General features: G+C 37.5%; 3 protein-coding genes across 3 annotated transcripts; 1 reads left to right on the forward strand and 2 right to left on the reverse strand.

The window, feature by feature from the left end:
- Positions 1 to 14,722: 14,722 nt before the first annotated feature.
- Positions 14,723 to 25,308, reverse strand: LOC110941687 (telomere length regulation protein TEL2 homolog). Its single transcript, XM_022183353.2, has 14 exons — positions 25,073 to 25,308; positions 24,852 to 24,880; positions 22,886 to 22,988; positions 22,560 to 22,728; positions 22,283 to 22,462; positions 22,022 to 22,182; positions 21,569 to 21,845; positions 19,358 to 19,572; positions 19,134 to 19,232; positions 18,133 to 18,614; positions 17,284 to 18,056; positions 16,137 to 16,335; positions 15,895 to 16,066; positions 14,723 to 15,130 (listed from the first exon to the last, which is right to left on the reverse strand). The coding sequence occupies exons 1-13, from the start codon at positions 25,260 to 25,262 to the stop codon at positions 15,923 to 15,925; spliced, it is 3,021 nt and encodes a 1,006-aa protein (XP_022039045.1). The 5' UTR covers positions 25,263 to 25,308; the 3' UTR covers positions 14,723 to 15,130; positions 15,895 to 15,922.
- A 9,001-nt stretch (positions 25,309 to 34,309) lies between these two features.
- On the forward strand, positions 34,310 to 36,977 carry LOC110941688 (heme chaperone HemW). The gene is made up of 2 exons (XM_022183354.2): positions 34,310 to 35,258; positions 36,268 to 36,977. The coding sequence occupies exons 1-2, from the start codon at positions 34,438 to 34,440 to the stop codon at positions 36,893 to 36,895; spliced, it is 1,449 nt and encodes a 482-aa protein (XP_022039046.1). The 5' UTR covers positions 34,310 to 34,437; the 3' UTR covers positions 36,896 to 36,977.
- Positions 36,978 to 39,771: 2,794 nt separating this feature from the next.
- Positions 39,772 to 44,391, reverse strand: LOC110941689 (GDSL esterase/lipase At3g48460). Its single transcript, XM_022183355.2, has 2 exons — positions 43,725 to 44,391; positions 39,772 to 40,445 (listed from the first exon to the last, which is right to left on the reverse strand). Exons 1-2 carry the CDS (start codon positions 44,355 to 44,357, stop codon positions 39,939 to 39,941), a joined length of 1,140 nt encoding a protein of 379 aa, XP_022039047.1. The 5' UTR covers positions 44,358 to 44,391; the 3' UTR covers positions 39,772 to 39,938.
- Between the last annotated feature and the right edge of the window lie 27,698 nt (positions 44,392 to 72,089).

Raw genomic sequence — 72,089 nt, forward strand, 5'->3', positions numbered from 1 at the left:
ACCCTTCCAGGGTGAAACTTTGAGTAATACCCGCTCCCCAACCTGGAGCTCAAGTGGTTTCCTGCCCTTATCGGCGTAAGCCTTCTGACGGTCACGAGCGGCCGCCATGCGTTGTCGTATTTGAGCAATCCGCTCAGTAGTGTCTACCACATGTTCTGGACCAGTGATTTGACTATCCCCCACCTCTGCCCAACAGAGAGGTGACCGGCATTTACGTCCGTACAATGCCTCAAACGGAGCAGCTTTAATGCTGGTGTGGTAGCTGTTATTATACGAGAATTCCACGAGTGGCAGATGCCTTTCCCAGCTGTTGCCAAAGTCGATTACACAAGCGCGGAGCATGTCTTCTAATGTCTGAATAGTTCGCTCGGACTGCCCGTCCGTCTGCGGGTGATACGCCGTGCTCATATCTAGACGTGAGCCAAAAGACTTGTGCATTGCCTGCCACAGTTCCGAAGTAAAACGTGCATCTCGATCAGAGATGATAGAGGTGGGCACCCCGTGCCTCGAAACAACTTCCTTGAGGTATATCTCCGCCAGAGTGGAGAATTTATCTGTTTCTTTGATTGCCAAGAAGTGTGCGGATTTCGTGAGTCGATCCACGATCACCCAGATAGTATCGTTTCCGCGCTGTGATCTAGGTAGGCCAGTAACGAAATCCATGGAAATTTGCTCCCATTTCCATTGTGGTATCTCTGGTTGCTGGAGTAGGCCTGAGGGTTTCTGATATTCCGTCTTGACTCGCGCACAAGTCAAACACTTGCTGACGTAAGTTGCTATGTGGGCCTTCATGCTAGGCCACCAATACGTAGTTTTAATATCGTGGTACATCTTATCCGAACCAGGGTGTACCGAGTAGCGGGATTTGTGCGCTTCATCCATCACAAGTTCTCGTAAGTCGCCATAGAGTGGGACCCAAATGCGTCCTGTTACGTAGTAAGCACCGTCTTCTTTCTGTTCTAAGCGTTGCCTTGACCCGCGTAGGGCTTCAGCTCTAACGTTTTCTGGTTTTAGTGCTTCTATCTGAGCAGCTCGTATTTGCGAAGGTAGACTAGAATGGATCGTGAGTTGTAGAGCTCTTACGCGCTTAGGTGCAGTGTCCTTCCGACTCAGGGCGTCGGCTACAACATTGGCCTTGCCCGGGTGATACCTGATAGAGCACTCGTAGTCATTTAGCAGCTCGACCCATCGTCGCTGCCGCATATTCAGTTCCTTCTGCTTGAATATGTGTTCTAGACTCCTGTGGTCGGTGTAGATGGCGCACTTGGTTCCGTACAGGTAATGCCGCCATAACTTAAGTGCGAAAACAACAGCTCCCAGCTCTAAATCATGCGTAGTGTAGTTCTTCTCGTGAACTTTGAGTTGGCGTGAAGCGTAGGCTATGACTTTATCTCGTTGCATCAATACACAACCAAGACCTTGAATTGATGCATCACAGTAAACCACAAAATCTTCTGTGCCCTCTGGCAGTGAAAGGATAGGTGCACTACAAAATCTATCCTTTAGATGCTGAAAAGCTAACTCTTGTGCATTTCCCCAATGATAGACAACGCCTTTCTGTGTTAGTAAGGTGAGAGGCTGTGCGATCTTAGAAAAATCCTTAATGAACCTCCTGTAGTAACCTGCCAATCCCAAGAATTGGCGAATTTCCTTTGGTGTGCGAGGCGCAGGCCAGTTCTTGATAGAGTCCACTTTGGATGGATCAACGTGAATCCCATCCTTGTTCACCACATGCCCTAGGAAATGGACCTCTCGAAGCCAGAAGTCGCATTTCGAGAATTTTGCGTAAAGCTGTTCCTTCCGAAGGAGTTCCAGAATAAGTCGTAGATGCTGTTCGTGCTCCTCTTTACTCTTAGAATAGATCAGGATGTCGTCGATGAAGACTATAACGAATTTGTCCAGATACGGCTTGCATACTCGGTTCATCAAATCCATGAAAACTGCGGGTGCGTTTGTCAGCCCAAACGGCATGACCAAAAACTCATAGTGCCCATATCGAGTCCTAAAGGCCGTCTTATAGACATCCTCTCCTCGAACTCTCAACTGGTGATATCCCGATCTCAGATCGATCTTTGAATAGTAGCTCGACCCCTGCAACTGGTCGAACAAGTCGTCAATACGCGGTAGAGGATAACGGTTCTTCACAGTTACCTTGTTGAGTTCACGATAGTCAATACACATTCTGAAGGTACCGTCCTTCTTTTTCACAAATAGCACCGGAGCTCCCCAAGGCGATGAGCTAGGACGAATAAAACCCTTATCCAAGAGTTCTTGTAGTTGCGTGGAGAGTTCTTCCAACTCAGATGGAGCTAAACGATAAGGTGCACGGGCTACAGGCGCAGCTCCAGGAGCTAGTTCAATCTGAAACTCGACTTGGCGATGGGGCGGAAGACCAGGTAATTCCTCAGGGAATACCTCAGGATAGTCGCGTACAACGGGAAAATCTTCTAGCTTCTTCTCCTTCTCTGTGGTATCAGTAACTAGAGCCAAAATCGCAATGTGGCCCTTGCGTAAGCACTTCTGGGCCTTAAGAAGAGAGATGATGTTCTCAACAGCACTTCTCTTGTCGCCACGAATCATGAGAGGTTCACTACCTAAACCAGGAATACGAACGATCTTCTCGTTGCAAAGAATCTCTGCTCGGTGTTGGGATAACCAATCCATCCCAATGACAACGTCGAAACTACCCAAGACAATAGGAATAAGGTCAATAGAGAAGGTCTGGTTAGCGAGAATAAGCTGGCAACCCTTGACTACGTGTGAGGCTTCCAAACTCTTACCATTAGCTAGCTCTACAGTGTGCTTGTCGCTCAGGGGTGTAGGAATACGCTTAAGCATCTTACTAACTTCTAGTGACACATAGCTAGTATCGGCACCCGAATCAAATAAGACTGTAACATAAAAGTCGTCGAGAAGGAACTTACCCGTCACCACGTTGGGATCATTCCTTGCTTCACCTTGACCAATCACGAACACTCGTCCCCTAGCACCATTGTTGTTGTTCCCATTGTTACCATTCCCTTGATTGTTGTTGTTGTTCTGATTCAGTTGGGGACAATCCTTCTTGAAGTGGCCTTCAGCTCCACACTGAAAGCACCCTTTGTTGTTACCCTGCTGTTGTCGCTGGTTCTGCTGAGGTTGCTGACGATTCTGATTGGCGGGGTATGCGCTCCTGCAATCCTTTGCAACATGACCAGGCTTGTTGCACCGATGACAGTTGCCCCTGGTGCATGGCCCACTGTGGTGTAGGTTGCAACGATTGCATTTGGGGTGATTCCCCTTGTACCCACCATGACTTTGACCACCAGACGTTTGCTGACTGGGGCTCTTGTGATCGTCCGTCTTTCTCTGCTGAGTCTGAGATTGCACAGAAGTTGAACCCTTGCTTGAAGTTCCATCCCATTTAAGTTTGTCCCCACTAGAAGTACCAGAAGTAGTTGCAGCACCTATGCGCTTGGGTAACTTGTTCTGCTCCACCGCCTGATCAGTAAGACGGTGAGCCAACTGTACAACCTGCTGGATAGTAGTCAAGTTTGCTGAAGTCACATGGCTTTGGATCTCTGGCACCAAGCCCTTGAGATAGAGTTCAATTCGCTTATACGGAGGATCCACCATAGTAGGACATAACAAGGCAAGCTCATGCGATCTCTTAGTGTATGCCTCAATCTCTGACCCCGTCATCTTGAGATTGTAGAACTCATCTTCCAGCTTGTGAATGTCGTCACGACTGCAGTATTCCTCCCTGATCATTTCCTTGAAGTTTTCCCATGGGGTGGCGTTGGCAGCAACCAACCCCAACATCTGCACTTGAGCATTCCACCACGTGAGAGCCAAACCCTCGAGAGTACCAGTAGTTTGGGCCATTTTGCCAGTTTAGTCCCTGTAGTTTGGGCCATTTTGATAAAGAGTTAAATGTCATTTTAGTCCCTGTAGTTTGGGCCATTTTGCCAGTTTAGTCAATTGGTTTGAAACGTTGCCATTTTAGTCCAAATAGTTTCAAATGTTGTTGCCATTTTAGTCCATTTGGTTAACTACATCCATTTTTCAGTTAACTAGAGAGCAATTCAATTATTTTATATATAATTCAGTTAAATAAAAGGGCAATTCGGCCATGGTTAACATAAAAAACGTATGGAGTTAACCCAGTGGACTAAAATGGCAATGTTTGAAACTATTTAGACTAAAATGGCAACGTTTCAAACCTTTGGAATAAACTGGCAAAATGAACCAAACAACAGAGACTATAAATGCATTCAACTCTTAGATAAATGTATTTTATGTCACAACTTAAAATTCTAGTTCATTTGCCTTGACATAGTTTTTCAGCTTGTTCATATTGAGGCATTCAGCTATGTTAAGGGTGTCCGGGGCGCTTTGCGGGGAGGGGTGCGGTGAGGCGAGTCCCCGAGCGGGAACACCGCCGCCGACCCCTCGGGGAGGCTAAGCGGGGAATGGGGAGCGGTGGGTGTTCACCGATGAGAGATGCCATTTTCTAACGGCTATATAACTGTTATTTAATTTTAAAAAAAAATTCTCCTAAACCCAATAAATACTAACCCACTTCAATCTTTTTATTTTTCAAACCCAAAACAACTCTCACTATATTACTCTCCTAAACCCTTCAACTCATCTAATTTTTTTACCCAATCTTTAAAAAAAATGGATTCCAAGTTCCCTTTTTTTCTCTCCTGCCCGACTTTCCCGACGATTAAGATTCATCGTCAAGCGATAGTAGTTTAATTTTCTTCCAAAATCCCATCCAACAAGCGGAGCTACTAGACACGGCATCGTCTAGTAAAAAAAAAGTTGTCCGTCGAGATCGTGTGGGAGGCCACGAAACACTCATGGCCGATTATTTTGTCGATAATCCAAAATTTAATGCCGATATTTTTCGTCAGAGGTTTCGTTGCAAAAGATTACTTCTGCGATTAAACAGCTTGCAGCCGGTAACCCACCAGACGAAAACGACGAGTATTTAAATATGGCTGAAAGGACCTCTTGTGAGTGCCTTGATTATTTCTGCGAGACGGTCTGTAGAATGTATGCTGGTGAATTCTTACGTAGACCAACGAGCCACAACGTTGCGCTATTGTATCAGGCTCATGAGGAGAGACATCACCTACCTGGTATGTTGGGTAGTCTGGATTGTACACACTTCGTCTGGAGAATGTGCCCCACAGAATTGCGTGGACAATATATGAGAGGCGATCATCAATACCCGACAGTTATGTTAGAGGCGGTGGCGTCTCAAGATTTCTGGGTTTGGCATGCTTTTTGTGGCCCGGTGGGTTCACAAAACGACATCAATGTGCTCCAACAATGTCACACCCCCAAAATCCACCTGCGGAGTACTACCGCTTGGAGGCGTGACTGACCAGGATCCAGCCACCAATCATACTGAACAAGCATATAAACTGTTATAAAAGTTTAACCAATGCGATTGGTGTTTCAAAACAAACAAGTTAAGTTGCAAGCGGAAGCATAAGTCTTTAAAGTTATAACATAAGTTCAAATGTTTTCAAGTTTAACATAGTACGCAGCAATCCATGTCCCACAACGACCCTCCTCCATGCAAGCTCCAGCTGAGTACCTATGGTCCTGCAAAGCATGTAGTAACGAGTCAACAACTAGTTGAGTGAGTTCACGGTTGGGTGTTCGTTTTAGTTATTTCAAAAACAGTTTCCTTTAACTGGCATCCTGCCGTGGGGGTTACCCCATAGTTTAAAAACGTGACATGTTCATTCCCAGTTACTCCGGCACTCCAGCCGTGGGGGCTACCCCATGTTAGTTATCAGGCATTTCGGCCGTGGGGGGCTACCCCATGCGTACACTAGACTCGTTACCATATCGACTGCTGACTGTAGTCATGTTTATGTGCCCTGAAAACATCAATGTCTATCATCATTGACGTGCCCCAGATCCATTAGTTCACGCCCGTCCTCTGCGGCACGGTGTGAGGCTTGTCAGACCTAAATAGCGCTATCTAACTAATGACCCGCTCGCCATTGGCCCGGCGATTAGTCGATACAAAAAGGAGGGACTTCGTGATAGAGTTTTAGTCTAGTACGAGTTATCCGTCCGTCCGGACGAGGAATCACATTCCTGAACCACTGACGTCCTACCCAAGGAGGACGAGGAATCCACGTTCCTTAACCCCGTTCCCAACCCAGGGAATCCCATGCTTTGTAAAGGGTGTGAACTCACCTTGGTTTGCTCGGCAGTTAATCACAGAAAGTCAATTAAGTTGCAGGTAATCAATTAGGTCCTATCACAGGTATTATTCGTATCAGATTCAAGCCAAGCAGTGCACGTATGTTCAACACGTATTGTACACAGGTAATAATCATGACAACACGTTTAACATAAACAGTTCACAGGTAACAGTCAAATACAAACCCAAAGTCCAAGTGTGAGGCCCAAACGGTTGGGCTCGTGATAACAGGCCCAAACAGCACGTCAACAGTAGCACAGAAGTTCATAAGTCCGGCCCACTAACTAAGGCCCGTAATTAAGCAAGTGTGGTCTCGAGTCGCAACCGGACTCGCAAGCATGGTCTCGAGTCATGCTGTTTGTGCTGATCATAAGTGGTTGCGAGTCGCAACCTATGTCGCAACCGTGGTTTCGGCTAATCATGCTAAGGTCTCGAGTCGCAACGGGACTCGTAACCTGTGGTCTCGGCTTGTCCTGTTATGGTTGCGAGTCGCAACCGCGTGGTCTCGAGTTATCCCGTTGTGGTTGCGAGTCGCAACCGTGTGATTGCGAGTCGTAAGCTGTCATTTTCATGTTCACGTGTTGATGCAGATGCATCAGTCCCATTAGTACAATGTAATCAGGCCCAAATCAGGAAACAACCAATAGAATTTCACTAACAAGTTTTCCTAATCAGGCTATTAGTAAAAATGGATCAAAATCACAAGGGTTTTCACATCTTCAACCATCATTCAAATTGTTCTTCATATAATCAAACACATTCATAACACATTCAACCTTTATTCAACCAAATTTATGAACTATCATTCACTATCATGCATCCTATCATGACAAACATATTCATTAGCCGATTTGTTTAGTATAAACACCCAAACTTTTCGGATCCGCATCCAAGTACAACCGATAACATCATTCACCTTTTTAACATACAATGAACCGATTTTCAACATCAAACATTTATGCATAGTTCAACATATAACAAGAAACATTCATGAACCGATTTCTTTTCAAAACATCATGCACAACTCAATCAACCACCATATTATCACATAATCTCATCATACATCCATTCAAGCACAAACACAACATGAACATATTAACACTAAGCATTCAACAATAATCATCAAGAAACACTAACCGGTTGATGGGTTTCGAGGGTGTGTGTGAAGCTTTCCAACCGGGTGTGTGTGTGAGCCGATCCAAGGTCCAAATCCGAGAATGAGGAGTGTGTTTGTGTTCTAGAGTTTTAGTGAGAGAGAGGATAGGAGAGTGTGTGTATTGTGATGTTCAAAAATGACAAGGTTAACTAAGGAGTGCTATATATATGCTAGTTCCAAGTGGTGCACCCTTAATGGGTTTCGGGTGAGGGTTTACGGCCCAAATGGCCCAACCGGCCAAAGGCCCAAACCGGCCTAATGGTTATTGTTCACTCGAGACCACATGGTCTCGAGTCGGGTCCTTGTTGTTTCGTGTTAGGTTCTCGGTTCACATATAACACGTATATATATATATACAATGCACACATAACAAAGCACATATCACATAAAAGGTTCACGTTTATCATTAAGTTTAATCAGTTAACTAGTCACATAACGTACAAGTAGGTTGCATCAAGACACCACGAAGGTTCTAGATTTCGAGTTGTCACAAACAATCTCCGTTATGAAGAAACACGGGTTCACCGCCGGGATGACTTGACCGCGCTCTACATGAGGGTGAAGAATCACACCTTGTTCTTCCTCTTGAACCTAGATCTGCAATGGAGAAGAGAAGAAAGTGGAGCTGTAGAGATGACCGGTAGGGGAAAGAATCCCCTGTTTCCAGTAACAAAAGTGTGGCGGCTCCATATGCCATGCCCTAATCAAGAGGTGAAGACCTCTTTATATAGGGGGATATGGGCCTCCCCTAACCTCAATGGGCCAGGCCCAGTTAGGGGTTATCTCTACAAGCCCCGACCCAAAGTAGTGTAAACTACAACGCGTTGGGCCTCGCGGTTGGGTTAGTAGCAACAATAATAAATAATTAATATAAAAGCAATAAGTAACGGGAAGTCCGACCGCTCGGGTCGGGTTTAGTACCGTACCCCGTCAAGTCCCCCAGTCTAGTGCTGCTCCGCGTGCAAGCGTGGTAGGAGTACTAGACTTGTTAGGAGTGCTCGAAAGTAAAGATTGAGTTTTAGGCTTACCAGTCGCCCAGATGCGGGAAAGTTGTTGTCCATGCTTGTTGCGTCTGTCCTTCACTGTGAGTAGAGATAAATGGGGTAATGAATATCCCCTGGTTGTTCATCATGGAAATTGATTGGGCAAAACTGGCGCACGCTGTCTGATTGCGGGTAGTTGCTATTGGCGCATTGCCATGAGCTTGTCAAGGTTGCGCATACGTAACTAGTTTTAGGTTTGTTAGTTAAGTAACCCATGTTTCGACCATAAGGGTTAATCTTCTTAATCCTTCCTGAGCTAAGCTACGGTCCTTCCTGTGTATGAAGGACCTTATCTTTAGTCGGAGTAGTTTAGGAGATGGGCTGAGGGCCTTCGTTCAGGGTGTTTCTTGATTAGTCAAATTAATATATAAGTAGTATGGTCCTTCGTGCGACCTGATTGGTCGGCGCGGCTTTTTGGGACCATAACCCTTCAAGTCCCCCCAGTCCAGTGCTGCTTCCATGCGCGAAGTAAATGGTTGGAGCTCTGGACTAAGAAAAAAAAAAGCGTATTGTTCTTTGAAGCATTTGTTAGGTTATGGTAACCGGTGCGCGTGTAAGTGTTTGTTAATTAATACAGCGCGACCACCAGGCTTGCTTATTGATCGGTGTTGCTTTTGAGGGTTGGGGCGCATGATCATCAACTGATGATGCATACGGCGCAACCTTTGCTAGCTTCAGTGTGAAGTCTCGTTGTAAGTTTAAGCGGGCAATTCTTCGAATTTTGAATTCTGACAGGTTGGTGCAAATGTCGTTTGATAGCGACCCTTGAGTTGACTACTGACACAACGATCATCATGCTGACACTGACGATTCGTCTGTCAGGCGAATGTGGCCCAGCTTTAGCGGTGCGCACACAGTCGTGTGGCTATTGTAAAATTTTCACCTTATGGTGTGACTTCTGTTGGTTAGCGCAAGGTGCGCGCGTGTCTTAAGCCTTGAAGCATATGTATTTATAGTGTTTGAATCTTTGTAAACTGCTGTCTACAATAGTTGCACGTGTTAATCCACTTTGGAAAGGTATCGTGAATGAGAATTGGCATAAAGTTGCGTCAGGGATAATGAGCTGGAGACCCGAGCTTGCGCTAATCCTCTGGTGTGACATAACAACAATGTGGCATGACGCAAGGAGATGTGGCTTGTCTTGAAGATTGTAGGTGTAAGCGAAACTTTATTTCAGCCAATGCGTTTTTGCGTATACCCAAAGTAGTGCGTGCATTTGTAGCACAGTTTACGTTTTGTAAGCGTTTTCATATATGGCTAAGCATGCGCGCCCGGGCAATACACACGCTCGTATGTAAAGCAGCAGGGTCGCGTGAAGATTAGCGTGCTTATATGTGCAACAGCAAGGCTCGCATGGAGGCTGAGATGATCGTATGTAGAACAACAGACTCGTATGGAGATCGACGTTGTTATGCAAAAGAGCTTGCGTACATGACGACTTACGTGCTCATAATTAGTGGAGTATGCGCGCGAGGCGCCTAACGGGCTCGTATGTAGAGGAGCATGCGACTGCTAGCGCGTGTGTGCTCACTCGTAAGTAAAGGAGCATGCGCGCGTGGCGACTTACGTGCTCGTATGTAAAAGAGCTTGCGCCAGCCGGCGACTTACGTGCTCCTAAGTAAGGGAGCATGCGCGCTTGGCAACTTACGTGCTCGTATGTAAAAGAGCATGCGCGCGTGGCGACTTACGTGCTTGTATGTAAAGGAGCATGCGCGCGTGGCGACTTACGTGCTTGTATGTAAAGGAGCATGCGCGCGTGGCGACTTACGTGCTTGTATGTAAAGGAGCATGCGCGCGTGGCGACTTACGTGCTTGTATGTAAAGGAGCATGCGCCAGCCAACGACTTATGTGCTCATATGTCTTGCACCTTTCTAGCCTTCATCGGTGTGCGTGAGGATTGCTCGCCGCGTTCTCCCGATTTAATGTATGGCCAAGTCAAAATGTTGTCCTTAGGAGGTGCTCGTTTTGTACATCCGTGCTCCGTAATACGTGAAATAATTTTGACCCTTCCGATGGTGTTGCACCATGCGGGTAACAATTTATTGCTGCTAAACAGATGTTAGTAGCCTTGAAACAGAATAATAATAATAATAATAATAAGCAATGATACGAGTATGCGTCGCAAATATCGCAAGGTTAACAGTTGTTAAAACGATGAAATACTAGCCATGTCGTTGAATAATTGCATTTGCTAGACGTTAGCCGGTTTGTTTTATCGAGAAAAGCGTGTAACAAAAATAATTCAAGTGTTCACAGCCGGGTATGTATGAACAGTGTACATATATTAGCTAAAATGATGTGCTCAAATGCGTATTTAAAAGTCGTGCATAACTGTTGTAGTGTACAAGAATATATAAGCGTAAAGTGTAAGTTTATGTCTACCCGCATTGACGGAGCGTGTGTCCGCCGTGCACGAGACTTCTTAATCACGTGCCTGAGAGCCGCGATTACTGACAGTTTCTAAAAAATTCACCTAAGATGGAAAGCTGGATAAAAGATTCCGTCGGGCGGTGACGACCAAACAATGGGTGAACCGTGGCTTTTTAGAACACTAGAGGGATCGCAAAAAAAATTTAACCATTCCTCTTTTAATGAAAACGGCCAATAGGTGGCAACTTTATTAGGTGTTAATAACTGTAAAGCCTCTGAAAAGAGACGATTGCAATTTTTTTTATATAACAAACTGAATGTGTTGAATGTCTTGGTTCTTCGTTTTGCAAAGACAAAATTAGAGATGCCTTTTAATTCTCATCTCATGAGCGCTTTAAATGTCAGTGATGATTAGGAATTTTAGGTGACGTAAGCGTAAGCGAGATCTTCATGATTTGCTTTCCTTTGTAAAAAACCCTTGGTCAGCAACATAGTTGTCCCTCATCACTTATAAAGGGATTAAAAATGTCTGGTCAAAATATTTGCAGGGTCAATCATGTAAAATGTTGTAACATGTGGTGCTAGTTTGGAAAATGCATATGTCAACAAATATAATCACACTTGGCATTTTTTGTTTTCCACAAAAATTAAAGATTATTCCATCCCTGTGTATATATCATGAAAGCTAATGATTGAACACGTTCCCACAATTTGTGTTTAAAGGCTGGAAAACTATTGCAGTTAACCCATTTTGTAAATGTTAATATTGACCAGTGCATGAGTGTGAGCTAGAAGCTCCAATTGAACCCTGCTCGGGCACACCCGGAAATTGTAAAATTTGTAAATGATGTAGCGGGAGCGGTGGTCTTCGCGCAACCGTACATCGATGTGACTGTCACTGGCGTAGGACATGTGCGCTCACATCCAGAGACTGAAGGTGTACCCCGCGCACCGACGTGAATGTGAGTGGCGTAGGATATTCACGCTCGCGCGGCAGGGCATGTCCGGTAAGGGTATATGTTCCTGCGCGACGTTGCGTGGTTGGCAATGGGCTCACATTCTTGCGCGGCAGGTATCTCTGGCAAGAGGCGCATGTTCGTCAATGAGTGCATGTTCCCGCGTGGCGGAGCATCTCCGGAAAGTTAAATGATTTTGTAGTGAAAACTAAGTCATAGGCATTAGCCTGCTTTGTGTGTGAATTTTCAAAATGGATCATTAAATAATACAATGACAGCCTGTGATGCTGGCCCTGCGCGGCGTGACCTTACCCGCGCATGAAGACTTGCTCACGCGGCGGGGCCGTACCTGCGCGTGAAGAGGGCTGTAATTGTTTAAGACATAACAGAAATGGAGGCAAGGTTGTACCTTGTTTGAAGCTCACTTGCGTCGCATGTCGGAAAAAAAAGTTCATCCTTGTTGCGCAATATGATTGATGCTGTAGATGATAGGTGATTTTGATACGCTTGGTGGCGGGGCATGTCCTGCTGCGCATGGTAGCAGAGGCATGTCCTGTTGCGTGTGGCTGGCACGGCTGCCGGTGGTCTGAACCTGTTGGCGGCGTAAGGCAGGTTGCGCGAAGGCGCCTAGGCTCCAAAGATGGTTCCATTATAATGGTCTACCACTCGGTGTCGGTGGCGGAGATTGTCCGATATGCACGAGTTGCAGAGGATAACCGTCGGAGATGAGCGAGACGTGATAGCATCTCGCTGGAGATGTCATGTGGATGATATGGTGTCTGTCGTTGCCCATAGATAGCGAGTGATGGAAGCACTAACGGGTCCATCATGTTGACGATTTGAGTATCGTATGAATGTGTAGTAGTATGAGGGAATGTATGCATACGCATAACAACAAAAAGACTGGTATGAAAATGTACCGTTGGAAACATATAGTACATTTTATCCTGTCAATGTCAGGATTTGTCTGCTCATTGTAAAAGCATATGCAATATGAGATGTACCTTATGCAATATCAATTGCACTAGCCAACTGTGAAATATACCTTTTTAGAAAAAGATGTTGCACGCTTTTCTTCAAAAGACAATATGAAGAATAATATATTTTGATATTATATGACATAATTGAATGGCCCTAGGATTATTACGTGGAATAAAAGGGTTTTAAGCCCATACAAAAATCATGATGAAAACTTTAATGAGAGAAAAATCCGGAGGTTCTCGATTAAAGTTCGTGCTTATTGATAAATCTGGTTTGTATACCCCAGCAGAACATGTCTACTGAATGTTTATGGGTAATTTTCCTTTTTTGAACTCTAATAAAACAGATCTGGAAATTTGACCCATAAACAAATGTATGAAGAACAAGATCTCGAAGTCTGGTATAAAGAAACGAGATGTGGTGAACAAGATCTAGAGCCCCATCTCATCAGATCTGAGTTTTATCATGAATAAAGTTCGAGTTTTAGATCCAGATCTTAGTTTTATTGCTAAAAAAAAAAAAAATTTTTTCGGATCTGAAACAAATTCGAGTGCAGATTTCTGTAGAACACAGATCCTAGATTTTACCGTAGAACGAAAGATGTGATTGCTGTGGAGAGTTTAGATCGGTGGGCGCCAATGAAGAAACACGGGTTCACCGCCGGGATGACTTGACCGCGCTCTACATGAGGGTGAAGAATCACACCTTGTTCTTCCTCTTGAACCTAGATCTGCAATGGAGAAGAGAAGAAAGTGGAGCTGTAGAGATGACCGGTAGGGGAAAGAATCCCCTGTTTCCAGTAACAAAAGTGTGGCGGCTCCATATGCCATGCCCTAATCAAGAGGTGAAGACCTCTTTATATAGGGGGATATGGGCCTCCCCTAACCTCAATGGGCCAGGCCCAGTTAGGGGTTATCTCTACAAGCCCCGACCCAAAGTAGTGTAAACTACAACGCGTTGGGCCTCGCGGTTGGGTTAGTAGCAACAATAATAAATAATTAATATAAAAGCAATAAGTAACGGGAAGTCCGACCGCTCGGGTCGGGTTTAGTACCGTACCCCGTCAGTTATTTCTTACTCAACGAAACGAAACGGCGCCAAATTGTCCATTTCAGGTGAACGACCACTTATACAAACGCGGGTATTATCTTATTGATGGGATCTACCCTAGTTGGTCCGTGTTTATGAAGTCTTTTCCATATCCTCACATCCTGAATTAAAAAAAGTTCAAGAGGCAACACGAGCCCGCAAGAAAAGATGTGGAACGGGCGTTTGGTGTGTTAAAGGCGAAGTGGGGAATACTAAATCGTCCAATGCTTTCCAAAACGGTGAAAAAAATAAGGTCCATCGTGTATACGTGCATTATTTTACATAACATGATTATAAAAGACGACGGAAGGGCGATAGCACCGGTACACATTCAAGATCCTCCAGTCGAACCCGTCTTCGATGATACTGCTTTTAGCGAGCTCATTGACGAAGAAACGCATTGGAGACTAAAACACGATCTCGTTGAGCATCTCGGACGTTTAGATCTACCTCACCTTGAAGCGAATTCCGACGACGAGTAGTTTGTTTTTTTATTTTTCTATTTGAATGTAATTTTTATTTTTAATTTAATGAAATGTCTTTTCTTAAATTTTATTTAATTTTTATTAATATTTGTTTAATTTATAATACATGCATAACTACAACAAATAAAAAAAACAAGTCCCCCAAGAGAAGAGTGCCGCCATCAAATTGAGGGTGTGGGGGGAGTTAAGTGGGAAGTTGACGTGGCGTGTGCTCAGAGGTCACTCCCCACTTAGAGGAGTGCCCCTTACACCCTAAATTTTTGGGTTTGTGTCGGTTTCGAACTACCATGCTGCAAACACGGCCCATGTGCTTTGACTCCTTTTACGAATTGGAAAATTAGGTTCATATTCTGTCTCGCTAGAAAAATCTGATCAAATAGCAATTGTGCACTGGTACTTTATATGCGTAAAGCGATAAAACCTCCAAATCTAATTGATTCAAACAAATACATCTTTGATAATATGAATTGCATAACTTGTTTTAATCTGTTACTGGACCTGCGCACCATCCAACCTCTAAGCCAAATCAAGCTTACCGTTGTGCAAAACATGCACACAGCAAAAAAATTCCGAACTACATACAATACCACGATTTGAGCATGTTATGTCAGTCGGACCTAAATATGTCCGCGCCATTTAATTTAACCATCTAATATTTTACAGTTTTGAAAGCCAGTAAAAAATAAAAATGAAAATTAAACATGCAGGAAATAGTTATGAATTTCCCCTTTCTAATGAAGTGTGTCTGTACCAGCCTTGATCTTTCATCCACCATCCATGGGACTTGGGCTGTGACAACCATGCAACTTCTATGTACAATGGTCGCACCAAATTCACACTGAACAAATTTACAAAGCAAAACGTTAGAAGCAGATTCCATGAAACATTGGACGATCGATATATAGTACACACACGTGCCAAATAATTCCCATAAAAAACATTGTTAAAGTTTTAACACATGGATTCAGGAATGCAACAATTAGTTTTGTAGTTATATAACCTTCAAGGAGAGGTGGAATACGGTATGTGAAGAAAAATGCTATCTAACTGTTCCTAGGTTCGCCAAACAACTAAGGTTGTATGCTTTTTATACAAAAAAAAACATATTTAAAGATGACATGTTGCCCGGTTGCTTATGGATGTATCATATCGGGCTGCATTTAATCTCTAATGAGTCAAATTCAAAATTAGCGTTAAAAAAATGTGTCAAATGGGTCGAAGTGTCGCAACGTACAATTTTAATGCTTACAACCTCCTAAATCATTTGATTCATAAACATCATACTATTCTTGAAATAATATAACCTTTTTAAAATTGTATGACACACTAACTAATTAAAAAATATATAAAATACTTTATCAAAACTCAAAAGAGGCTTTGGGCCCAACTGCCCCAACCCAACCCAACCCTGTTCAACTCTGAAAAATTACTTGTGTTGACCCGTTACCCAACTCACATGAACCACCCGTTTTGCCAACTTTAATCATTAACTTTTTACCGACCCATCTAATCATAACTAACATACTTGAATCATAACTTTACAATTCAAAAATGCAGCCGAACAATGAAATATAAAAATGAAGCATAAAAAAAGAAACATACCAGGTATGTGATTCAGTATTTTCTGACATTAGAACGAGATTCTGATTTTCCCTTTCGATAGATTCGATGGAAGACTTATGCCTCTTGTCTGAATCACACTATCTGACGACTCCAATGCTCTGGATGTTTGAAGGGCCATTTCAGAATGGAGATGAAGACATGCCATTGCCATCTGACAAATTAACTACCAGTAAGCAACGTTTTGACATGAATCGATAATCAGGTAAGTTTTGTGTCCTCACCGTATAGCATTCCTTATCAGTGTCTGTATCAGCTACAGAGAGAGCCCATGTTCGCACCCACTCTAGCCCTCTCGCTAGTTCACTGCTTCCTTCAACCAATGCAGATGCTACGTAAGTTGGATTAAGAGCCAACAATATGCATGATGCTGCAAATAGCACAGATTTACGAACATATGCCTCCGCATGATGGCTTATTTCCCTGCAATTAACGCCATCAATAAATAAAAAAATCAACTTCCAACCTCATAATTTCACATAGAATGCCATATAGGGTATCACGAGTGCTAATTTACGAATCAGGTTGACCCAAAACAATTTTATCCCATTTTTGTGTGCTGAATACAATGACAAATATAATATTACTTCAACATTCATCTAACCATTTGAATAGATTTTACTCGTTAGAAATTACTTTGAGGACTTTCGTGCCGTTCAAACCCAATTGACCCGTAATCTATTAAGCTGACTTTTCTAATTTAACCATTTGACCCGTAAGAAATAATGCATAACCCAGATCGACCCATTCATATGTAGATAGACTGAAAATACCACCTCTAGCTACACAATTCAGTCGATGCAAATAGGCCAGTAAACGAACCGAACGAACACGAACACGAACATATAACCAAACAACTTTTTGTGTTCATGTTCGTTCATTAAGAAAATGGGTATGTTCGTGTTCGTTTATGTTCATTTGTTTAAAACTAAACGAACAGTTAACGAATGTAAACGGACATAAACAAAACTTAAACGAAATTTAAGAAACATAAACGAACACAAATGAACATAACCGAAATGACATAGATGAACACAAATGAACATAATTGACAATAATAAACGACGACAATTAGTTACGTTAAGTTCCACTGTAAAGCTAATTTTTAGTACTAGAAAGCCTAATTACTAATTATTTATATTTATATAAGTAGTTATAAAGCCACTTTTATGTTTATATTTATATAAATATAACTACTTAAATGAATGAACATAAACGGACGTTCACAAACATAAATGAACGAACAAAAAAAATCGTTCATGTTCGTTCATTTATTAAATAAACGAACTTTCCGCCGAACAAGTTCACGAACAGTCATGAACGTTCGGTTCATTTACATTTTACAGGCCTAGATGCAAAGATTTGTAATACCTGGTACTCAACATATCCAGTAATGGGAGTGCCAAAGCGGAAGCTTCCGGATGCATGGCAGAACATTTCATACAGATACCAAGCATGTGAATAAGTTTTCCAAGAACGATAAAATCCCTACCAAGAAAGTCAACCCCCTGACTTTTTTTGTCAAACCCCTGCATGGCTGGAAGCATAAACGCAGCAGCAAACGGAGGGAACTTATTCTGGGACCATTCCACCCAATCATCTTGCACTACATTCAATGACTTAACACTCCACCGCCTTGACTTTCCTCTTTTGACCTGACCTGGTTTGCTCGGGAGGTCTCTCTCATAAGAATAAGTCAAACTCAACGGAGATTCGGTTCCTGATATCTCTTTCCAGATACTTGAACCCGCAGGCCCGATGCTACTTGGCATGAACCATGGTTGTGTCTCGGCGGTGGTCGATATTTGGGGTCTTGTAGGGTGCTTTTGTCTAGCGGTTTTTGCATGAGCGAGTTCAAGTGCTGCATCAGTCATGACGTCAAGAATCATGATCCGTTGGCTGGTGTCTACGTTAGGTGAATATAGTAGCTTGTTTATTGGATCTAGACTTCCTAGTGGACAGTTGACAATTAGGGCAACTAGGGCTTTTTGTCTTTTTTCTTCGGCTGATTCTTCTTCTCCTTCCATAGTTGAATCTGAGCAACGAACCTGGACTAGGGTTCTGACTAGATCACTTGCGATAAACGCAAGTTCATCTGGAGCTGCTCTAATAAGCTTTTCCGCAACATCTAAAGCTCTTTCAACCTGCCAAAATAATATTAAACAAAAAACACTAAAAGTTGATTTCAGATGACTCTATAAGAAAATGAAAACGACTTACACCATCAGCGTCATCAGACTTCCTTAGTGCACCAACAACATCAACCAACTGTGAAAAATTCTTTTTCAAATCGGTATCATCGTCAGACAAATCATACGGTTGTAAGGAAGATTCACTCGATGTTTCCGACACATCATCATCGTCATCATCATTGTCTACATCATAAGCAGCTTCATTATTCAACGTTGCAGGATCAATAACCTCATCTGGATCAACCAATGTTAATTCCATCAATTCTTTATCAACATTCTTAATCTTTGCATCTTTATAACTCTTGTCTTGGTTTATATTCGTTTCCTCGCCATCTGATATTGCCGATACTGCCATGTCAGCATTCGCCGATGTGAACTCCCAGTTAATAGTCTCCTCTTTGAAGTTTTCATCGAGATAAAGAGGATTACTCGGGTCAATCGCTTTTGAAAAGACTAAAGCAATACTGCTGGCCATTCGTCGAACCAAATGTGAAGGGCTCTCCAGCCTACCTGACATCACAAAGCAAAAGACTAAAATGAATAGGAAAAAAAATCATTATTATAAGTTACCGAGTAAAATGCCATTTTTTTCCCTGAGGGTTGGCTAGTTTTGCGATTTTCGTCCAAAGGTTTGTTTTTCCGCATTTGGATCCAAAAAGTTTGAAATCTTACCATTTTCATCCGACTCGTTAACTCCATCTAAATTGTCTTCGTTAAGTTAGGGGTATTTTCGTCTTTTTTTCTCCGTTAAGGGTATTTTTAATACTTGTACATTATGCTAAATGCTTGTACATAAAGTGAAAAGACCGAATTGCCCTTTAAGTTAACAAAAAAGACGGAAATACCTCTGACTTAACGGAGAAAATGGATGGAGTTAACGAGCCAGATGAAAATGGCAAGATTTCAAACCTTTTGGATCCAAATGCGGAAAAAACAAACCTTTGGACCAAAGTAGCAAAACTGGCTAAACCTCAGGGACGAAAATGACATTTTACTCTAAGTTACCAATTAAAGAAACGAGATACATACAGCTAACTCCTTGAAGAATCAAGTGCATTGCATCCTTGGTAGCATCTAAATCTTCTTTATTTAGCTTTTCTAAGCAAAGACCAACTGCCGCAGTTAAATCTGAATCTCAAAGTTAAGTAATCGCTATAAAAGAGATGGCGTAAGTGTAAAATGAACATACAACAAGAAAAAAAGACAATCGGTTCAAATTTTATTAATGGTAAGAAAGAAATGAAAAAGGATACAAGCTTGTTGCTCTATTGGTGCTGACTGGACAAACTCTCGCTTGGACCATACTGCAAGAAGACGACTAGTAGTATCCAATAGATTGCAATTATTTTGACTTTTGACCTTGAACATGGTATCAGGAGGGCATTGAAGAACCGAAAATTGAAGAATCCATCTCAGACAACATACTGGGAACAATTTCCAGAGTAAAAATCTTTCTGTAAACATAGACCTGCAATATTAGCTGTTACGTTAGCTTGCCATGTAAAACATTCCCATCATCATGAAAACTTTAGTAATGTCTTTTTCCAGTGGAAGTGAATGTTCGGAAGGATAAATGAATGAAGGGAAAATCACTAAAATGTTTTAATGAATCACAAAATGTCACCCTTGGCTGGATCCATATGTTCCACAAAACATGCTAGACAACAACAAGTAATGTATTTTTTGTTGGTTCCACAAAAGTGCTTTGTAGTTGAGCATATAATTGCTGAATATAACTTTTGCTGGGTTACATTTCTTATTGGCATGTCAAACAAAGTTAGAACTGCTACAAATAGATAAACAACAACAACCATACCCAGTAAATCCCACAAATAGCAAAGTTACTTATAGGGTCTGGGGAGGGTGGGATGTAGACAAATAGATATTAAACTAATAGTAAAAAACCCAATAACATTAGTCTACTACATATAGGGTCATTGAGAGTTGACTTTTCCATGAACAATTGCTTCTTCTTATCGAACTTAAGCACAATGTTATAAAAATTTGGGTTATTGGATATTATCACCCCCAACTATTGGCTATTGGCCGCTGCCACCCTCAACTATCACTTTGACGACCGTCACCCCCAACTTAAGACTTAGTGTGTTCTGTCACCACGTCGTTAACTAATTATTAACTTTTGATCTTGTTATTATACTTTTGTGGTGTCCTAATATCCCTAAAACCTTCCTAAGATCCCTATGAGACCCCCCAAAAGTATAGTACCAAGATCAAAAGTTAGTGATCAGTTAACGACGTGGTGACAGAAATACTAATTGTTAAGTTGGGGGTGACGGGCGTCAAAGTGATAGTTGGGGGTGGCAGCGGCAAATAACCAATTGTTAGGGGTGATAAAATCCAATAACCCTAAAATTTTATATCTTTCTTTGCTAGAAAACCCTAAACCTTTTTTTTTAAATGAAATAGTCCTATTATATGGACTCTGTTTCTTAATCAAGTGATAAGTCCACAATATCTGATACCATCACATAGAGAAAAACTTTAATAGTCCTCGGAATTTAATTCCTTCATTATTCATTCTACATCTTATAAATTCCATCTTCTAGAAGGATGAAAAAACTTAACGTTTTATTAATTTATAGCCATAAAAACTCCAATACCATGTTTTTACTTTGTTCAATAAATTACCAAATTAAATATACTTTAATCACACATATACGCAACGCTTTAATCAATGGGTTTAACATATTTTAAAAAACGGTTGTGGATTCCTGGTATCAAATCGCATAACTGTGTACGGGTGTGTTTTTATACACATTCAATAACAAGGGAAAGCCACCAAAATGTCAAAAATGAAGGATTATTTAACAAAATCAGCCAAAGAATGTATCCAGAAAAAATGCAATCCACTATAAATCTTATCCGGCAGTCCTCTTTATCAACGAAAACAAATGATAAAGCAGGGAGACATTTTGTTAAAATTGTGTCAAAATTTGACATTTTGTAAAATTGCTTCTTCATTTATTACATTTTGGTGTCTCATTAATAAATCCCTTGTGATACATTATGTCTCAAGCAGAGGTGCTCAATCCAACTAACTTATATGAAAGCAGATCAATCCAGGTTATATTTGTTTGATACTTTGATAATGGGCCAAATAGGTAAAATATAAAAGGTAGGTAAAACTGAAATGGGTCAAAAAGTTGTTTATTGTGTTTTCTAACACTTACAACATCCTAAATTATTTGATTTAAAAAAAATATTATATTACTATTACATTTTCTTTTAATTCTCAACAGCAATATTATATATATTTCTTAATCTGACCCGTCCTGTTTCGACCCACACACAAAATTATACATTTTGACTGGGACCCATACTGACACAGAAACCAACCCGCATGTCCTCAAGTCCCAAGTGTTGTGCAATTGTTTTGTACTCGATTACAAAGAACACAAAGAACATACCTAGAAAAATCATAAGGTCGAAGAACCATATCATACCTGATGGATGATTGGAGCTCAAAAATCTGGTGGAACAACAACCAAAGAATCCAGTAACCTTCGACATCATTTATTCTTTGAGTTGCTAGTCTATGTAAAAGCTGCTCAGATATTCTTTCTACGGCATATGAATCTTTAATTGCCTCCATTATCTTTGACCAAAACTGCAAACCAGGCTTTGATTTAAAAGCCTCGGAAACGGTCAAATCACTCCCGGGCTGCACAACGCTTTGAACTTGAGTAACAATTCGAGGAACCATTTCGCTTAGAAGCAAGTCTGCATGCCACAAGAACAAATACTTATTCAAGCCAAATAAAAAAAAATTGGATTCTGATTACATTACCAGATATAAATACTGGATATTGCAATATGTGTTGGTTACCAAACCTTATCCTTAATCAGATTAATGCAAAGAAACCTAAAGTTCTCATGGTTGTCATATCATAACATACCTGTAGACCCTCGCCGACAAATACGAGCAAATGCATCCCCAATAAATAAAATAGAACCATCCAAATCACTTCTATTGAAGTTAGTTGCTTGATCATAATAGTTTTTATTCCACTCTTCTGCTCCTTGAATTAGTTGAATTGTTATCCTTTTGATGTATAAGCTGATAAATTCCCGTCAAGACAAAACAAAATCCAACATGATGATAAGTAATAATAATAACTGTCAAGTATCTTCTTTGCTGTTGATAATGTTAAGGATACTGTGATGAAAGTAAGGTTGAAGCTCCCAATCGTGCTTTGTCAGGGACAGACGTAACAAGTTGTGACACTTTAGAGATATTAAACTTGCGCCGTTCAAGATTATTGTTTCCTGGTTGGTGAGAAAATTCTCTAACTAACTGGAGCACCCCATCGTTTTCAAGCAAGCATAATGCAAGTAATCTGTCATAAATATGACGGTTAGATCGAAGATATAAATCCTAAAAAGTTGTCATATATATAATTTCCATAATATATGAAACACAATCATTGGCAGTACCTCTCAGTGTTTGAGCATATGCTTGTTTCAAGTCTCCCATTTAAGTGATGTTGTAAATACGGAACTAGAGTTTGTACAACTTCGGATACACAGCCTCTTAAAACGAATACATCATACAAGTGTTTCTTTGCAGAAACGGGGAAACATGTTAGCCAATTCAAAGCAACATCTGCATATCATAACACCTAAAATTAGTACAGACATGTGATTCAGTTTTTAGATAGTGAAAGCAAGTGCAATTCTTACAAACTGTAGGACACATATAAAAAGCTTTCTTCGTAATCACTAGCTTGATGTACAAAGAAGATGTGGAGTTTAGTGATTACCAACTAACAACACTCTAGCTAGTGTCGGAAATGCAGTACTTTGATAGAACACCTGCCACCAGTTATCTCTTTCATGTTCTGAAGGAACTTCTGCTCCAATAACCTATGCACACCACAAAGACATAATGAATGACAAAAGTAACACTGGCTGCCAAAAAAAGCCTAAATTAATCATCTTCTCTTTTAAAGATCAAAAGAATCATCTTTCAAGAGACAAACACAACTCATATAATCTACAACAACATACGTACCCGACCCAATAAACCTTTTATTTTTACATGTGCAGTATACAGTATATTAATCTAGATAACAAAGAAATGTAGCTAAAAGGATAAGAGTAAACAACCAAACAAAAGTACTAATAGTGGAAGATTAAAACTACCGCTAACATACAGTGATGAGTTAAATATAATAGCTACATATAAAAACTATAGGTGGCAAAATGGGTGGGTTGGTTGCCGGGTCAGGATGGGCTGATTAAGAAAAGGATCAGGATAGGTTTTGGTCAAGATGAGCTAAAAAATAATTACTTTGCTGGACTTAATTTCCATTTAAAGTCAACAGCTTCTATCCAGTTGGATAACCTCAATTTTACACAACAGAACTAGGCCTCGCAAACGGGTCGTGTCGTGTCGTGCGGGGTTGGGTTGCGGATCAGATCAAAGCGGGTTGATCTAATAAAGGGTTTTTTGGTTTGGGTCAGAACAGGTTTCGGGTCGGGACGGATCTGTTTAAAAAACGGCTATTTTGAATATTAGTGTACAACTTCTAAGTTCTGACTTTCTGGTCTTCGGCATCTGTTACGCGCGATCATGTCTCGTTTTACGCATGTGGAGCCGGTTACACGTACCAGGATCTGGAAGCGCCCGTCACGCAATTAACCAACCGCCCGTCTGGCGCCATGTTACTCCGCCCCGGCACGCAATTAACCAACCGCATGACGCGTAACCGGCGTCGGTTACGCGCATTCAGGCATCAATTACGCGTACGGCGTCTGTTACGCGTTTTTACTCTGGTTACGCGTACCCGATCTGGGACATGCACGTAACACGGCCCTGGTAAGCGCTTAACGCAGCACTCGACACGAAACCGGCTTTGCACGAGTAACCGACGCCAGTTACGAGGGCGCCCTTGGTTACATGTGTTTAATGCCTGTTACGCGCATTCCGGTGTCGTTTCACACATTTAGGTATCGGTTATGTGCGGGGTGTTGCTTACGCGTTATTAAACGCAGGTTACACGTACCGGGGCCGGAAAACACCCGTCCTACATACGCCACATAACGCACGTAACCCAGCTTCAATACACGCTTAACCCAGCGTTAAACGCAACTAATCGTCTATGCATGAATGACCGGCGCCGGGTTACGCACGTACCAGATTGCGACATTAGATTTGTATGGATGTTGCTATCTTCTATCTCAACTTATTAATTGATGTGCGCAGATGAAATACATTGTTTTCTCCAGTTAGAAAAATAGCACCAAACCATGCTGACCCGTTCGAAAAATAACACCAACCCATTCTGACCCATTTCATTAGAAAGGGTTGTCTCAGTTAACCCGTTCTGACCCGTTCAATAAGAAACAGCTACCCATATCAACCCAAGGCCAAAACTTTTAAAAAGACACCCATATCAACCCAATTTTGGGATGGTATGTCAAATTTGCCAGGCCTGATAAAAACGCAAAGAGACGGGAAAACATCACTAACCCCTATACAGTCGCCTAAAAAGGTCTACAAGCTAGACATCACTCATCACTAAGGCGAGGCTAGACAAACTATATAACATGTTTACATGTAAAACAACATATATGTATAAATTTGCAGCACCTGTTCTTTATAACAATGCAGTTTCCATTTTGTAATAAATTAAATAATTCACTTAAATTATGAGCTTAATAAACTGTTTATTGGACTTTCTTATGGAACTAAGAAATACAAACAATAAGAAAAATATCACAAACCTCATCTCTGTACTGTTTGTCAATGCTACCTGCAAAGTCATAAAACTAAACCAGTTAGTAACATTCCTTCAGTAACTATAAATAATAATAATAATAAAAGCCCTATTTTACACCAAGTGTATATTATGTTCAAATTAAACCTAATCAAAACAAAAATACCATAATTTATTCCATACAGATAACTATAACGATTGAATAACGAGTTAATTAACATAATTAACCTGCGATTGTACGAGAATCGAGAGGAAAAAGACGAACGGCGAAAGAGTGAAGTGCGTATATAACTTGATCAACGTTTTTTGCTTCGTTGATCGAAACGACGACGTTTCCGACCTTCTCGAGTACTTTGCTACTGGTGCTTTGTTCAATTCCGTTGTTGTTGTTGTTCTCTGTACCTTCGCCGGCGTCCATGGCTGCTCCTCCGTGCTCGGTGGCTCTTTTTGCTTCCAGATGTTTCCAATTTATTGGTTTGGGGTCAATATTTCATATATACATGATAGGTCCCTTAGTTACCAACTTCTTGTTGAAATACCCCCCTTGATTCTTAAAATTGTACATATCAGGCTTGCTAGTTTACAAGAGAAGATTTCAAAGTGACCTTCCAAATGTTCAATAAACTACTAAATATCCCCGCGCGATGCGGCGGGTTGTTCGATAAGTAACGGTTGTCTTGTTATGGTATCATTACGCGACCGGCATCCAAGGGCGTACCCACCCTAAGGTGTGGATGGGCGGGCGCACCCCTTGAAAAAATATTTTTTAGTGTTATTTTTCACCCAAAATTTCGAGCGCACCGCTTGAAATTTTTACCCGCACCCCTTGAAAATTTTCAACCGCCCCACTTAGAAAAAAATATTATGAATTTATAAAAAAAATAAACATTGTTTATTATTTAATATACAAGTATATAACACAATTTATATAATTATTTTTTAACCACTTATTCAGTTAATTATTTAATCTAATCAAAGCTCAATCTAAAATATATTTTTATTAACCCAACCTAAAAAAATTGAACTAAATAAAATAACTCAAACCCATCCACCCATTCCATACCAAATCCCGCCCAAAAAAAAACTCTTAGTGATTTGACGCCCTTGCTCACGATTGGACGACTATTTTGCCGGAAAAACCAAAATTTCGACAAGACCGACCCATATTACGCCAGAACTCCGATATAGAACTATTATGGTTTCTTTATTGATTTTTTGTTTTTTTTATGTTTTATGTGATGATTAGAAGAAAATATAGACGTATAAGGGTTGATTTTTTTTATGTTTTTTGATGTTCTTTGGTTGTTCTAGACTTCTAGTTAGATGATTTTGTTGTTTTGTTTATAGCTTTGTTTGTTTAAATGATAAATTACAAGTAATCAACATTTAATACTAGGGCTTGAATCTTTGAAAATAAAATTGAAAATTATGGACTATGGTTGAACATGATTATTTCTTTTGTTTAAGTTTTTAGTGTTGTTTTATGAACTTATGGAGCAATTTATATGTGATAGGAACCATGAGTAAGAATGTAATGAACTTATGGAGTGTTTAGTATCTCTAGATAATGTTTTGGATAGATTTCAAAAAATGAAAACCTGTAGGGTAAAATTTTAAATACGTTTGTAATGACGTTTGACGTGTTTTTGATGATTATATAAATTTTAATTTGATATTGTTTTGTCCTACATGACCCGACTCGATCCGATCTATTATGAACCGATTTTTTTATATAGTTAGGCGCCTAAAATCTTTAAAAATATTCCGCACCCCAAACAAAAAATTCCTGGGTCCGCCACTGGCCTTCACTTCTCCGCCATTAGTATTTGTTTTTTTTTTTAATTTTTTTTGAAACGTATACTTCATTAACAACAAGCCGACCTAAACCGGGCCGACCAAACACTATAACAAACAGAAACCAATTACATATTTACAAAAGAACACCAGTCTTCCCAACCTATCCCTTTATGTTTCGACCTATTAGCAAACCAAAGAAACCCCAAAACTTTAATCTCGCTGAGAATGCTTTCAATCTTAATCGGCCAATTAGAAAAAAATCAGATTATTCCTGGCTCTCCACAGGCTCCAACAAGCTATAATTATAATACCCTGAACCGCGTCTTTCTTTTTATCCGAAGCCCTAAGATCTGAATGAACGCCAAAAAGGTCTTTAAGAGAGAAAGCGAAGATGCTAGGAATTTTACACCATTTGCTAATTCCGTTCCAAACGTTTGCGGCAACAAAGCAACCTATGAAGACGTGCTCGGATGTTTCATCGGCACAGTTACAAATACGACATGTAACCTCCCCAACAAGAACATTCCTTTTATTAAGGCAATACCAGTCGGGATTCTATCCATTTCCAACCTCTATGCGTGAATATTACATTTAGCAGGGACCCATTTACACCAATCTAAAACAAACCTGTTGACCGCAACTTGATCCGGTTGAAGGAGTCTTTTTGCTACCTTGACTGAGAAAGATCCATCACTGTTAGCACTCCACATCCATGTATCTTCCATATCCGAGAGCACAACAGGATCCAGAATCGATCTAAGCTGTTGCAAGCTCGAAGAAAGGAGAGGTTCCACCAGCGGTTCCTTCCAGTTCCAACCAAAAACCCGTTCCGACCCGACGATTTTTATCCAATCAGCCACAACACATCTTTTATCTGTCTCTAATCTAAATAAATCTGGAAATTTGTTTTTTTTTTTTTATAAAACTTCATAAAAACGACCTTCGCCATTAGTATTTAGTGTAAGTTATTTATTTTTAAATTTTTAATTCCGATAGCATAAATTATTTATGCATTGAACAAGTAAATTTATAATTACTTTATGTTAAAAATGTACACATTTATTCAGGTCAGTTGTATATAACAAGTAGTTATTATAATTTTTATAGTTCTAGTAATCCTTGTTTGTGGTTTTATGAGGTTTGAACTTCTAGGAAATACTTAAGTGTTGGGCTTCTTTTGAGACTTGGGCTTTGGAGCTGATATTGTTTTGTCTTACATGACCCGACTCGATCCGATCTATTATGAACCGATTTTTTTATATAGTTAGGCGCCTAAAATCTTTAAAAATATTCCGCACCCCAAACAAAAAATTCCTGGGTCCGCCACTGCCGGCATCCGTACAACGACTGAAAGAGAGAATCCAAAAAACAGTGTGGTATACCCGAAAGGATGTCGACATGTGTTTCACATCGATTAAAAAGTATAAAACGAATATCAGTAACAGTTTGGATAGTACCGTTACCGGTATCCATGTTATTCACTCAGAATCCCCATGGTACAGATATTGTGAAAATGAATATCGGTAACGGTTCTGATAGCATTGTCATCGATATCGATGTTCGGTCAGAATCGCCATGATACCGATATTGGCTCTGTTTCTCATACACAAGAAAGCCAATACATTTGCTTCACCCAAGACCCTATCCATGTTAGTCCGCTTCCCATTGAAAACTAGATCATTACGAGATCTCCAAAGGCACCAAAAAACAGTTTCGGTAATAGTATAAATAATCTATATCCACCTGTTATTACTCCACATATTTAAATGCATGTTTAGCGCATCTCTCGTTTCAAAGAGGAAGCAGGTAGGCAGCCTACACCAATGAGCTACTTGATCCCACACTTCAATAGACATTTGGCTGGTTGTAAATAGATGATCTTACACATCATAAAAGCTGCAGCTTGTTCAAGGAACAAAGATGCGTCTTTGAGCAAGCGAAACTTTAGTTGGCAACCGGTTTAAAAACATTCTCCAAGTTAAAAAGTTCACCTTAAGAGGTGTCCATATGTTCGAGCAGTGGGTATCCGAAAGCACCGGATTCCCACCCATCTACAGCAGTTTGCGAAGACTCTTAACCGTATAACAGTGCGAACCTTCCAACGCCCAGCCCCAATTATCCTCTGCAGTGGACAGCGTTGCTGCTCCAATGAGGGCAGACAACCTGTCCAATTCTACAGTTTCAATTGCACTGGATGGGAGACGAACCCAATTGAAGTTCATGGTTAACCTTCCATTCGCCTGTCACACCCCGACCCGCAAGGATTGGTACGGCGAATGATGATCGTCCATAACTTATGACAACTAATAATAGTTTTAATATTTAAAGCACATCCATTTTTAAATTATCACACATAATCATAGGAATATTCAACACTATTCAAACAAAATTTTATTACTAAGGCATGTGTCTTCAACTTCAAATCCTCAAACTTGTGTAGTTGTAGAAAATAATTTTGGGTCAACAAAAGTTGGTGAGTAATCCTTATTTTTATAAAATGATTTTTATATTATTTCTAAGAAAAAGTTGTTGGACCAGTTTTGGTCAAAAATCAAACAAAGGATAATGTAACCAAATCTGATTTTGTGAGGTAGTGTGCTTGTATGTTTGATAATTGAATGAACAAATGTGAAATGTAATGAACAATGAACACAAGGATTTGTACGAGGAAAAAGCCTTTGATCTCAATGTGATATCCGGCACAAAAAACCTCGGATAGTGAAAACTATCACTATCAAATGTATTAAACTAACAAGAGTTTACAACTTCGGAAGTTGATCAAGTGTTGTACAATGTTTGCTAAAGTGTGAGTGTGTTTGAGAGCTAATGTTCGCGAGAGAGAGAGTGTGTGTTTTCTGCTGATAGCAGTTGTTGTTATCTATACTTGACCAACCCCTTTAAAATAGAAATAACAAACAAGTCTGAAATATGTGCAAGACCACGTCCAATCAAGTTAACGTTGAGCCATTTCCACACGTGCAACATCTTCAACGATTCCAGTCCGATATTCTCGCCATGACTCAGTCCACATTGCCCATGACCTGCATGCCATTACAAAAATATACAAGGAACAACTGTTAGTTAAGTTATAAAAATAATAAGGATCCGTGATCCTCAAACTTCCTGCATCAGACTTTAAGGATCAGTGATCCAGGCGGGTCTAAGGATAAGTGATCCATAAGTATAAAAATTAACCCTTAACAGGACCTATAAAAAACAGATGATATTCAAAAGCCAAAATACGACCAAATGATCAAGAAATAAATAGTAGATGAAGCATTATTCTCCCAAAGATAGTGAATCTTGAACACTAATAAGAACATCTGTTGAAGGCATGCTGACATCTGTTCAAGCCTTGGAAACCATTATTGAAGAAGAACCAAGCACTGATTAAGGCCAAAGCCCCGTTGAAGCAGGATCTGTTCAAGAAGACCAAACATCTGTTCAGGGCAACAGATGTTTGATATGAAGCAAAAACGGTTTAAAGATTAGCGGTTTCATATATGTAACAATATTTTACTTGTAACAGAGTTTTCATGTCTTGGATCAGATAATATATTCCCACAGATGTTTACAAACATCTATGAAATCTTTTCTGTTAAGAATGTTAGATGTCACTATCAGGGTGACGTCGGCCGATCACAAACAGAGCTTTCATATTTGTATAAATAGATCTTACATGTTAGAGATCTAATTATCACTTTCATTCCTTTTGTATGAACAGTAAAGTGAGTGATCAGGTTGAGGGGAGATTGTATAATCATCATATCATACTTGTAATCATTTGATTTCAACAAAAAACACTTGTTGATATATCTTCATGCTTGTGTGTTCGCATTAATTATCTTTCAATTTATAAATTGATCGTTCTTGATTTGCTTATGGACCACAAATATCAAACTCAGATCCTACAATTGGTATCAGAGCTTGCTCACATTAAACTTGATTTCACAATCAGTTTAATATTCAAAGATCCACAAAGAGATCCAATTTGTTCGTTGTATCTGAATTCAGAGTCAAACGTATAACTAATAAAAGTTTACGTACTTTGTTTTCACAAAAGATCAAAAGGAATGGCACATAACATTCATGATTCCTATATTTCCGGTTACAACAGCAAACCACCGATGCTTGTTAAATCAGAATATAATATCTGGCAACGTCGGATGGTACACATACTTGCTCAACAGAACATAGGATGTTGGAAGTCTGTTATATTCGGACCTCACATTCCAATGGTACCTAGTGTCAAAATCCAAATGTCTAAAAACTTTTCAACCCTCTGCTGTTCCAGTCATAAAGGCTCTCCAATCATCTACGACTAGAAACTTTTCAATCATAAACACTTAGAAACTTTTCAAACACTTTCAACCCTAGCGTATCACCCCTTGAGCCTATCACTTTTTGGAACGTATAACCTCCTAGCGTACCACTAGTGATGCATAGCCTATCACTTTTTGCGTTTCTAGTGATACGCGTATATCACTGATGCGTTGGACACAATCTAAAGCGCACCACACATGATGTTTTCATTTTGCAAAAATTTTGATGTGTTTTTGGACGTTTTTAAGGTTTTCTTCGGAGATAATGATTGAAGATGAAAAATAACACAACTGAGAAGAAAATACATGAAATTTGACGATGAGAATGCACAAAAACCCAAAAATTCTTCAAGAAATAACGAAATTTGCCGTTTTCTTCAATTATAGGCCATGTCACAAGTAGATATAAGAATTTCAAGCTGCTCTGATACCACTTGATAATCCAGTAACGATCTTCGTATGACGCGGTTAGACGTGTAAAACGATGTACGGATCTACTTTAACACAAGAACACGTGCAAAATCTTGCTAATGTGCGTGAATATGACGCAAATCCGTAAATAAACATTGAATGTATATTTCGGCAACATTTCATCTCCTTTACAAAAGTTATCTCTAAAGCAATCCCAAAGTTATGACCAAACAAACCACTCATCTCTATATAAAGACACACCAATCTAGCGCATCAATGACAGATGATGCATCAGTGTTGCACTATGCATGACTCTTGCATGCGTAACCCTGGGATGTTCACATGTTAAACCAAATCAGACAAACGAATGTGCTACCATAAACAAAACGCAATCATTATACATAACATAAATATACTAACAAGTACTTGTATTTTAAAGAAGTTTAGTAACTAATATATATCAAAACTAGTTTAAGTGACTTTTTTTTTGTGAGAAATAAAATAATATGTTTGTTTTTATGATATCAAACAAATAGTTGTAATAAAATAAAATTAATTACGTTTATAATGCACTAAAATTAAGACAACTAGGATTAGAACAAAAACTCAAAATAGGACGGATACAAGAGTATGGAACTAGTTATAGTTTTCAAATAGGTTTGACTCTTTTGAGATGGGTACGGTATTTTTTTTTTTTTTTTTTTTTTTTTTTTGAACAGCAAACTCACTTTATATATATATATAAAGAGCCAGCAAGCGACTGGAAACAGGCAAACAAACAAAACAAACGAGAAAAAGAAAAAGGTATTAAGTGATTCTCATCCAGTTACCCAAAATCCATCTCATATTCGTTTAACCGAAATTTATTATATTGATATATTATATACTTTTAAAAAATATAGTAAATAGTATTTTAAAATATGAGTAGTAAATTACAAGTTTTGTCCTTTATGTTTACACCAAATTGCAGGCGCTGTCCTTTAACGCAAAAGTTGACAAGTTTTGTCCTTAATGTTCCAAAATCTTGCATGTTATATCCTTTAGGCCAAACTCAGTTAGATTTTTTGGTTAAATATGGTCAGGGACTATTGCGAAAAATCTGGTCACTATCTCTGTCTCTCTCTCTCTACTGCCATCGACTGAAATTCCGATCGAGAACCAACAAGATTAGACTAGAAGGTATGGGGGCCGGCTGAGGCCCGGCTAGGACCGGCACCGGTCCCCCACACCACCCCCCTGGGGCTCGGCTCGGCACAACCGGCCACCCACAGCCGGGGTAGCCGGACCTCTTTCTTCTCTTGCCTCTCACATATACCTATACATACATACATATATATATATAAAGGGGTTCATCCCCCACCCCCTAGGTCCATCCCCTCCAAGCCGAGCCTACGTGGCGCCTACGTGGCGGCTCATCCCCTCCAAACCCATCCTCTCCATACCCTTTAGTCTTATTGTCTGCCCTTTCAAGGTAATCACCACTTACTTGTTTTTATGTGTTTAGATAATTAATTAATTGTCCCCTTAAACGTTGTAATTGTTGGTGCAGGTATAACCTAACATTTCTTTCTTTTATTATCTTCACTTACTGCAGATTGGCCTTCCTTACAGGTAGCAGCTTGGAAGAAAACCAACCATAATCAAAAACAGAAATGAAACCTAAAACCTCAAAGCATATAAAGCCCCAACTCTTGGTTGGTCATACAACACAAAATGGCAACACATTAATCCAATAAACAAATAGTTTGGGTGTAAACAGGTGTTTTACATTATTATTAAACACAAATAAAAAAACAAAACCATTAAAAACTCTTATCCGACAAGATTCATGATGCAAAACAATACCATTTTGAGCCGATTTCATACCTAACCAAAAAAGGGAACCTTCGATTGTGAACTTATTAAAAGATATTCTATCTGCACCAAAATGCTGAAAAATTTAATCCCATTATCTGAAACAAACAGATGATGAGGCAAGTGGAATTAAGAAATTTATGAAGAACAGAACAAATGTCAAATATGTCTGATGGCATTGGCGGCTGAGAAGACATTGGGCAGTGGTGGTGGTGGTTCAGATATGAGCAATGGAGGCGGTGGTGGTTGGGTGTAGGCGGTGGAGGTGGGAGATGGGATGTGGCTGCGGTGGATTGTTGGTGGTGGGAGGTGCAGGTGGTGGTGAGAGAAAGGAGAGGAGATTATGTTAGAGATATATATATATATATATATATATATATATATATAAATATATATATATATATATATATATATATTTAAGGTGTTTCAATATTTATATTTTATTTTTTATCTGGTACACAATTAGTCCCTTAAATATCAAGTTATTTATTTAATAGTCCCTAGGGAGGTAAAATGACCAGATTTAACCAAAAAATCTAACTGGGTTTGGCCTAAAGGATATAACATGCAAGATTTTGGAACATTAAGGACAAAACTTGTCAACTTTTGCGCTAAAGGACAGCGCCTGCAATTTGGTGTAAACATAAAGGACAAAACTTGTAATTTACTCTTAAAATATTAGAAACTTGAAACTGTAAAATATAAATAAATAAATTGTATAGTTGTTGGGTTTTTGATATTTCAAGTTACTTGTGAGTGAGGGGCTGTTTGATAACATCTGGATAGTTAAATGCTGAACCAATAAGAGGTCTGAACTATTAAGTGCTGAACCAGTAAGAGGTTTGAACTATTAAGAGCCTGTATAATGTTTAACTGTTTAGAAGCAAATGTCCGACCAATTCAGATTAGAGGTCTTAACCATTCAGACTCTGTACTATGCTTAACCATTCAGAGACAAATGTCTGAACCATTCAGATATCTGCTCGTGAAACAAACAGTCTGAATCATTGAGTGCTGAACCAGTAAGAGGTTTGAACCATTAAGAGTCTCGTTAAGAGATAAACAAACAGCCCCGAGTCTTAATATTCGGAATTGAGAAATTTATCTCGACATTTGAAACCAACAATAATCCGTCTGGCATATTAGTTTCAAACAGAGTACAAAACAATTTCTAGTTCTCTATCTCACATCGAAAACCAAACTTCAACCATGTTGAAATCAACCATTGCTCCCATGCTATTAACCCTCCACTCAAAAACCAAAACCAACACCATCCTCCCCTTCAAAACGCCCATTTTTTGCACCTTATTACCTCAAAGCCCACCAACTGTTCGACGAAATGCCTCAACCAAACCTTTAACCATCGAAACACCCGAAACCCCTTCTTACAATCTCCCACCAGCTTCAGCTTACATCCACCTCCCCTTTTGCCGCAAACGCTGCCATTATTGCGACTTCCCCATCGTTGCTCTCGGCTCCACATCCCCGGAAACCGCAGATGATGACCCAAGAATATTAAACTACATTAACACTCTTATCCGTGAAATTGAGGCAACAAAAACACATTTTGACCCACACCCGCCTCTTCAAACTGTCTTCTTTGGTGGTGGCACACCTTCTTTAGTGCCACCAAGACTTGTTGCTAAGGTTCTTGACACTTTGAGATCAAGATTTGGGATATGTTTGGATGCTGAAATATCAATGGAAATGGACCCTGGTACATTTGATGATAGGAAGCTGAAGGACTTGATGGGGTTGGGTGTGAATAGGGTGTCTTTAGGAGTTCAAGCGTTTCAGGAAGAGTTATTGAAGGCTTGTGGGAGGGCTCATGGTGTTAAGGAGGTTCATGAGGCGATTGAGATTATTGGTTCATGTGGGGTTGGTAATTGGAGCATGGATCTTATTTCTTCGCTCCCGAATCAAACTCAAGAAATGTGGGAAGAGAGTTTGAGGCTCACGGTTGAAGCGCAGCCGAATCATGTCTCGGTTTATGACTTGCAGATTGAAAAAGACACCAAATTTGGATCACTGTAAGTTTTTCAAAACAATCTTTTTTTTTATGCGTATGAGTCATGATACCTTGCTTTGTGGCCCATCTAGTGTTAAGGTTTTAGTTAAAACCGAAAATTAGATGACTTCCGTCCCCAAAAGATTGTCGATTTTTGTAAAATTTCCCTGTGTCCATAGCTTTTCTGGATTACATGTTCATACTTACCTTCAGTGTCAAAATGGTACAATTCTTGATTTTGATTTTTAAGGTTGTAAATTTACCAAATCTAAAAGTTAAACCCTAAACAGATAAATGACAGTCTGCTCATCGCCTCAATGTTTTATGTCCTTACCCTAAGTCAATGTCTCTTGCTCTCAACGTCATTGTTCGTGCAATATGATCATCGCCTCGTCGGCCACAACATTGTTATCCATAAGAAAAATATTATGCCATGAAATGTGCTCGTTTATTAAGACATAAAAACTTGAGACACGGTTGTCCAAATCGCTCGATCTTCGCTCGCCGCAAATTTAAATCGGGCGACACGGTTGTCCAAATCGCTCGATCTTCGCTCGCCGCTCGCTCGAAATATTTACTGCTCGGAAAATGCTCGCTTGATTTGTGGCTCGGTTTTAAATGAGCCGCTCCGCTCGGTTCGTTTTGTAAACGAGCCAAGCACGAGCAAAGGTCCGCTCGGTTCGGCTCGGCTCGTGAACATATAATCATGTTGATACATAACTTCTATTCAATTAGGTTCATGGTTTATGGTATAAAATTAACAACTACAGTCTACAGCTAGAGGTGGCAATTTTGACCCGTTCACCTATGAATGGGTGTATTTGAGTTCTGTTTTAACTTCAAAGGATTAAATGAGTTAAGTCAAACAAATGAACCTCCCAACTCACAATATAGTGCTTGCTGGTTGGCCCAGCCCTTTTATGCTCTTGCCTGAACACTGACTGACACATTACCCGACCCGCCCGTTTTTACTATATGTTCGTTACCCAAATGAGTTTTACAAAAATAAAATGAGTTGCAATGATTTACAGGTACACACCAGGTGAATTCCCACTGCCTTCAGACACTCAATCTGCAAAATTCTACCGAATGGCCTCAAGAACACTCGGCGAGGCTAATTATAACCATTATGAAGTTAGCAGCTACAGCAAAAGCAGTTTTGAGTGCAAGCACAACTACACATACTGGATAAACAAGCCTTTTTATGCGTTCGGTTTAGGTTCTGCTAGTTACATAAACGGAACAAGATATTCAAGACCAAAAAAGTTAAAAGACTACACAAATTACGTGAAGAATTTGGAGGATGGTTTAGTTGATTTGGGCGAAGAAGATGATGTTGATGAAGGGGAAATGGCTATGGATATTGTAATGCTTTCGTTTAGAACTTCAAAAGGGTTAGAATTCAAGAGTTTTGTAGAAGATTTTGGAAGCGAAGTCGCTGTTGAATTGTGTAAGGTTTATGAGCCTTATATGAAAAGTGGGCATGTGTTGTTTTTGGATGATCAAAGAAGAGAAATTACGGAAGATGAGTTTAGTTCGTTGGTTTTAGATGACGAAAAATTGGAAAATGAGATTGGGTTTATTCGGTTAAGTGATCCAGATGGTTTCCTGTTGTCAAACGAGTTGATATCGCTTGCTTTTGGGGTGATTGATCCTTGAATGATCATCGAAAATGTGTTTTTTTTAGTTAAAGACATTCTTTATGTAATTGTCTTATAAAGGCAGTTTATCCTTGGTAATATTTCCTTCTTTGTTTACTTACTAGGTTAGTTACCCGTGTGATACATGGGATAAACTAATATATTTTGTAAATGCATGTTTTAAATAAAATCACATAGAACGTTTTGAATAAAAAAAACTAAATAAATAAATACAAAATTGTAAATTATATTTAGTACTTATAAAACTAAAAATGTAAAAGTATTCATCTATAAATATTTCTATGTACACAAAATTTGTTGTTTACTTATTATACAACATTTGCAATTTATAAAAGAGTTACCGGCAATTATAATGTATTTAATTTTTTTTTCCAAAAGATAACCGATTCTTGAGTAAAATAAGGTATGTATTTTAGAGATCTTATCATTTTGGTTTCTTTTTATATTTTCACTTACAAAAGTAAGTCATGTGCCCATAGCTCCACATTCAAGTATTCAACCCCCTTTTGCTCAAAAAAATTAACATGCAATCCCCTTCTGCTAAGTTGTTTGACACGAAGATCAAATGATCAATCTTCTGGCCAGAACTGTTTGTTTTTCGTATTACAACCCAAAACCGCTTTCCCCTATCATGAGAGCCTGGCTAAAATTCCATATGGTTGTTTTCAGCTTAGTAATTTAAAATTCCATGAGGTTTTTGTAACTTTTGCCACTCGGGTTTTGAGTCAAACTTATGAATGTAACACTTGTGGATGACACGGTGCTATTATCAGAAATATCTATTGATGTCAAGTAAGAGCTTGATTTACTCCCTTCATGGCCATTTGATATGGTGGACCGCACCGAAGTTGACTTTGGGATATTCGGTTCTCTACTTTCATCAACATGAAAGAAGGGGAAACACTTCATACCCTTCATGGTTCAGAAAGACTTTGCAACCATAGTTTCCTTCACATACAACCAAAAAATGTTTTTAATAATCAGGAAATCTTATGTTACACGATTTTTTATAAATCAAATCTTCTTATACATCGTAAAGCTACCACAATACCACTATTGCCCCAATCAAACTCGTGATTGCACTTTATGTGAGTAAAAAGAGCATGAAATGTAGTTTCACTTACTCTCCTAAAATTTCAAAAAAAATGACAAGTTTGGTGGTAGATATAGACATACTCTTACAAGGTAATGAGACCAAGAACCATGTCTTTGTTGCTTATAATGCATATAACCCGGACACACAAATAGAAAATCGAAGTGTATAAGGTTTTGATATTGAAATTTTGAAATAGACTTTTTTCTTACACTATTTTGTGGGACTCGTCTTCTTCATATATCCTCACTCAAATGATACATACAAAATCCACAAAATCAAGACTTTTAATCATGAAAACAAATATGACTTTTAATGATGAAAACAAATATGATCCTTATATATAAATGACCAACAACGTTGCATACAAAAATGCTCAAGTAAATGGTTGATTTATAATTTGCATTATGGTATTGGTGAAGCTTTATTGGGGTGGCCCTCACCGTTTTTTCGTTCGTAATGTTAATTTTATCGAAAATTTTCAATTTTTTGTAGTGTAAAATATTGTAATTTTAAGAGTCTGGCCCTCACCGATTTGGATTTTGAGAGTCTGGCCCCCACTAAATTTTCGTTCAAACTCCGCCACTGACTATGGCCGGTATAAACTCTTAATCTCTATTATAGGAAGTAGCCAGTGCAAAAAATCCACGTACCCAAAAGCTTCCAGATCTTGATTTCTCAAACAAAGCTGCACGGATGCGAGGTATCCCATCATAATACTCATCCTCCTTGCTACTAAATCCAGTCACATTCTTTTTAGGACTAAAAACTTATTCTTTCATTTGCATTCTACCAAGAGTAGAATTACCAGTTTCCTTTCTTGATGGTGTCGACTCACCTTGCATGTTTGATTGCTTCGAGTCACGAGATCCATATGAATTGGCGTATGATGACCCCTTTTTAGGGGTCGTTTGCTTCGAAGAAGTTATGTATTTAACCGTAAGTATCATAGTACGAATGCCGATAAAGTATCTATCTATGTGTAATATCAAACTCTATAACACACAATCAATATACATTTTCCCTATACAACTGACAGAAATAGTTCACATCAACTTTCCACTCAATATATAGATTGAGTTCTTGACTTATGATTGTACCTAGTCAAAGAAGATAATTTAAACCCGAAAGGCTATAATTTAAACGTATTAACCTTCAAATCTAAAAGCCCAAATTTTGTTGAAAAACACTGATTGATCGTCATCAAATTTTAAAATACCTAAATCCCCATTGTTACTGTAAACAATACCCAATTTTGACACAAATTAAGGATGAAGGATTCAAATATAAAACACTACCTGGAGTATACAATCTTACGGTGACAGAATAGGTGCATCAGCTTCAGATGATGATGATGAATCAATCTTCATCCTGAACGATAATCGTTTCCGAAATAGCGTCACTCTGGATATACAACAAAGTGGACCTCTTAAACTTCTTGAGGGTTTTGATAGAGAAGTTGAAAAGAATACGCAAACCAGAATTTATAGGAAACATAAATTTATTACCTGGGTTGTTTAGTATCCAGAGGATTATTGATGAAGAAGAGATTGAACAACCAAAGTAATGGATGACGAAGGGGTGCGTAAGATCTTGACGGTGGTGATCGTTAAAGGGGTTAGGGTTTGTGAAGTTTGAAAGTTGCGTATGGAAGAAGAAGATTGAATAACAGAATATAAGTATATAATAAGCGGGCCGGGTTATGTCACAATCGTGTGTGTTGATCCGTGGGCATTGAGCGGGAAAAAGAAGGTAAAGTAGCTCTCACTGAGCAACACGTGTCCACAGAAGGTTTCTTTTATATAGTAGATAGATTTGATATGTTAAAACTTAAAAGTAAATACAACTTGAATCAACCTATATATATGGGTAAATAGATTGATGCTATTGTTGACAGATTCTAAATGCCATAAGTGATAAGATATCACAAAAAGGCACATATTATCATCTAGTTTGAGTCGTTTTTGCGACTCAACAAGTACTTCAACGGCGGATAAGTGAAAGGACCTTCAAGAAACATATCAGAAAGTACTTTATGCATAGCTTCAGTAAGGTGAAGTCCATCCCAATTGACATACTGAGAAGGGTCTTGACACGAGCTCGCGGATTGGGACCCACAAATGGCCGCCAAGTTGAAGTTGTAGAGTCCACCACCAGCCCCACAACATACTTTGTAAAGCTCTTGGAACCCAAGCCTTGGTCCGTTCATGATTATGGAACTATAAGCATTCCAATAATCAACATACACGATGACAGCTTTCGGGTATCTTCTTCTTAGGTTTTGAATGTTGGCTTGGAGAATGGTGTTGTGGATGAATCTTTGGTTGTTGACCGAGGCTGCGCAACCCAAGTCATCACGATCGGACGCCGGTGAAAGGAACAATGATATGGCTAAGCAACCACTGGCAGGGAGGCCTTCTACTACAATGTATTTTGCACCTTTGTTAAGTACTGCCTGTCAAAGCAACAAATACACATGGTCAATCTATACATATTTTACAAGAAAGATAGTAGACATAATATATATGGTGGTTCCGCCCTTAACATAAAAATTATAAGAGGTAAAGTGTTGATATTAAACAACAAAACGTTGAGTGTTTTAGATATCAAGATATTAAACAACAAAACGTTGAGTGTTTTACATATCAAGACTTTATTGTTGTAACTTGTAACTACATATCAACACTTTATTGTTAGATTAAGAATAGTATGAATTTAATCCTCCATGTATATATACACATACTTTTTACAGAAAAATATTTTTTTTTAATAAAATATGTCACAACTTATATATACAATATGCTCATGTATAAACACATTTTCAAATATATATATATATATATATATATATATATATATATATATATATATATATATATATATATATAGGAAAAGGATCATGTGAGAAGTGATAGGCTAGTTGAGAAACTTGAGAAGCATTCTGAACCACACATTTTTCTAAGCCTTTCGTAATATACACATATGTATAGTTAAAAATTGACTATATACATATGTGTATAACTCAATATACATATATGTATATAGTCAATTTTAAACTATACATATGTGTATATTACGAAAGGCTTAGAAAAATGTGTGGTCCAGAATGCTTCTCAAGTTTCTCATATAGGGTGGACTTCTCTTAGGATCCCTACCCTATATATATATATATATATATATATATATATATATATATATATATATATATATATATATATATATATATATATATATATATGTGTGTGTGTGTGTGTGTATATATATTGTAAATTAGGACAAATGAATGCGTATCTACAATTTTATTATAATTATATTTTATTTTATATTTTGTTTTGTATATAACAAGTAGGTTATGTCGTAAGTTGACAGTTCAATGTCTAATACAATTTATATTGAAACGCAAATAAAAATAAGTGCGTCACAACAGTACATAGAGAATTTTATAAATATTAGTATATTGAAAAGAAACAAAATATGTTGCACTGGTCGAAACCATAAAAATGAATACTAGCACACGTTCAGATCATGCGGATATTGTCTATACAAGTTCGTTTCTTTACCAGTACGATACCAACAATCAGTATAGTTCACGAAAAAAAATACATTATTCTGAATGCAACTTGGCTCGTTAGGGTACCGATACTCGCTTTAGTTTATGATTAAAAAAGTGTATTACAATAATTTCATTACACAAAAGTTGTCTAGTGTAACCAAAAAGATAAAGTCCCGCCCAAAAAAAATCTTGTTTTAATTGATCGAAAACCATTGAAACGACTTACCGTTTGTATAATATCGATATCGGTAGGGATGGAAAAAATACCCGAGTCCGACGTTTAATCAAAATTAACCAAACCGAACCATTTATATTTTCATATATTTCTAGTTTTTATACCTCCAGTTCATGTATTTCATATTTTATACATCCACTTCATGTATTTATAAGTAAAGCCCGGTTTGGTTTTGGCTATTGACCGAAATTAAGCGAGCCGAACAAAAACCGTCAATCTAACCGAATGAATCGAACTGGTTAACCGAAAACCGATTGGTTAATAAAATAGACTAACCGATGACTTTAATTTCGACTTCGATTGAAAATTACCAAACCAACCGAACCATACACACTTATGAAGTGTTTGTGTTTACCGTCGTATCACAGAGACACCGTTCTAGTATTATATATATTATGGTATAATGTATATGAGTGAAATTTAAACTAAAGAATATACATGCAAAACTAATAACGTAAATGCTTGCTATTCATCTGTTCCTAACTGTACACATATAATATAAATTAAAATTCTATATAATATAAATTAAAATTCTATACGTAAATTTTGTATTTAACTATGTTTTTAATAATTTTGTTTAAAGTTTTTCTCGTGAATTACAATTTTGTATTACTGAAATGAAATCAGAATTGTGGCATTTTATTAAAGTATATTCACAGTGGGTAGTTGTGTTTAAATTATTTACATTTATTATCAAAAATCAATTTTGCAACTAATATTCTAAAATTGATTATTTTAGTTCCAAAAAAGTAAAGGAGCTGCGAGAGGCCCAGAACCAAATCTAACAAAGTGGTCATTACATGTGTACGTTTACATGCTTAGGCTATAGGGTGTGGTTATAACAATCGTGATCACCATGATCCTCCACGTCAGTGTCATGTAACCGATCTCTAATCCACAATCCAAAACCACTACCCTAAGGGTATGGTCATGACTCAAACCACTATCTCCTTATTTATTTTAATTTATCTTTGTCTAAAGAAAAATGAAATGATTTCTTAAAAATGGAAAGGACCATGGTTGGCATGGTTTAATCCACGCAAACCATGATGGATCAAGTAAGAGGGTGATGTAGCCTTCCATTCATATTCCTAGGTGGCGAATCATGTCTCAACCATGATCCTACACCTTTAACAAATAGAGGTGTGAATAACAAAACATGAATCTAAACAATTTATGAGTGTAGGTTTAGCCTTGTTTGACTATTTATTTAGTGAATACATTTAGCTAAACTTGTCAGGTTTTAAGTCAACCTGATGGATTTACATGTTGAACATGTTTTATTTTGTTAAAAGGTATTTAAATATTCTAATTAAAAAAAATGTGGTTTGATATTTCATGTTGTTCAAAAATAGATAAATTTATAGTTCAAACATAATTGGTTTATTAACATGTGATTCATTTTATTGTAGTTTTGTTAATATTGAAGTCTATGGGGTTCCACTCTAAAACCAATTGGTGATAGAGGGAGTAACCCAAGATCTTATTAATACAACCGGAAGGTCTTATTCTTTCGATGTGGGATAGGGCTCCTCCAATACCCTCCCGCACGTGTAACCCGGTCTATCAAGAGGTGTACACGTGGCCTTAACCGGAGCTGACATAGAGCCGTGGCTCTGATACCATATTGAAGTCTATGGGGTTCCACTCTAAAACCAATTGGTGATAGAGGGAGTAACCCAAGATCTTATTAATACAACCGGAAGGTCTTATTCTTTCGATGTGGGATAGGGCTCCTCCAATAGTTAAGGTAACATAAAAAATATTCGGATTAAAGAGGCAATGCTGGTGTCAACTTGCAAATATGCTTGTTTTCGTGTTTGTTTTCGAGTTTCTTGTTGGATTTTCTATATTTGTATATATAGAAGTTTGGTTGTTAAAAAAATGGTACAAATATGAGTTAACGTGTGGAATAGAATAATAACTAGAGTAATTATTATTATTACCTCTAGAAACCTTGTAACACGATCATTGGCGAGGCGTTGAATTGTTTCCGCGCTCACATTTGATCGAAGGGTGTAAGTATAGTCATTTGATCCCATCTGACCCAACCAGACCAACGAATCGCGGAACACGGCCCTACACTCCCGCGACGTCGATATTGCACTTTTACAATTTAGCCCCTCCAATGTCTTATTGAACCAACTTAGCTGAGTTTGTAGCGACTGAGGTGTTATAGCTAAGGGAAGGTTATTTTCGACAAAGAATTCATGTTCGATCGCGGTGGATCCTGCGACCGCGTAATTAATACCCGAGCAAGTGTCGGCCTCAGGGTTAAGGTAGGGTGGCAGGTAAGGTAGTGACAGTGATTCCGCCACGAAATCGATTACTAAACGGCCATCAGAGTATCGGTTGGTTGGGCGGTGGAAGAAAGTGCGGCCGTAAGGGAGGTTAGAGGCGTAACGGAAGATGCTAGGCGCGGTGGTGGCATTCGTGTTTCCTGTGTCGACGTAAGAGGCTCCGAAGGCGTAAATCTTGTTGAAGTGCCGATTTGGACGATTGGCGGAAGTGAGAGTAAGGAGGAGGAGGAAGGTGGCGACCGCGGTGGCGGTTGCGATCATGGTCGAAAAAATGGACATTGTTACTATTTAGTAACGCCTTAATATTTGAAGTGTTGTTCACCCAACATGCTGTCGTGTTATATAATCCTAAGTTGGGGGTATAAAGACTATTTTACCCTTATAGGTTACCATGGTCGAAGTTGACTTTATGTATAATTGGTCAGTTGCGTATGTCCAGAGTTTATATATTTTATTACGTTAGATCTTTTCCGAGAAGGTTCATTCATCACAATTCAGACACTCTACAGAAAACTTATTAATTAAAATGATAGAATACAAAAATATTTATTGAAATAATGTAACTGAAAAATGTTATCAAATAAACTTTTGAACTATTAGACTGTCCGTAATGAGGCGGTATTTTCCGCCTTTCTTAGTTATCGCGTCTTATAGCGCCCGGCCACACTGCTACGGCCAGTGTTATGGGTTGGTTTTTTGCTCTCCTCGCGATATACATAACTGGGTGAAGGTTGTTGTTTTAAAAAAATATGACCGTTGAACGGTCATATATATTAAAAAAGTTTCCGCGCTAGCCGGAAGTCAGCTGGGAAAGTCAGAGAAGAAGACAGAGGAGGCGGTATTGGTTTTTGAAAGTTTTGGTTTATACACATTTGGTCCCTGCAGTTTCTCAAATGTTTAAAATTGGTTTTTAAAACTTGTTTTTCTCTTATTTATAACTTTAAAAATATGGCAGTTTTAGTACTTGTAAAATAACTTTATGAAAACTTATTTTATTTAAAAATAAACTTTAATCTTTTATGCTTTATTAATAAACTAGGTCAGATTATAAAATATCGTAATGTTTTTTTTTATTTAATATTTTTTTAAGTAAACTGGAGATTAAATCAAAAAAATAGAAAATTAATAATTAAGTAATGATGGGTATGGGCTTTATGACTACACTCTGTTGTGATATAAAACTTATAAAGTCTCTCTCTTACGCGTTTCGGCACCTGTCGCATAACGTCCCACAATAGGGGTTATGACCACACTTGGCCTTATGTGGTAACCAAAATATAATATAAAATAATAATCAGGTGTCATGTTAAATAAACCTATATTTTTTAGATTATTTTTCCAAAATTGGTTTTATTTTTGTAAGTTGTAATACAACACTACATTTATGAATTAAGTAAACCTACATTTTTAATAACACACATTTTGGTAAAATGAAAAAAAAAAAACCCTATTGTTAATATTTTTTTGATTCATATAAATTTTAGCCGTCGAGAGAAATATAGATGTTGTAAATTTGAAAAGCTGACACAATATTAAATATATATCTAATTTATAATTGTAAAAATAAATATTAATACAAATATATATTATTATGATTCAAATGTTGTCCGGAAATTGCTACACCATCACCTACAACCACTCCAACGCCAGCGTCCTAAGGCGGCATTGGAGATGGTCTTGTGATAAACCAAATTTATATCACTTCATATAAAACAAGTTAATTATTTACAAGTTTGACAATTTGTCCTTGTATCGACAAAAATATTAGTATGACTATTCTTGTAACGATGCAATAAAAGTCTGAAGTGTAACATTTAAATAATAAGCGAGCTCGAGTCCGAGTATAGACAGATTTTTTAAAATAAATACACCAACACTTGCACTTAACAGGATTTGAACATCAATCCTTTTGTTTGTGAAGCATACAAGATTTTTTACGGCAACCTCATAATTAAAATAACCCAAATAGATCGATTCTATTAAAACTCCTGAATTTTAGAATATAGCTCACCCACCACATGTTCTATTGGTCGAACTTTGGAAATAAATTTCCAAAAATATGTAGTAGCTAATTCATTGCGTTTTGATTTCTGAAGAATATTCCATCTCGATCAAGAAGAAAGAAAGAAACGGGACTATAAATTGACAATATTTCAAATAATTAAGTTCCTCTTGCGTTTACTTTTTTTCCTCTTTTAAATAAATTAATTGATAAAAGGGTGCATGCACTAATTAGTCTTTGTCCTGATTGTTGTGTGTTATATGCCTTATATCAAATTATAGTACTCCGACAAACAAATCCAGAAAATACAAAAAAAACTATCAACCGAGTTTAGAAATACAACTAGAAAAAAACCTAACAGACCATCAACATGATGAATCCCTCTAACGATTTAATAGATTTACAATCGAAAACAATAATACGTTACTTCGAACAAAACCCTAAATCTAGAGAGAAACTTCTGGAGTTTTTGAGAGTAATAAATCTGAACTAAAGAGTGATTGACAATTTGTATATTCTAGCCCACATCTGAACTCAGTCACCACACTTATATAGTGACCCGCTTCTTAACCCTAAGCCTGACTTGAACCAGCAGCCCAACAACGCCTTGTAGCATCAACAGCCCATCAGCATCTTTGGCCCATCAAGCAACAAATCAACTCCAAAGCCCAAGTCTCAAAAGAAGCCCAACACTTGATTTTTTCCTAGAAGTTCAAACCTCATAAAACCACAAAAAATATTATTAGGATTATAAAAATTATAATAACTATTTGTTATATACAACTGACATGAATAATTGTGTACATTTTTAACTGTCTAAGGCTTGATGTAAAACTACTATCAAGCCGGGGGTCTCACTGGAAGCAGTCTCTCTATTCCCAAGGGGTAGAGGTAAGGCTGTCTACATCTTACCCTCCTCAGACCCTACCTTTATTTTACGATTGGTGAGATTTACTGAGTATGATGATGATGATGAATTGGGATTGTCCATTTCATTTATTTGGTTTCATTTACGTGATTATGATTTATAATAATGTCATGATTTAACACCACAACCAATTTATCCCTTTCAAATATATATTGCACATCAATCTCTTTGGTTTATAATCCTCAGACGCAATGGTCTGGTCACGTTGGCTTCCGAAAAACTCGACATGACTTTACATGGAGTTTACAGGTTTTGGTTTCGCCTAACTGGTTCAGCTCAGTTTTAGGTCCAATCTGTGAACACATTTAACTAAACGGGCAGGTGCAAGTCAATCTAGTTGATCCACAAGTTCACCCGGTTAACTTTTAGAACTTTTTAAACGTGTTTTTTATATATTAGGTTAAAATGGTTTTGTATCTTTATGTGTTTTAAAAATAGAAACGAGTGAGAATTTAGGAGATTTGTAGTTTAAACATAAGTATTTTATTAATATTATATATGTGTGTGTATTTGTATTTGTAATTTTTGTAAGTTAAAGAATATTAACACAAAAAGTTTCGGACTAAACGATTAGTGCACATGTCAAATCGTAAATATGCTAACCACGTATGGCTTGGTGTGTTTAAGATAATTTTCAGTCCTCACATGCACATATCCATATAAACCTATCGGTTATGTTCTATTTATAGTTATGGATGGTGAAGTTGTTACAAAAGCTTTAAAATGTTATGGGCCTCAACTCCTCGATCCACGTTTAGTGGGTTAGTTATTGGTCGTCATTCTTTTTGTCATTGTTACATAGATTTTTCGATTGGGATACAAATCTTATCAAGTCAAGTTAATTTAATAAAATGAAACAACTCAAACAAGTTTTTTTTAGTTAAATGTCATTTTAGTTTCTGTGGTTTGGGCATTTTGTCAGTTTAGTTCAAATGTTTCATTTTTCGCATCTGAGTCCAAAAAGGTTTTATCGTTGCCATTTTGGTCCAATTGACTTAACCCCATCCATATGTGTTAAGTCAAAGGCATTTTAGTCATTTCATTTTTCTTATAATTAACCCTTTATTCTTTATTGTTTTCCCTCTTATTTTCTTGCCCTTTCACCCCCTATATAACTAGAACCCTGAAACCCAAAATTCCCAACATAACACAGTTCGAGCAAATCATCTCTCCTACCTACCTTCAATCTTCATTAGTGGTGCGATGCCCATATTATAACTCAAACTTCGTGGACCTCTTTAAACCCTGGAAGACACTTTTATTGTTGCAATAGACAAGTATTTTGTTTTCTTTCATCATGTTAATTTCAACCTGCAATTTGTTCATAGTAAAATTTTAAAAGTATTACGATTGTAATTGTAAATTTAATAAAATCATTTATCTATACCATATAATAAAGTAAACCAATATCTGACACGCGTCATTCGTTGAAAACATCTAACCTTTTTGTTTTCCCGCCTTTTTTTATACTTATCTTATACTAAAAAAATAATAAATTTTATCCTACTTATAACATTATTTATAAATTGAATTTTAATTTTTGATAAGGTGATAAGTCTTTAGTTTTTTTTTTTTTTTTTTTTAATCTTATCTTTATCTTAGGAGTTGATCTTAACTCCAAGTTGAAGTTCCACTATACAAAAATAATATTGCATAGGTTTCATTTACATGCTTTACAATTTATAGATATAAATGCGAATGCGAAAATATAATTATCGTATTCTGCATTGACTAATTACTATAATCAAGCCATATAATCCCAATTACTATTTTCCTAATCATATTTAAGAACTACTAGGTTAAAACCCCGTGTAATTAAAATATGAATACGGTGCTAAAATATAACGATATAGCTATTTATTATTTAACATGTAAAATTACACTTATTCAACCTATGTAATACATGAGGTTTTTTTAAAATATAACTTTTTTATTATTTAGCATACAAAATTAGATTTATTGTAATACACAGGGTATCTAAAGATATATGTTTTTAATTATTTGGTATATAAAATTACATTTATTCAACCCTACAATACATGAGGTTCTTAAAGATTTTATTATTTAATATGTAAATTACATTTATTCAACCCGTGTGATAAACAAAACTTTAAAAAATATATTGTTTTATTATTTAGTATAGGAATATTGGATTTTAATAATCCCAACTATTCGTAGTTGGCCGCCAAAAGTTCCAACTTAAAAAATAACCACCGACAGTCCCAACTATTAACATATTGACCTCCAATGGACCCTGACTAACAGAACCCTAACGCTGTTAGTCTCCGGTAGCCGGAAAAACGTTTTAGCCAGAAAACTCAACATTTTCATCACAAAAAAATTGTAATTTTATTATGGACCCTTATGAACCTTTTTCTAGTAAAAGTCTCAGTTATTGAAGTCTCCGGAAAACTCCTTTTTCGTCGGAAAACTTCTCTTTGGTCGAAAAACTCAACTTTTTGGCCGGAAAACTCAGCATTTTCATCTCAAACCTCTTTGCTCTTTGTAACCTTAGTTGGGACTGCCAGTGGTTATTTTTGAAGTTGAGACTGTTGACGGCCAAATGGCAAATAGTTGAGATTATTAAAATCCAATATTTCTTTAGTATATGAAAATACAGGGTAATGCTAGAGAAAAAACCCTAAAATTCTTAGAAAACTCTGGAAACCCAAATCTCCCCCCATTTTTACCCAACCTCCCGACATTTTTTTTTTTTGAAAAAAATTACACATGTAATATACATGTTTTAGAGTGTTTTGGGCCAAAAAAAACAAAAAAGCGCCGAAGGGATTTTTTAAAAAAAAGAACTAGGTGGCTCTAATATAATTGTGCGAAAGTTTGTGCCTACAATGGGAAATATAGTATTATACTAAGATGTACAAATTGGTCATTAAAGACTATCCATGTATCATGTATGAACTTCATGTGGGTTGTCGACAAACATTTGGTTGGCAACTTGTTCTTAACTCAATTATTATAGTTATCTTGGAAAAAAATCGCTCCCAATCTAGCTATAATTTAGCTCGAGCCTAGTATAAACATGTAACTATGTAAGTTGAGTTTGAGATGAAGGTAGTTCCATAGTTGACGTCCGCGAATACTTTTTCACAGAGGCGTCTCTAACAATTCATGTACCATGTTCGAGGTCGAAAAATGTGTCATTCCGTAATGTTTTATTATTATTATTATTATTATTATTATTATTATTATTATTATTTTTAAATCAGATGGGTATTGGGCTCATTAAACCTAATACCGATGGGCTAACTTCTAAACCATAAAAAATGTTTTGTAAATGGGCCTATCTTGAAGTTAGTATAGGTATACTATTTAAAAAAAAGTTAACATATATATAGGGGTTAGTTAACGTATAATTGGCCTTAACATACGATGCGTACGCGATGAGAATTTTGCACGTTATAAACCTCAACAACGAAATCCGCATGTTGAAACCCATACATCCCGCATTTGAAAACATAAAACACACATGTTGCACAAACTCAGAAGGATCACAAACTCGGAAGGATCCCAAACCTGGAAGGATCACAAACTCGGAGGATCACAAACTCGGAAGCATTTAGGACATGCAGGTTTATGTTTTTATAACATGCGGGTTTATAATTTGTTCATAACTTTTTGATGCTTTTTATTAACTGCATTATTGAGTGCGGGATTACTGGAGACATTACAACAATGGATCTGCAACGTCTTCAGCCAAATATTGAAATTAGATCATTGAAATGGTGTGATTATATTATCCAATGACATTTTGTCTGTCTGTCTATCCATGAAAATATGAGCATATGCAACATTAAAAAGAAGGTTCTGCATGTCATTGTTCTAGTGACCTGTCGTTGGTTTATAGGGAAATGTCGCATTGTTCTAGTGACCTGTCGTTGGTTTATAGGGAAATGTCGCAACGACCTCATATTTGCGAGGTAGAAGTTGCCGTATGATGGGATAAATAAAAACCACAACTTTTTTATGGATTAAAAGTCGTGCAAAAAATCATAATTGGAGCTGAGAAAACTGGGTGCACTTTAGTCTGTAGTTTTCATAATTGGCTGTAATGTGGCTTCTCTTGCTACCGGCAGGGGAGTTGTCACTTGTACATTCTGGTGTGAAATGAGATTATGCAATTTCCCGTTCAACAACAAAGGTTAACTTTGCATGTTCTTTCTTTTCGGAGCAAAGTCATCATCGTTGTCTTCATCGTTAAAATCAATAATTTGGCTTTGAATTTTTAACCATTGATTTCTCTTCACCCCAACTCATATTTATTCAACCCATACAATAATTTCTATCCTTCAATCATAATAAGTCGTTAAAAACACATGATGCAACTCATGTATGGTGTGTAAATGCAACATATATAGTTTCATCTTAGTTTCATTTTGTTTATGACGACGACAAGTTATAGTCATTATTCTATAGAACATAATAAAACAAGAGGAAATCTCAAACAGGGGAATATAGTCATTATATTATACCATAGAACATAATAAAAAAAGAGGAAATCTCAAACAGGGGAATGTTAAGAAGGTTTTCTAGCATTTGCATCAGTGTTTCTCCAAGGATTGAGGGCTTCTCGCATGGCTTGAGCTTCCGGTGAATTCTCCCATGCTCTCTTTTCTGATTCAAGAACCGTCACTTTGTCATCTGCACATAGAAACTGGACGTTAAAACGGTCAATTTGAAACTAAAAGAGACATGCACATAGAAACTGGACGTTAAAACGGTCAATTTGAAACTAAAAGAGACATGGGTTGAAGGTTGTCCAAAGTGCATTTTTAATACATATCTAAATCGCTATATTCTGAAGATTATTAGAGGATGGAGACAATGTCTCCAGGTCAACCTTTGACCTGTGTCATAAACAATTTGTTTTAACTAAAACCCGTTTGGATCTGTAACCCAACCTGATTTTTCACCTTGAAGGGAGACCGTACAAGTGATTTAGAATCGAACCATGTGCCAATTGGATCTTTAACATGCACCACACACAGACACATACATGAAATGGGTTTGATAAAGGACATCCTGATCATGATCATAACTATGTACCTGCTCATGGCCCAGTCATAATCGTGAAAAACTTAAGATTAAATATTAAATTAGGCTATATATGTAACAAGATGCATAAGGGTCAGTTCTAATAAGCTATATTCAGATTTTAAAAAGCATAATTAATACGAGTTCACACGCTATATGAACACACAAAACTAATGTAATATTTATCGGCGATATTGACCGATATATCACTGATATATCACCGAATTATTGGTGTTAAATTGCTATATATATATGAATTCTGCATTATATTAAAATTACCGATATCCCACCGATATCTCACCGAGATAACCTATATTTCAAATATCGGTCGATATTTTACCGCATTAACTGCATAGGTTGGTAAATCAAAAGCATTCCTGTTCTAAAGGGTTTATGTATTGAACCTTAAAGGTCTTGCATTTTCATTAATCTTGCAGTTTTTGGATTAAAAAAAATAAAAAAAATCTTTTATCAGTAATCCTAAAAGTTAAATAATCAGATACTACATTTAACAAGCATCTTGATGGCCAACAATGGCTATTTAATTCATAGGCACACCTGCATATTTCACTAGTTGAATTTCTGTCATTAGAAATGATGAAACTAGGGCACTTTTAAACCCAAAAAAAATAAAATAAAATCAGATTAAAAATAAAAATTCACTGGTGATGAATAAAGAAAGACCTAATAGTGGTGACTTACAGAAGCCGGTATTGATCATAAAATACTCCATAGAGCCTCCGATTGCAGCTGATACGAATCCAATCTTCAGGTACCAGTCTAGAAACTTCATTGAATTACAACGAGAATGGTAAATAGAGAGCTAAAGACCTCAGATCTGCCCCCGGCTGGTAAATTAGAAGGGTCGAATTAGTTTGGGATTAAATTATGAGCCATACATTAGTTAGAAAAAGGGCTGAATTAGTTTGGGCCTCAAGTTGAATCGTTCTATATTGGATAGCCCATTAGGAGAACCAACTTAAAAGAAGGGGGTATTACTAGAAGTCGAAACTAGCAAGTTTCTTTCTTTTTTTTTTTTTTAAGTTTACTTTTATTCACAGTTTTTTTTTTAAGTTTACTTTTATTCACAAAGCCACCGAGCAAAAAGACGATCCAGGGAACAAAAAGCGCAGACACAACATTACATGCCATACATGTACAAAGGAAACTTACACCATTCCACCCAAAATACAATTGAGCATCTAGACCTATATTTAAGCCAAAGAAAACCGCATGATTTCACCACTAAAACCATATCCTCTGCCTTGCATGACTTGTTAATCAATCTCTTCTCATTCCTCGAGTTCCAAACAACCCAACAACTAATAATAATCAAACCGTGAATGACCTTTGCCTGTTGTTTATTCAGTCCGGAAGTTGTGCGAACGTCCATTAAGTCCTTGAAAGAGAAGACGATAATAGGAGGGAGTTTGCACTAGACACATACTCTGGCCCAAACCTAGCCAGTAAAATTTGGTCAACAGATTCTTGGCCTTCCTCGCATAAGACGCAAACCCCTGAGTCACCAAAAATATTTAGTTTGATTAGAGCCATTCTTGTTGGAATCCGGTGAAGGGATGCACGTCACGCCAAGATGTTACACTTTAAACGCAACCACTTACACCATTTGAAAACCGGAACTTGGCTGCTACGCTACGAGCCTACGACTGTTAACAAACATCAATTTTTAACCGACTACACCGAGAAGCATCTGAACTCTTCACCCAACCACAACATGACGTATTCACATGTTGACTCGTAATATTTTCTAATTATTTTAAATGCATTTTTATGTAATTGTTTAAAGTGGTTTGATAGTTTTTGTAGTTTAAAAATACAAATGAGTGTCCCCCCTTGTAGTTTTGTAGTTTTTTTAGTTCTCACTTCTGTCACATTGGGTGAATATAGGCAATAAAGGATTTGGACTAGGCCTTGGGTGAAGTTGTCAGTTCGATTCCCAAGCGCAACCGAGTTTTCGTCCCACCGTGTGTTACGCCAGATAGTTCTGCTTTTGTGGTGGCACAACGAGTGTCAAGTGGTAACCGACGGTATGGTTTCCCGAGGGAATGCTCAGAAAAGCCAAACTTTGAAGCCAGCGTGGGTCCGGTTAAAACAACATAGTCTGATCAGAGTGGGGCAATACGGGACTCTCTGATAGTAACCTTATATATGAAGTTCACTGTTAAAAAAAAAAAAAAATACAAATGAGTGTGGGGATTTGTAGTTTAAAACATAATATTTCTATTAACATTTGTGTTTTTTATTGTAATTTTACAAGTTACATTACTAACCGTTAAATACTATTTTAGTCCTTATACTTTGAGTAAAATCTCTATTTTAGTACAAAAGATTTCTTTTGATTTTTTTAATCCAATAGTTTGGTTTTCATATCAATTTAGGTCCGAGTCACTAACTTCATCCATTTTTTTTTAATTTCTCATGCAGAGACCAAAATATCCTTATTCCTTTTTGAGACTCATATTATATATTTCTATTTATACTATATATTATAATGCATGAGAGGGAGGGGCATTTTAAGATACCCAAAAAATAAGAACTTTTCCCCCTCTTTATTTATAAAAAGACCTCTAAAATGAGGGTAGTTTGGTCTTTTAAACATTATTTATTTTGTAGCCCCTAAAATTATTACACTTAAATCCCTAAGGTTTTAACAAAATTATAGATAATTAGTTACAATTCACTTATCCATAACAAACTTATCATTTTTTTACGTATTCTTGACATATCTTATAAACTATACTGTTTAAAAAAATCCAAAGATAGCATGACGACCTACACATTTTTGCCGACGTTTCGGTAGTTGTCTTGTTCAATATCGACGCACAAATTAAAAGGTACAAGTCGATTATGCGTTAATGTACAAGTAATTAATACTTGTGATCTAATGTGCCTAATCTACAAAGATGGCTCCATCTATGCAAACAAAAACAAAAGGAATTAAAAGTACCGTAACATAAAATGAAGATATTTTCTGTCACATTTTATTTTATTAAAACTGCCTAATATCTATACTTAGATATGTCTTATAAAAACTTAAAACTAACTACAACAAACTTCCTAAATAAAGGGGTGGAAAATCTAAAATTAAACCCTAATGCAGTTCTATAGTTACTACTATAAATATAGCAGGACACTCCTATATCTATTGCTAAACAAAGTTAAAAAAAATGGATCCAGATCTGAATTCAATTGTTGCGAAAGGTCAATTTTATTATATCGTAGCAGTGAATATTTTTTTTCTTTTATTTACTTTTATGTGAATGTTAACTTATTTGATTTTTCAGATTCAGTTGCATGATGAACGTGCCAATTTAAACAACAAATTTTGTCGAACAAGCTTCTAAGGTATTGATTTTGCAGGTTTTTAAGTATTATTTTTGTGTATATCTTTCATATTAACATGTTCGTTATGTTATTATATGTGTCTTTTATTGCAGGATGATGGTGATAAAAGTATTGATATTATTTCTTATGGTGCAATGTTTAGTCCATACAAGTTTAATCTTCACTGTGAATTTAGTGAATATGTAATTTTAAGGTTTATTTAATCTTTTTTTAACTTTTGTATTTAACTTTTGTCATTTATAGGGATTAGACGTTTGAGACTCAAAGGAAGAGATCCAAGAGACTCTCTTAATGGAAATGGAGTGAGATTATTAATTTAGACAATTCTGAGGACAATGACAAAGAAGAGGAATTAGAAGATACTGCCGATTCAAGCACAAACCTGAAAACCCGATTAAAAATACGTCGAGTGTCAATTCAGAAGTGGAACAGATTTCATGCAGTCTAATATGAAATCTATCAAGTGTTTTTATATTATTTTTTTCATTTTCAGTTGTTATGTTTGACCTAGACGTATGAATAAAATTTATTTTATATTTGAACTTTATCTTTGGTGTTTATATAATGCAATTATTAACCATACTAATAAAGTTCAAAATAAAGTTAATATCCTAAATTTACATGTCAACTGAACTTATATAAGTTAATATCCTAAAGTTGCAATAAATAGATATTGCAGTTAGATATAGTCAAGCTAAAATTATAAAATATTGCAGTTATTCTTGGATATTAATCTAATAATTTGCATTTCTTAATTAAAAAGTAATAAAGTAATAAACTTTAAAGTTAAACTAAAAAAACTGAACTTACTATGATATAAAGTTAATAAAAAATTAATTATTTTATAAACATTTTTATAACAAGTAATATAAATAAAATACTTCAGAAATTTACAATTTTTACTAGATAAATTCTAAACTGGGTTGCAAATTTTTAGGAATTATAAGTTCAACTATATTGTTATAGATAATATTAGTCAGTTCTAAAATAATTATTTACCAACTTGACTAGATACATAGTAGTAGATTGTGTTGCATATTTTTAGGGATTATTAGTTAAAAGTAGACTCATATAGATAAGATTAGTTAGGAACTAAAAATTTGAACTTAATATGATATAAAGATAATAAAGATATAAACTCTTATTATCTTATTTTTTTTATAAAAACAATTATTGAAATTTTATAAAAATATAAATTTTTTTATATTTGTAAAAAACCGAAATTTAACAATTTAAGTTAAAGCTCTAAAACGTACTTACGAGTCAAATACTATTTTTAATTTTTATAAAAACGAAAATTTTAATCTTAAAGTTTATTGGATGGGTACTATGTGGATATTTAGAAAAAGTTATGAACTTTAAAGAATAAAATTATACTTTATAATTTAACCAATAAAATAAACGAACTTTACAATTATAACAACTTATCTTTTATTTTTTGTCTTTTGATTACTAACTTTTATAAAAAAAACATTATTTTTGTCTTTTAATTATTAATTTTTATAAAAAAACAAAACTTTTACATATGTGTAAACTTATGACATATATCCACCACAATAATGTTATCATAAATATTATACGAATAAGAAAACTACAAAAAACGAGTGTTACAATGCAAAGTGTCTCCCCCGCCGCATCGCGCGGGCACCCTGCTAGTACCAATAAATGAAAATCATTTTGGATACGTGTCACTTTCTCCCGCCTCCTCAGTTTTAAATAATAATATAATATTTTTTTTTCATAAACGTTATAGCTAAAAGCTAAAAAGAAACCTTAGAAAATAAAAATCTATCTGCATCATGCTTTGAAACCGAAACACGAGTTGAAATCCAGTCACCTAGCTTCCCCAGGCTTCCAAATCGTTGAACCCTAATGTAATACCCTGAATCTTAATGTGTTGGTTATAAACGTGTGAAATATGTAATTTATATTTCATATATTGTTAAACGAGTAAGATGATTGTGTGAAAGGTGAAATATCTTGACAAACTTTGGCTAATATAGGAGACCGTTAATATTAATAATTAAATATATTATTTTATTTACCTTACTCCGTTTTTAATGAAACTTAGGTTAAAACGTAGATAAAAATATGCTCGTTCTAATGACATATTCGTCGTTTTATAAAACGTCATATTTTAAAAGTTATACAAGAAAAACGAGTTAAGCAGCTGAATTAATATATATAAGCAAGCAAGCTAGCAGGTCAAGCAGGTAGGTAGGCACGTCAATTGAATCTCACATCAACCAACAAAGGGATTTGAGGTGCCTGCTTGCTTGCTTTAAATAAGAGTCTCAGTAGTTTGTTTAGGTACCAGTTTCTTTAACGGGAATGCTCTAGTATAGAGAATCCCGAGTATACGATACCCCGTTGGGTGTTGTTAGTAGTCGTTTTTGGAGCGCGAGTAGGAGCAGGAGTAGGGAAACTCTACATCAACGTGCCGTAGATAGTTTTGAGGTATACTCTCGTTTAAGTTTATGTTTAGTTATTTATTATTTATTTTTAGTAGTTAATATTAGTTTTATTATTAGTAATAATATATTAGTAGTAGTAGTGTTAGTACTATTTTTAGGTACTAGGGTTATTGTCAGGGGCGGGTATTGGGTAGCCTAGCCTTAGTTAGGCATGGACTGATCACCCATGCTTAAACAAGGTAGGGTTAACTAATATCCAACCATGATAATGACTAGTTAGGTGTACCATTACCTAACCTAGGATTATGTAATTGTGTCAGGACCTTGAGACATAACCCAGTATTACTAGCGGCTGTTAAGCAACTGCTAATCAGGTGAGTCATCATACTTGTCTTTTAAACTGTGATAATATACTCGTCCATAACTGGTAATAATGAGAATGCTGCAGTATGCATGTGTCAGTAGGGGTATATGGGATCCTATTATGCTTAATGAGGTGTGTCACTCTGGGAAGGGTAATAAGGTGTTGTACCCACAGGCACTTCATGCTTATAAGGTCCAGCGACACACACTCATACCTATGTGACGGCCGTAGGGGGACACAGCTGGAGGACCAGTATGTCTCTTGTACGGTGGTTTGTGACAAGTCAAATGTGACCTATAAGGTTCAATGAGGCCCAACCTGACTATAATGTGGTCACATGCCCATATTGTGTATGCATATAATGTAAACTGTGGTCTGTCTTTATAAAAAATGTATAGTATGAGCTCACCAGTATATATCTGACGTCGTTTTGAGTATACTTATCTCAGGTGAGTCGTGAGGAAAGCTATAGGAACTACTTGATAGTTGTGGAGTTTTAGAAGATCAAGGAGTTCTTAGTTGCCAAAGGTTTGTAAATAAATAAAGTGTTGTACTCAGACTATTATAAGTTTTAATGAAAGGTTAGTTTGTTTCCGCTATAAGTGTATCAATTGTGCACAATCACCCGGGTTACGGGGTGGGTGTTACAGTTGGTATCAGAGCCCGAGGTTTTAGCGAATTAGGTATTGCAGGAATGCCTAAGCTTTAACCAGTAGTTCTCTAAAGATTAATAGCACACTCAGACTAGGCCAAATAACATGTACTCAGGAAAAGTACTTGCATAGTCAGTTGAGTGACGCTAGAAGAAGTAAACTATGTTGTGCCATTCTATGTGCTATATATATATATACACGTATATATATATATATCTCTATGTGATGTATATAGTTGTTATATTATAATGATGTATCATACATACTAGTAACTCTTTATACTCATATTCCTATAGGAAAGAGACAATGTCTGAACATATAGATGAACAAGGCTCTAGAAATAATCAGAATAACAGAAGGGGAGAGGAAAGTTCTTATAGGACTCGAACTCCCACTCATAGTGTCAGGTCCCGGTCTAGTGCAAGCATGCGTCTAAATACTGAGGATATCCACAATATAGCTGTGGAAGTGGCTAAGGTAATGAAGAATGCACAAACCGGTAATGTTAACCAATCTGGAGAACGACATGAAGAAAGCTCAGCAACCTCCACGCCAGTACAAAGGGAAGGAATGGGCGAAGGGAAAAACACTATTGCAACCACGCCACTAGAAGGAAAAGGTGAATATTCCAAAGCAAAGGAATGTACTTATAAGCACTTCATGTCCTGTAAACCTCAATCCTTTGACGGAAGAAAGGGAGCACTAGAAGCTCAAGACTGGCTCAACAGAATGGAGTCAGTATTAGACATATGTGAGTGTGATGACCGCAACAAAGTACGGTTCGCCGTACATATGTTTGAAGCTGAAGCCCTTCACTGGTGGAACATTGTGGTCCGAACAGAGGGAAAAGAAAAGGTTAAGGAGATGAAGTGGGAGGAGTTTATTCATAAGTTTCTTGCTAAGTATTGTCCTCCCAGTGAGACCGAGCAACTGGAAGTAGAATTCTTTCAGTTAAAAATGGGAAATAAAACCTATCGAGAGTATGTTTCTCGTTTCAACGACATATCTCGACTGGTTTCTTATTTAGCATTGACTGAGGAACAACTGATCAATAGGTTTATTTGGGGTCTACCCTCTGAAATGAGGGTGTTTATCAAATCCAAATCCCCCAAGACTTTTGCAGAAACTGTTGAGGCTGGCGCCGTCATGGCTGCCGAGATGATTCTGCGGCAGGCTGAATCTCCCGCACCAAAAAGGAAGTGGGAAGAAAGAAAGGGGGACACCCGAAATAACAACTTTAAAAGGCCTAAAACATTTCCTCAATGTCAAATTTGCAAGCGCTTTCATACGGGGGAATGTCGTTTTCCTTGTCCAAATTGTAAAAAAACGGGTCATACTCTTCAAGAATGCAAGGAAAAGAAGAAGTGTTTCAAATGTGGAGACCCTAACCACATGAAATCTGAATGTCCCGAACTTAAAAGAAATGATAGGACACAACCAAATCAGCCAAAAGGGCGGGCATTTGTACTCACCACGGAAGAAGCCAAGACCAATACAGACGTTATCACGGGTACGTATCTCGTAAATGATGTATATGCGTGTGTGTTGATACCGGTGCAAATAGAAGTCTAGTGTCGACTACCTTTAGACCTTACTTGAACCAGGCGTCCCAAACCCTAGATCATACCTTTACAGTAGAAATGGCTGATGGAAGTCAAAGAGAGATAGTTGACATAGTTAAGAATTGTAAAATAAGCTTAAACAACCATGTTATCCCTATAGACCTAATGCCTATGGAACTTGGAGAATTCGACATAGTCATAGGAATGGACTGGCTGACATTATTTTATGCGGAAATTATATGTGACAAAAGGATCATCCGACTCCGATTACCCAACGGCAAACAACTAACTGTATCGGGAGACCGCACTGACAAGACTAAGAACCTCATCACGATAGCACAAGCACATAAATGCCTAAGGAAAGGGTATGTTGCCTTTTTAGCATATGTCGTAAACACTACAGAAAAGCAGAAGGTCGAGGACGTGCCAGTAGTACGAGAATACCCCGAAGTGTTTCCCGATGAGCTCCCGGGACTACCATCGGATAGACAGGTTGAGTTTCGCATTGACCTAGTTCCTGGTACATCACCGATTGCTAAGTCGCCGTACAGACTAGCCCCGACAGAAATGCAAGAACTCAAGAAGCAACTACAAGAGTTGCTTGACAAGGGGTTTATCCAACCTAGTTCGTCACCATGGGGAGCACCCATCTTGTTTGTCAAGAAGAAAGATGGGACGATGCGCATGTGCATCGATTATAGAGACTTGAATAAAGCCACTATAAAGAATAAATAACCTTTGCCCAGGATCGACGACTTGTTTGATCAATTACAAGGGGCAAGCTATTTCTCTAAAATAGACTTGAGGTCTGGATACCACCAAGTGAAAGTTGCACCAGAAGACATACCTAAGACTGCCTTCAGGACTAGGTATGGTCATTATGAATTTTTGGTAATGCCATTTGGATTGACCAACGCATCTGCAGTGTTCATGGACCTCATGAACAGGGTTTGTAAACCTTACCTCGATAAGTTTGTGATCGTTTTTATTGACGATATCCTTATCTATTCTAAGAACGAGGTAGAACATGAACAACACCTAAGAGCAGTCGTTGAATTGCTCAATAAAGAAAAACTCTATGCAAAGTTCTCTAAGTGTGAATTTTGGATACGTGAGGTGCAATTCCTAGGCCACGTGATAAATGAATGTGGAATACAAGTTGACCCTGCAAAGATCGAGGCCATTAAGAAATGGGAAGTACCGAAGAATCCCACTGAAATCAGAAGATTTCTGGGGTTAGCAGGATACTATAGAAGGTTTATTCAAGACTTCTCAAAGATTGCAACACCATTAACCACACTAACCCAGAAAGTCTCTAAGTTTAATTGGGGACCTAAACAAGAAGAAGCCTTTAACACGTTAAAGCATAAGTTATGTAGCGCCCCAATACTGTCACTTCCTGAGGGAATAAAAGATTTTGCCGTCTACTGTGATGCATCTCACTATGGTATGGGATGTGTACTCATGCAAAGAGGCAAAGTGATTGCCTACGCCTCTAGACAGTTGAAGATTCATGAACGGAACTACACAACCCATGATTTGGAACTTGGTGCCATAATGTTCGCATTGAAAATTTGGAGGCACTATCTTTACGGTACAAAGTGCACTATCTATAGTGACCATAAAAGTTTAAAACACATATTTGAGCAGAAGGAGCTCAATATGCGTCAGAGACGATGGATGGAGTTATTAAGTGATTACGACTGTGAGATCCAATACCATCCAGGTAAGGCAAACATAGTAGCAGATGCTCTAAGTAGAAAAGAGAAACCTCAACCAATAAGAATTCGTGCAACCAGAATAGAGGTTAAAACTAGTCTCTTTGATCAAGTTAAAAATATACAACAAGAAGCCTTAAAAGAGAATCATATTGTAAAAGAAAGAATGATTGGGAGACTGAAGCTACTGACAATGGGAAATGATAATATCCTTAGGTTCAACAATAGGATATGGGTTCCTAATTTTGGAGGATTGCAGGATACAATCTTAGAGGAAGCTCATAAGTCTAAGTATTCCATTCACCCTGGCAGTGACAAGATGTATAAGGATTTAAGGAGAGATTATTGGTGGCCAGGAATGAAGCGATTGATTGCCCATTATGTGGAAAAGTGCCTTACATGCCTTAAGGTGAAGGCAGAACATCAAAAACCCTCTGGATACTTGCAACAACCAGAGATCCCAGAATGGAAATGGGAGAAAATCACCATGGATTTTATCACGAAACTGTAACACCTCGAATTTTTGTGTCCAATAATGTGTTAACACGTGTCATTTGTTTACACGTGGCATTGATATTAAATAAAGGACCGATTTTGACAAACCTTGAAAGTATATCAATTCGAGGGTTATAAATGTCAACAAGGGTAAATATACTGTATAGTAACCCTAAATAACGCTTGAACCTTCAAACGAATAAATCATAGATCGTACGGGAACGAAACGCGGAAGAAAGTGAGAGATTACGAGCTACAGGGGTTAACTGTGTCAACATGTTTAATATTACCTCTGAGTGACCCTTTAACGTTCCCAAGGCTTCGTAACAGTATTATACGCTCACTAGAATATACTGTATAAATTCCGCGAAGTTCCGTCTTAAAACGAGAGAGTTATACTCAAACTCGTATGAGAAGGGTTAAAAGCGTCGGCAATGAAAGTTAAGACTTTCAGAATAATTAAATTAACTAACCGGGGACTTAATAGCGCGGGTAAATAACACGAGGTCCTTAGTTGTAATTAACCGAGGGCCAAACCGCAAAGTTACCCCTTCAAACCCGAAAGGTCAGGTAAATCATTACGAAAGATTTCGTTATTAATTACCAGGATTTCGTAATCATTTCAAAAGATTTTAAAAATCTGAAAAACAGGCCCCTCGCGACCCGCATTGCATGTTTGGGTAAGTTGAGGCGGGCCGCGAGCCTCCTCTTTTACTCGCCTGGTATTTAAATCCCAGGCGGCCCGCATTAGAAACGCATGGAACTCCCATGCGGGCCGCATTAGACGCCCAGATGCAGAATACTTGTAACTACATGCCTTTTGGAGCCTTTGAACGACCAACAACCAATTAATGGAGCATGGGCGCCCCCTACTCGACCCATAGCCCTCAGGGACACCTACCCATCATCTCTGGACTGTTGTGAGTGTTTGTAATGATCATAGATGCTTGGCATTGGCTATAAATAGCCACATTATACACATAACCTTCACAACACCAAAAACACACATCTCTGGTCATTACAAGAGCTCTCAAGTCCTCTTCTCTGCTCTATAAGCAAGAACACACTTCTGTAAGTCGTTCACAACCATTTTGGTCATACATTTCCATAGTTATAGCCTAAAAACACAACCGTCGTAACTAACGGTTGTCATTACAATAACCTGCAAATGGTTCAGTCTTATGACGGATCAAAAGTAGTTTTGAGTAGGTAATTATGTGGGTAATAAACCTCTAAAAAGGTTCCCCCTGATCACCACTCTAACTATGTCAAATATCGAGTCAAACGTGCGGTTAAAAAGTCAACAGAAAGCTATTTTAGCGATTTATGCATAATCTGTAATGTATATGTTATGAAACCTGTTTTGACACTTATAAAACATGATATTAAGTATATAAACTTGTTTGCGCTCGTTTGGATCGATCATTTGCTATATTGACCCGGTTCGGAGCCGAATGTCGCAAAAGTTTGACTTTTGCTTTGACTTCAGTTCTGACCCGTTTTAGTGAGGTATAGATATACCTTAGGACTCTCTTAGGACCAGATTACATGATGGTACCAACCTCTGTGATCGGTTCATGAGTTATCCGAGTCTTTTGCGCATTTCCGTCATTCGCCTAAAAGTTGACCGTAACGGCCTTTTGAAATTAAAACGAGTATTTCGGACACGTGAACGGACCAAAACCTTGCTTATTAAATTATGAGCATGTCCTTAAAGTTTCACGTCAATCCGAGGTCTAGAATGAGAGTTATGCTAATTAGCGCAATTTAAATAAACTTTTGTAATAAACGGCGCAATTAGCATAACACCTATCTAAACCAAGATTTCGTCACCAAAACTTTTACCCACTGTATTAAAATAATATTTTGGGAATTTTAAAGATTTTTAATAATTTTTACCTCGCTCATAACCTGCGGTTATGGCTACGGTTCGGTAAATACCGAATATGCCCTTTTCGGCCAAAACCTGAGTTCTACAAGGTCTTTTGACCCAATTCCAGTTGCTACTGATTTTAAATAATAAATAAAGTATTTTAAGCTTTATAAGCTGTTCGGGAAACTCAGATTTCCTGTAGAACTCGAAAAGCCCTTTTTAAAGTCTTTAAAAGGACCAAAAAGCCCCTACGGGGCATAATAATAACTTAAACTCGTTACGGGCGTCACGGAAGGTATCCTACTGATACCACAACCCTTTTAAGGCATATTGACTTAGGAAATAAGCGTACAACTCTCATGGTTAACCGTTTCGCCTATTGCGCGCACGGTTCGGCTTATGAAACTAGTTTTCATAAATTAGCCGATACGGGTCAAATTATATTATTTGAACCCCAAAATCCAGAGTGTGAACCATTAACCCATGTAAAACAAAGTCTCTGAACTTGTTGGGTCAGAATCACGCTCCATTCTCGGTTTTCGCCTTTCGCGCGATTAAACCATATCTATATATATCGGAACCAACCGGTCTAGGCTACGGCCATTATAACGACTCGTTAGGATTCTAAGAGGTTAATTAAAACCTTCGTTCCAGATTAGGAGCCCCAGTAAAAGCTATCGGTGACTTAATCCAAATTAAGGAAATATACTTGCAAAGGTAAATACTTTAACTTATTTCCCCTATATGGGCTTGGGTTACGGTATATTAATACCGCTTGATTGAGCATTGTATTCTTCCATCGCTTAGGTGGTTAATTAAATAATATGATCGGCTCATTTAAACAGTTTTGTTTCTTATAAGCCTTTGGGGGGTTTAATGACCGTTGTCCCGGATATCCTTGGCATCATTTTACGAAATGGCCACAACCATCGACATCCCGGTGTAGGCGTACACCCGGTATATATTGTCGACATTAAATTAAAAGACGTAGCCGTTGGTTTTTATACTACGGTTTTACGCAATGTGGTGTGTCTATAAATCTTTAACCCGGCACGACCCGGGCTATTGAACGCATAAAAGAACATGTAAAACGTTCACAAGATTTTATTATAATTTTCCCAAGTTATAAAAGAGTTTGTGCCTTGTGCATTCAAATCAATTTTAACAAACATTTTCAAATGTGTCAGTTGAATGTATTTACCAGTGTAAACTGACGTATTTTTCCCAAAAAGATTAAGTGCAGGTACTGTACGAAATTGGCTGGTATTAGCTGCCTAAGCATCATGAATAGTCTCGCAAACTCGATGCCGTATCTGAATGAACAACATTTTATTATTTTGATCCGCTGTGGATATATTCAACTTCTGTAATACATTTGATATTACAACCAGAGGTTGAGTTTATATATTTATCTTATGCTTCCGCTGTGCATTATATAATTGTGTGGTTTGACTATATTGTTGCCAACGTCGTCACGGTAATCCCCCACCGGGCCCACCGGTGAGATACGTGGAAATCGGGGTGTGACAGAAACTCCCAAGGTCAAGTCACAGTTATGATACTATTTGGGTAATAGTGGACAGACTGACCAAGTCTGCACACTTTGTGCCAATTCGTGAGGACTATAAGATGAACAAGCTAGCTCAAATTTACATCAAAGAAATAGTCTCGCGACATGGGGTGCATGTATCGATCATATCAGACAGAGATAGTCGTTTCACATCTAAATTCTGGCAAAGTTTCCAACAAGAGTTGGGCACCAAGCTTAATCTAAGCACTGCATATCATCCTCAGATGGATGGGCAGAGTGAACGGACTATTCAGACATTAGAAGATATGCTTCGGGCTTGTGTATTGATTTTGGTGGAAGTTGGGACACTCATCTACCACTCATCGAATTCGCCTACAAAAATAGCTATCACGCCAGTATCAAAGTTGCACCTTATGAAGCTTTATACGGAAGAAGGTGGCGCACTCCTATCTGTTGGACGGAAGTAGGGGAAAGTCAACTATCAGGACCAGAAATCATTGTGGAGACCACAGAAAAGATCCAGCAAATCAAAGAAAGGATGAAAAGTGCTCAAGATCGACAAAAGAGTTATGCAGATCAGAGGCGTAAACCCCTAGAGTTCCAACTAGGGGATAAAGTAATGCTTAAGGTATCACCTCTGAAAGGAGTGATTCGGTTTGGAAGGAAGGGAAAGTCGAAACCCCGATACATTGGGCCGTTTGAAGTAACAACCAAAGTAGGACCAGTGGCTTATCGACTAAAACTTCCTGAACAGCTGGCAGGAATACATAATACTTTCCATGTATCAAATTTAAGGAAGTGCCTAGTGGACGAAGCCCAACAAATACCCCTGGAAGACGTACAGGTTGACAAAAAACTCAACTTCATTGAAGAACCACTACAAATCGAAGATAGGAAGGTTAAAAAGTTACGCAAGAAGGAAATCCCGTTAGTCAAAGTCAAGTGGAACGCACGTCATGGACCCAACTTTACATGGGAACTAGAAAACATAATGAAAGATAAGTACCCTCATCTTTTTAAGTAATGACAAATTTCGAGGACGAAATTTTGTAAGGAGGGAAGGATGTAATACCCCGAATCTTAATGTGTTGGTTATAAACGTGTGAAATATGTAATTTATATTTCATATATTGTTAAACGAGTAAGATGATTGTGTGAAAGGTGAAATATCTTGACAAACCTTGGCTAATATAGGAGACCGTTAATATTAATAATTAAATATATTATTTTATTTACCTTACTCCGTTTTTAATGAAACTTAGGTTAAAACGTAGATAAAAATATGCTCGTTCTAATGACATATTCGTCGTTTTATAAAACGTCATATTTTAAAAGTTATACAAGAAAAACGAGTTAAGCAGCTGAATTAATATATATAAGCAAGCAAGCTAGCAGGTCAAGCAGGTAGGTAGGCACGTCAATTGAATCTCACATCAACCAGCAAAGGGATTTGAGGTGCCTGCTTGCTTGCTTTAAATAAGAGTCTCAGTAGTTTGTTTAGGTACCAGTTTCTTTAACGGGAATGCTCTAGTATAGAGAATCCCGAGTATACGATACCCCGTTGGGTGTTGTTAGTAGTCGTTTTTGGAGCGCGAGTAGGAGCAGGAGTAGGGAAACTCTACATCAACGTGCCGTAGATAGTTTTGAGGTATACTCTCGTTTAAGTTTATGTTTAGTTATTTATTATTTATTTTTAGTAGTTAATATTAGTTTTATTATTAGTAATAATATATTAGTAGTAGTAGTGTTAGTACTATTTTTAGGTACTAGGGTTATTGTCAGGGGCGGGTATTGGGTAGCCTAGCCTTAGTTAGGCATGGACTGATCACCCATGCTTAAACAAGGTAGGGTTAACCAATATCCAACCATGATAATGACTAGTTAGGTGTACCATTACCTAACCTAGGATTATGTAATTGTGTCAGGACCTTGAGACATAACCCAGTATTACTAGCGGCTGTTAAGCAACTGCTAATCAGGTGAGTCATCATACTTGTCTTTTAAACTGTGATAATATACTCGTCCATAACTGGTAATAATGAGAATGCTGCAGTATGCATGTGTCAGTAGGGGTATATGGGATCCTATTATGCTTAATGAGGTGTGTCACTCTGGGAAGGGTAATAAGGTGTTGTACCCACAGGCACTTCGTGCTTATAAGGTCCAGCGACACACACTCATACCTATGTGACGGCCGTAGGGGGACACAGCTGGAGGACCAGTATGTCTCTTGTACGGTGGTTTGTGACAAGTCAAATGTGACCTATAAGGTTCAATGAGGCCCAACCTGACTATAATGTGGTCACATGCCCATATTGTGTATGCATATAATGTAAACTGTGGTCTGTCTTTATAAAAAATGTATAGTATGAGCTCACCAGTATATATCTGACGTCGTTTTGAGTATACTTATCTCAGGTGAGTCGTGAGGAAAGCTATAGGAACTACTTGATAGTTGTGGAGTTTTAGAAGATCAAGGAGTTCTTAGTTGCCAAAGGTTTGTAAATAAATAAAGTGTTGTACTCAGACTATTATAAGTTTTAATGAAAGGTTAGTTTGTTTCCGCTGTAAGTGTATCAATTGTGCACAATCACCCGGGTTACGGGGTGGGTGTTACACCTAACAAAAGTCAAAGGCAGATAGTGGTTATTGGTCCCGACGGCGATCGATATTGCGATGATCATGGAGGAATTTGAGAGAGATAATGAAAGAAGAAATCTCAGATCTAAAAACGAGACGAATGAGATGTGAGAATTAGGATTATGAGATCTGGAGTTTGAAGTGGAGATGTTTAAGCTTTTTTGAGTTGTACATGCTTTGCAATTTGTATCTCTTAAAATTTTAAATAATTTGGTCAAATGTCCATTATCTCCTTTTAATATGCTTTATAATATAGTATCATACTAGAATTACCACCCGCCGCAATGTGGCAGGGGATTCATTAGTTATATATCATGTTAGATAGATGAAAGACAAATGTTTCTCAACCACGACCCTATGTGTAAAACCGAGAAAAAAATAACTAAGTCGATCTCTGATTCGCATGTTGCGATAGACCTATCAAATGGGAAAAATAGGCGCGCTGCGACGGACATGTCAAACAGAAAAAGATAAATGAAAAAAAACGTTGAACCTCACACGCACGTTGCGGCGTGTTAACTCAGAAATTTAGACTGACACGTTAAACGGAGAACTTATGAATGATGAAAAGTATATAAAAGACTAAAGTTGAAAGTAAAAAAAGTGTTGAGACTAAATTGTGAAAGATGAAAAACTTTGGGCTGAAAGTAAAAAAAAAAAAAAATAAAGAGGTTAAATTACAAAAGATGAAAACTTTTGAATAGAATTGAAAAATCAAATTAATCAAAGAGGTTAAAATACCAAAAATTGAAACTTTAGACTTAAATTGGCAAATATTGAAACTTTAGAATTAAAAAAGAAATCAATTTCATATTATGAAAAGCAAAAGAGATAAATAGATTTAGTTAAATTGATATTTATTATTATTATTATTATTATTATTATTATTTAATAAAAAGAGATAAATACAAAATAAAGGTGAGAAATTACCAGAGAATGACACGTGTCTAAAAAGGATTTTTGTTTATTAGTATAGAAAGATGTTCATTTTATAACTTTAAATAATTAAAGAACTTGTAAAACTCCTCATAAACATTCTTTTATTTATATAGAGTAAACTACCATTTTGATCCCTGTGGTTTGGACATTTTTGTCATTTTAGTCCAAATCTGAAACTTTTTAAATCTGGGTCCCTGTGGTTTCACTTTTGTTGCCATTTTAGTCCAAAATTCAAAAACCCCCTTATTTAACTGTTGCAACCTGCCTATTTTATCTTCTTGTTCAGGGGTAAATTGGTCATTTCATAAATATAATGTGATGTACTGCTTTTAAAAGGTAATTGGATATTTAAAAAAACCCAGATCAAGAACTCAAAGCAGATCATCTTATAAAAACCCAGATCAAGAACTCAAAGCAGATCATCTTATAAAAACCCAGATCATCTGGCCACTCTCTCTCTCACTCTCTCAAAGCAGATCATCTTCCACAAGTCCAGAACACAAGGAATCAACCCCATATCAACAACACTTGCAACATCTTATAAAAACAGATCAACAACAAAAAAGAAGTCAGAGAACACAATCACCACCGCCGTGTCTGTTATTGCTGTCGTGGCTCCGGCTGCCGTCGGCCACCACTAACATCAGCATCCCTGATTCGTCATCGACATCGTAAAAACAAAAAGAACTCATGTCTCCGGCCATTAACACTTGAAATTTAAAAAAAAATCAAAAGCAACGAGAGTGGTAGGTGGAGTTTATCGGAACCCTATCGGAAAGAAAGAACGTCGGTGATTGCGGCTGCCGCCGCTGTTGCCGTGACACCACCACAACTCCGCTGCCACTCTCTCTCTCTCTAACTCTGTTCTCTCTCTACATCGATACGTGGGTTACGGGACCAAGAAGGAAGGGTTGGGTGTGAGACATGCCGGCAAAAATGACGTCGGAGAAACCTGCCACCGCCGCCGTGAGCGGCGACGCCACCCACCCTTGTCGTTGTAAATTGCCACCGGCAGTCGCTGGGGTTCTGCCGGCACCACCGTGCGTCACCGGTTCTTCACGAGCGAGAGGGAGTTGAGGAAGTGAAGATAAGCAGAGGGTTTTGTGATGGGCATTTTGGTGTAGAGAGATAGAGAGAATTGAGAGAGAAAGAGTTTATCTAAGTTTTAGTGAGAGAGAGAGAGTTATATATATATATAATATAATTAATTTTGTTTTAATTTATTAGAAGAGTAAATCAGAATGACCAAAATGCCCCTACACAAAAAGACAAAACAATCAGGTTTCAACAGTTAAAATAGGGGATTTTTGGATTTTGGACTAAAATGGCAATAAAAGTGAAACCACAGGGACCCAGATTTAAAAAGTTTGAGATTTGGGCTAAAATGGCAAAAGTGCCCAAACCACATGGACCAAAATGGCAGTTTACTCATTTATATATTTTCATATTTCGATACTTTTATCATTTATCATATGTGTTTTTATGATTACAAACATGTTAAGAGTAGTTTTATCATTTTTGATAAGTAATTTTATGATTACACTTAAGTAAATTAGTTTTTTTTTTTACATATATGTAATGAGTTATTACACGTATATATAGTTTGGTTATTACACATATGTAAACTACTCTTAACTTGTATGCAATCACAAAAATACATTTAATAAAGGATAAATTACACTTTTCGTCCTTTATGTTTGTATCGTATTGCAATAGATAACCTTTAACTTAAATAATTACAGTCACCATCCTTTATTTGGAAAACTCATTACATTTTTCGTCCTTTGAGACTAACAAGGTTAAAATTTTTAGTTAAATATATTTGTATAAGGGTACTTTGGTCTTTTTACCAATCTAACTAAAATATTTTATAAATAAAACAAAAATCAATCAATAAATAAACACCTGCATCTTAACCCATTTCTCCCACTTTCAACTTCATCCTGTCACTCCAGATCTACATCTAGATTTCTCTTCAGGTTCACAAACCCACTCTCAAAATCAAAACTTTTTCAACACCCATTTATCATTTGTCGATTTCAATAAATACCCATTTGCTAGATTTCACAATTAACCCACTTTATTTTCACATTTGCAAATCTTGAACATAATGGGTTCTGTAACCCTAAACCCCCAAATCGCCAATGCCGATCCAAATCCCAACAATGTCAACACGAAAACACCATACATGATCTACATAGGTTACGATCTGAGAGAAGATGTCGCGTATGAGATTTGCCGCTACTCAATTCTTAACCGATGATAAGTACGCTGTGATGTGTGTGCAGATTGTTTACCAAAGGGAGAATTGGTCATCGATGGTGTTGTATAACTCAAAGAACAAGGTTTTGAGTCCACAGATTATGAATAAGGAGTCTAGGGAGTTTCTGACCCATTTCAACTTCATCAATAAGTACAACAATAAATACACACCTGAATGGTGACGAATCCAGCCCCTCTTCCATCGTCGTCGG

Source organism: Helianthus annuus, chromosome 5 (genome assembly GCF_002127325.2).
Source record: "Helianthus annuus cultivar XRQ/B chromosome 5, HanXRQr2.0-SUNRISE, whole genome shotgun sequence".
In the NCBI taxonomy this organism is placed as follows: Eukaryota; Viridiplantae; Streptophyta; class Magnoliopsida; order Asterales; family Asteraceae; genus Helianthus; species Helianthus annuus.

Excerpts from the sequence above, each read along its gene's own strand:
- LOC110941688 (XM_022183354.2), top strand. The coding sequence starts at position 34,438 with ATGTTGAAATCAACCATTGCTCCCATGCTATTAACCCTCCACTCAAAA. Across the intron at positions 35,259-36,267 it reads GACACCAAATTTGGATCACT|GTACACACCAGGTGAATTCC; the intron begins GTAAGTTTTTCA and ends AATGATTTACAG.
- LOC110941689 (XM_022183355.2), bottom strand. The coding sequence starts at position 44,357 with ATGTCCATTTTTTCGACCATGATCGCAACCGCCACCGCGGTCGCCACC. Across the intron at positions 40,446-43,724 it reads GTGTTACAAGGTTTCTAGAG|GCAGTACTTAACAAAGGTGC; the intron begins GTAATAATAATA and ends TTGCTTTGACAG.
- LOC110941687 (XM_022183353.2), bottom strand. The coding sequence starts at position 25,262 with ATGGACGCCGGCGAAGGTACAGAGAACAACAACAACAACGGAATTGAA. Across the intron at positions 22,989-24,851 it reads ACAAACAGTACAGAGATGAG|GTTATTGGAGCAGAAGTTCC; the intron begins GTTTGTGATATT and ends TGGTGTGCATAG. Across the intron at positions 22,463-22,559 it reads ATATGCTCAAACACTGAGAG|ATTACTTGCATTATGCTTGC; the intron begins GTACTGCCAATG and ends TATTTATGACAG.